The sequence below is a fragment of the Eucalyptus grandis genome, chromosome 10 (assembly GCF_016545825.1).
Source record: "Eucalyptus grandis isolate ANBG69807.140 chromosome 10, ASM1654582v1, whole genome shotgun sequence".
NCBI lineage: Eukaryota > Viridiplantae > Streptophyta > Magnoliopsida > Myrtales > Myrtaceae > Eucalyptus > Eucalyptus grandis.
The window spans coordinates 22,705,827-22,777,915 of record NC_052621.1 but is presented as its reverse complement, the minus strand read 5'-3'; the positions used below and the strand labels follow the sequence as shown (position 1 = coordinate 22,777,915).

The following is a 72,089-nucleotide window of genomic DNA, read 5'->3' as shown; positions in this document are numbered from 1 at the left end:
CTGAATTCTAGCCTCAATACTCTTTCATCCTTTGTCCTTCCCTAGAACTCCCCGCCAGTCTTTTTTCTTCCCCCAAAATATTATGGATGAACGGGGAATGGAGTTTTATAAGTTATGTTTTATGTTATGTATTTGAACTTTCTTAGTTTATAATTGTACGTGATTACATATTCATCTTATATATTATTATTTTTGGCGGATTAGGATTTTTGTTGTTCATGTTTTACTGTGAATCACGTCGTTACTCATAATCTCATTTGATTTTGCTATAAAAATGAACCAAAAAAAAAAAAAAGAAACAAAAAATAAAACAGGTTTTTGAATAGACCCTAGAATCGGACTGAAAAAAGGGTGGGTTCCAAAACCAATTCTAGGCAAACAAGGTAGATTCCATTTCAAAATCTTGGAATTTGTTATAACATAGTAGGTTCTAGATTCTATCTCTAGAACCTACCTACCTTAGAATCAACCACCCATTGGAGACTAGGCATATATGTAAAAACATAATACTTTATGCTCCTATACTCTAATAAGGGAAGGAGAAGAAAGTATAATTTTTGTTTTTTTTTTTTAAGTTGAGAACTAATCAAGTTTTTTGGAAAGGAAAAGAATTTGATACCATTCATGTTTGTGCGTTGTGATTACCAAGTGGCAACAGCTATTGTGAAGTAATAATGCCATTGCAAGTAATAATGCCATTGCAAAGAATGAAAAATTCAATGGTAAAAAAGAAAAAAGAACACACATCCAAACGAGATGTAGTAAAGTAATTATTTCAAGATGGAATAATGTCCATTGATTAAAGTCAAAAGTGATTTTGACGATATTCTGACTACAATGAAACTATTCATCGAGAGAAATGAAACATAAGCTAGTTAAGGAAAATCAACAATCATGGTAACATAATCTATATGATTGGCAATTCTATGAATTAGATTCATATGGATAATAACAAGTCACCTGTTGATCTAGTAACGCTCTATTAAAAAATTTTGTCCTAAGGTAATAACATCGCAAGATTGCAATGAAAAATAGGCTAAGCTAAGCTCTCAATGAATTCCATACTATTGGTGGTGTGACATCCTTGATTCGGAACCCTATCTAGACCGTGAGGAATGGACTTAGAATTGGAACGCCGGTAACGAGGATAGGTTGTCACTCAATCCTAAGGATTGTTCACAAGCCAACTAGTTGATTAGGGGCAAGGTGACTCAAGATCAAGATTGCGATGGACCGGAGCAATCGACCACAAAAAGACTATTCCACCGTAAGGATCATTGTAGATTATCACGTGCCATCACTAGTCGATCAATGAATGGGTGTAGATCGATTCAATTTGAATATATACTGGTCGCAAGTGACACCACATGGTCAATGTACCGTTTGTGAATGACCTTAATTAGATCTCGTACGACCGTGAGCTCAGGTATGTCGATCGATCCTACTCTATTACATGACAACTAAGGATCATTTATGGATTGACCAGACTCAAATAGAGGTCACGTGTAAAACCTTGGTCAGGTGTCAAACTTAGTTCGAGTCTGACCGCGTGAGTTCCGTTAGTGCTGCCCAAATTTGCGTAGGTTGCATTAGGGCCATTTTCGATCGAAACTTAACCATAAATCTTGGTCCGATTACTGGTATTGATTATAGGTGTTCTCAAGACATTCCTATCTGTTTGAGATGATATCACTTAGTCCATAAGCACATTAAGTGGAGACTTGTGCTAATTTAAGGATATGGACTTTAGTAGCCCTAGAAATGAGACCAATGTAGTTTCTTGATATTGAACTGAGTGAGACCAAAAATCAAGTGGCCATTCTAGTAGGGGTTGGGCGCCACTTTGAGAAGAACAAGGAGGAAGAACAAGCTTAGTTTGGTGCAACTAAGCTAGTTGTTCTTAAACTAGAAGCATTATTTGGTCTTGGAAACTTGAAGAACGGGCTTGGATAAGATGAGCCCTTGGATTGACGCTTGCAAGGAAGAGATTGACTCTTGCTCATCAAGTTTAGGAGGTCATCATGGCTAGTCAAATAATTGAGATAACATTTAATGTTCTTGGAAGACACTTTCTCTCTCCTCAATTATTTTATTCTCTTAGTTCTTCTTCTTTCTTTAGATCTCTCTCTCTCTCTCTCTCTCTCTCCTCCCCCCTTCACCTTGGCCGAAACCCCCTCGTCCTCTCCTCTCCTTCACGTTTCTCTCCCCCTCTCTTCCTTTATAGGCTGTTCATCACCACTGCTGCCCATGGTTGCTACCACCTCACCGTTCGCCGTCTTGCTTGCTACTGCTCTACGCCACTGCTTGCCACCACATTGCTGTCCACCATCCAGCACCACCGTCCCCCCCTCATCCGTGTCTCGGTTGTTCATAAGTAAATTTCCTAAACGTTAGCTAGGCCATTTTGTTACATAGCTCAAATTTAGGTTTGGTTTTTGTGTTGTTAGAGTTATTGTAGACAGAATAGCCTAATGTGATTAATTTTGTATAGTTCGTTTATGAGTTGCTTGGGTTATGAGGTTCGGTAATAGGCCTGAAATGATTATGTGATTGTCGAGGTTACCTGAATTGTCATTATCAGTAGAAACAGTCCATTTATGCTTATGTCATTGCTCGGTCTAGAGGGATTTCCATGATTGTTGTGTGTGGACCGTTACTATCGGTACCTAGGCTTAGTTACTATGTTTGGTTGTTATGGTTGGTCGTATCATCTTTATGTGATATGTATTAGTATTAGATTCAAGGCTAATATCATCGTTTAGATGTAATCGTGTATCTATTATATGTAGTTCTAACTTAGTTGTTGCCTAAATTTAGATATTATGAGTTATGGTTGTTGCTAGATGTGTTCTCCTTATGCGATGGTATTATGATTGGTTGCCAGGTTTGTTATTGATTTATGGAAGTGATCTTCGCATATGGATATCCATAAGTCATGCTTGATGCTTGAGAACACACTGAGCCTCAGAAATCAAATTTGCATTCCTTCTTAGATGTGCGTGGAAGCATGCTAGGCCGAGTCACTCTCTTGGTTCGGCAATATTGAGATGTATTGTCTGATCAAGGATTGACTTAAGCCGGTGCTCGAATTAGGTCAAGCCACAGTTCTCATTTCATGCTCGGCATATTTTATCAATGCATTTCCGATCAATCATGAGTTACACATCGCTTGACATACCCTTGGGGAACTCTTGGTGTGCTTAATCTGTATGGTCACATGAGAGATTCTGTCATTGAAGGTTTTTGGGGGATGCTGCCGCCATCGAGGGATGTCTGGGGGTGATGCCCAAAGGTTTGTGGATGCTATGCTCGATGAGTTAAGAAGATATCTCAGAGGTTTTAGGAAAACCGGAGGGTGCCAGTTATGTGTGTTAATTAAATGGACTCAAGATAACATAATATTATGGTGTATTATGTGATTCTCGAGGCGACAATGCATGCGAGACATTTGTGAGTGGCGTGCATACTTGTGAAGTGATTTTATGACAAGTACATTTGTCCTATGCTATTGTTTATGATGCATAAGACACGTGCATAATTTGATGGTCATTTTTATGATGTGAGAAGGCTTGTGTATGATTTAATTGTCGTAAATTGGGACGTGAGAGGCACGTGGACATTATTTGAGGTGTGATAGCCATGGTAACATCTTTGAGATCATTATATGACACGTATGAACTTTTCATGCTATTAATCGTGCTTGTGAAGCACGTGTAGATTTTTAATGTCATTTAGTAAAGCAAAGGTTTTATTAATATTCTGCCATCGACATATTTGGGGACGAGTATTCGTAAGGTTATGATTGAGGCATCTGCCTATACGATGTTTAGGATATTCACTTATTGAGTTTTTAACTTGTTATTGTTTAACATTTTTCAGTCTCATAGGTGTGAATCTCTTGCCTTCTAGTTTCGGTCTTCTTGTATATATGAAGGTGTAGGAGCTCGACGTAGAGGATGCGGCGACCAACATCCTTTTCTAGTGCCATACCACAACAATGTGGGTGGACGAGGGTGTGGGTACCTAGTTCCCAATCTTTATGTGTGGCCTGGTTCGCTTGGATCGACAAGGACTTCCACGGTCATCTTCATGGGTTTGATGGTCCACCTGGTGACGTTGATGGGTCAGCAGGTGCCCCCTCCTCATGGCACCATAGATGACCCCAATTCTGACGCCAATTGTGACCTAGAACCCAAGCCCGAGCCATGAGAATACCGGCTTTTGATGGGAATCGTTTTTGATAACTACCCTTGTAAAGGAGGTAGGACTAACCCCACCCCCTTATCTTTTTTTATCTTTTTTTTTTTTTTTGTGGTATGAAGATCGGAATGGCCCTAAAGAAGTAGGCTTGTAATTATAATTTTTGATACATTAATGAAGCATATATAAGTTGCATGCTTTCACATGTGCTTAATTGAAAGATAAAAATTAATGAGATGGCAACACCTCTTAGAATGTCGCAAATTGATCCTATGGCGGATGTTACGTTCTCATGGTGAGGGATGGTCCCGGGCATCATAGGTGATGTATTACCTGCATTACTTACACACTTAATGTAACCACCTATATAAGTGTTGAGTTGGGACGCCTTTATGAGAATTATTGACAATAATCTTTAGAGCACTTATGAATAAAACAAGCACACGCATGGCCTGTTAGTGCAAAAACGCATTAAACAGCATACTTTGTGAGAGTGTAATGTGAGTGATGAAAATTATGGTTCACAAAAAGAAATTATTGGTTCATAGAAGTTTTGAACTTCACCAATGATTTCATACCAATAATTTCATGAATTATAATTCATTCTTTCTGGATCTAGTTCATAGCCTAACAAGCACCACTTCCAATAGAGCAACATTATTTTGTTTCTTTTCAAAACCTTTTAAAACACGTGAGGATTATTGGATATTTCTATAGTTTTAAAACATCTGAAAAATTAAGTTTTTTATAGAACTTATAACAGCCATGGAAGCCATTATTCTATGATGATTTTTTTAGCTTTATATAACAATTTAATAATGGTTTTACAACGTGGTAAGAATAGCGCAAGTGTCACAACTTTTATATGGTGCTCACTTAAGTGCTATAACATTTTTTTTTTCACTCACTTGAATTCTAAATTTAAATTGGCTAGTAAGAAAATCCGATGTGAACACCGATCGTCCTACATGACTTCGCTGATACTAATAGGAAAAAATTTTAATAATTTTTTTGAATTTCTCTTCTTTTTTCTTTTCCTTTTATATTTTCGCCTTTTTCTAGAGTTGACAAGGGTCACTTGCAACCCTTGCCTGCTGCAAAACCCTCACCCTGAAGATCACCTCACCCTCACTACGAAGGCCCTCGCCAAGGCCATGATGGCCCTCACTCAGTGTAGCCACAAGGGCTGTCACTGTAGAGGGCAAGGCGAGTAGGCGAGGGTCGTTGGTGACCCTCACCAGCCCTGACAAAAAATAATAATAATAAACCAAAACAAAAATAAAGCAAAAATTCAAAAAAATTAATAAAAAAAATCCACGTTGAATGGTGAATTAATAAATAAAAAAAAATCCACACATGATAATTTGTTAGAAATGGCACTCAAATGATCATTTTGTGTTTAAGTGAGCCAAAAAAAGTTATGGTATTCATGTAAATGCCATGCAAAAGTTATGACCCTTAGACTGTTCTTTTCTTGTTTTGTAACGGTCACTACAAACAATTTTGTATCAGTTATGTAACGGCTTCTTTATAAAGGCCGTGCAACATTTGGTGAGGCGTATAACGATCGATTTATTTCTTCATAAACTCTCAATTATTTTATAATGGCTTTATATCAGTCACCAATTTATTAATTATCAATTGATTTGTAAAGGTTTTTGGGTGGCTCTTTACTTTCGTTTGCATATAAACTTAAACCACAATTCGCGATGACATATCATATTAAAAAAACAAGTTTCCTCTCATTTTTCTTTCTTTTCTTTGCTGAAGTTATGTTGTTTCCTAGGAGGATAGCCAGTAGAGCTTATCGCATTGAGTTTCATACTTTGAGAGAGATAGAATTATCCTTAAGACAGTATTTACACGCTTCAAACAATTAATTTTATTTTTCATCTTTTTCAATAGATTTTTTATAATTCTTATTTTCATGCTAGCTAATATTTTTCCAGCATCATCTCGGTTCCTCACAATTCACTCTGCACTTTGTTTGCGCTCAAATCTCAGGCATCACTTTCCCTTTGTTCTGTTCGAAAAACCTTCGGTCAGTTGTTCTTCGTGGGCTTCAATGGCTTCTAAGGCAACGATTCATTCCACAGACTCACCCTAAACTCGTTTACCATCTCCTTCCTTATCCTCGTTACTGTCAGGAACAGCTCGTTCACCCCATCCCTTAGATGGTATAACCCTTTCAACATCTGCCCGGTGGCCTTCTCCAGCCCAACCGCTGCCTCCCTTAGCCTCCCCACGACCTCTCCATCGCCTCCTGATGCCACCACCTCGTCAATCGCCTCCAACACATGCCTCCCACGCGCCTCCACATCATTAAGCTCTTCCAAGACCCGTGTCTTCTTGTCCGTTTCCTCGCCACGTCTCGACTCCACGACAATTGTCGACTCGATTGCACGGACAGAGTCGCCCCAAGGGAACTCCTCTGGGACGTATACGCAGGCAATCGCCCTAGAGGAGGAGCACAAGGCCGAATATATGACTCCGGCAATGAATGCCGTCAAGAAATTGACAGCTTGGACCGCACGGCGAACGACCCTGTCGACCGGCAAGTCCTTCCTTCGCATAGCCGACATTACAATGCTTGTGGCCAAGTCTCTAATCAGCTCCTCGATGTCGGCCATGCCCTCGCCTTCCGAGTTTGCGAGTAAATCCCTCGCTTGGTGAATGTCCTCCTTCGAGGGGTTGCCCCCCGAGCCAAGAAGGTTCATCATCATCCTCTGGTCCAGGTGGTGGAGACACAGTCGCTCGATCTTGGAGGACATACGGTTGCAGACATCTAAGACCTTCAGGCTGTTGTCTAGATACCACGACAAGAGGCTGTCGCGACCGTCCGGCTTCAGCTCGTAGATCAAGGATCTCACGGCAGAGTGAGCAGTGGTGAGCACGTTAACAGCAGAGAAGAGCCAAGGCAAGCTGGAAGAGGCGGGGCTCAGGCCACAGAGGGAAGAGAGGATGGACTCATCGAAGGAACTAGAGATAGATTCCAACTCCTCGACAGAGAGCTTCGCTCCCTTTTTGTCGTCAAGATGGGAGAGGCGCGTAAACATTTTCTTGAAGAATATGTAAAGGACAGTATATTTTATGTTTTTTTTTCTCAAGAAAACTGAGATGAGAAAGTGGTGCAAAGTTTTGATGGGTACGGATTGTGAGCTCATGCGGCATTTATATAGGGCGTGGATTCACTCTGGAAGGCAAGAAGAATGTAAAATGGAAAGAAAATTTCATTAGAGAATTATTGGAAGGTAATTTAAAGACATGTCTTAGATAAGGTGATTTTCTAGATTCTATGTTTGCAAGAAAATATATAATATAGAAAGAAAAATTCACAAGTGAATTTTTGGAAAATAATTAAAGACACCCCAAAGAAGGTGTTTCTCACGGATAGGAATGAAAGAAAAATGTAATATGCAAAGAAAGATTTCATAAGAGAATTCATGGGAAGTAATTAAAAGACGCCCCAATAATTGCGTTTTTTGGATGCTAGAAATGCAAGAAAAATGTAATATCGAAAGAAAAATTATAAGAGAATTCTTGGAAAGTAATTAAAAGACATGCCCTAATAAGGTGCTTTTTTTTTTTCTGGATGCTAGGAATGTAAAAAAAAAATGTAAAATGGGAAGAAAATTTCATAAGAGAATTCGTGAAAAGTAAATAAAAGACACGCCCCAATAATGTGCTTTATTATGGATAATAGGAATGTAAGAAAATGAAATATGTAAGGAAAAATATAAGAGAATTCTTGGGAAGTAATTAAAAGACACGCCCCCAATAAGATTTTTTTTTTTCTGGATGCTAGAAATGCAAGAAAATGTAATATGGAAAGAAAAATTCATAGGAGAATTCTTGGAAAGTAATTAAAAGACATGCACCAGGTGTTTTTTTGAATGCTAGAAATGCAAGAAAAATAAAAATATGGAAAGAAAAATTCATAAGAGGATTTTTTTGGAAAGTAATTGAAGACAAGCCCCCAATGAGGTGTTATTCTGGATGCTAGGAATGCAAGAAAAACGTAATATGGAAAGAAAATTTCATAAGAGAATTCTTGGGAAGTAACTAAAAGGCACGCCCCAATAAGGTGTGTGTTTTTTTTTTTTTTTCGGATGCTCATAGACATACTTGCATTTTATTTCCAATTTAAACTTTCTTTTTATTTGACTCGCAACATCAAAGTAGAGCGTCACTGCAATAATAAAATGTGGCATCCGGAAATTTCGACGACCCTCAAGTATGCAACGGACCGATGAGTCACGAATTAGAAATGGTTCAATAGTGGAATAAGTTATAGCTTTGTTCCTATGTACTATTACTAGTGAAACTGAGGTTTATTCTGAGTATTGTGCTGACAAGATATTTTTATGTATACTCGCCTTGGCCGTTGAATCCTTTAGACCACTATATATTCAATCCCAAAAATCTACTGCCACGATTCCTATTTTGATGGCCAGCAAGCGCATATCTTGCGCCAAATCACGGCCCAGGTTCATGTCGAAATGAAGAGCTACGAGAATTTCAATGAAATTTCCAATCAGCCCATGCATGAGGCGTGCATGGTATTCCACACACAAGCTGCCACCCAGCCCAATTCAGTCGACTATAGGAGCCCACTAACGAAGACACGTTCTTGTGACGGTCAACCGAAGGAAAAATATTTGACCCTTGCAGCCACGTGACTTCATTCTCGGTGGCCAACAGAGAAGAAAATTGAGACAGCTGCTATTGATCGTGTCTCCAAGTGGCCAAAGAAAATTGCCACGTTTCATCCACCTGTCCTCACCTCCTTCTGCCGCTGGAACATCTTCATTGGTTGACTGGTTTTTAACAAAACCAACGACCAAAGTGGCGAGCGGTGGAGCAAATTGGGAGAGAGAGAGAGATCGAGAGTGAGCAGTGGGCTAGCGAGCGAGAGAGAGAGAGAGTTTGAGCGTGCTGCCAGCAGGAGTGAGGGAGAAGGTCGCCCCTCCGCCTGTGCTCGTCCGTCTGTGCTCGTGCGAACCACCACCGTCGACGCCGCCCGTCTTCGCCGCCGATTGAGCCAAGCCCAAGACCCCCAAACCCCTGTTTTGGCCAGCAATCGAGTAGAAAGGTTTAAGGCAAGCAGAAGTTCTTCAATCTATGATTTGCTTGCTGTTTTATCTAGCTAAGAGTTGGTAGATGTGAGAAAGATGAAATTTTAGAGCTGCATGTTGGATTTTGGACATGTAAGATGAAACTAGATCAAGAAAACTAGGTAAAAACAGGGCATGCATTGTGGATTTCGAATTTTGTGATGGAACAAGAATTTAAAGATTTGACCATGGAGGATTTTTGGAAGTGATAAGGCTGTGTTATAGTGTAATACACTTGTATATATTTGATTGTGGATGTTGGAGGTCGAAATTCAAGGAGTAGGAAAAACTCTCGTTAGGTTAATGGACTGTTTTGTGAAGGACAGTGTGACCCTCGGTGACTTTTTGATTTTTCTGTAATTTTCTAGCCACAATTTGACTTCGATTCCTTAATAAAAGTTGGAAAGCATATCTGTAGGAGAAACATATAAAAAATTTAGCATAAATGGACAAGAATTGGTTGGCGAAATGATTTTTTTATACAGAAATGTTAAATCTGGAAATTTTACAGAACGTCAATAAGGAATACCGGAATTTTTACTCTGGATACGTAAGAAATTTGACATGGTGTTCTTCACAAATTTTTTTTCTTAAAGTCTCATTGATAACATGTTAAAATTTCACAATTTTCTGAGCTCATTTAGTATTTATTTCAAAATATTTACCAGAACGGTGCATGGTAAAAATCGAGTTGCTCTGTTTTCAAATTTTCACAAAATGTCCCAAAAGCGAATATGTTTTGTAATGGTTATGTGAAATGATGATACTGGAATTGGCATATCATGCAATATTGAGATGTGATGAGACTCAATAGACATTTTTTTATTGCAATGAAAAGTGTTTCTGGAAATTAAGATGTTAATTGTTACCATTGGACGCTAAGGTCAACGATGCCTCGGGAGTCGGGATGCCCAAAGGTTCGAATGAGTCGATACCCTTTGGATGCCTGGTTTTATTATGAATACATGCCCAGAGATTTTCCCCGGGAGTGTCGGGATGCCTAGTTGTATTATGATACATGCCTAGAGGGTGAGAGGTTGTATTATGATGCATGCCCGGAAGCTAGGGGTAACCATGTCTATGGTCCCTAGTGATTCCTCGTGATGCCAGGCAGGGTGCAAGATGCCCGGAGGTTCGAATGAGTCGATGCCCTTTGGATGCTCGGTTGTATTTTGAATACATGCTCGGAGGCTTCCGCGAAGCCAAGTTGGGTGCGGAATCCCAAAAGGATGCAAACATTGGTCCTCTAGGGGATGGAAACCTTTTGAATGATAAAATGAACGATTATATTAAGTGTGAGTGTGGTCTGGTTATGGGACTAAATTGTATGGCATGGAATGGGACGTGTCATTACAGTTTGGCCCAATGGTCGGGACTTGTGTGGCTGGACACGATGCATCTTATTGGTTGGAAATGCACTGGTCATTGCATCGAAGAGTTATATGGTTTGGATGCATACTCATTCATGGATTGCCTATTTTGTCTACCATACTTGAATCTTGATATTAATAGTAATGCTTGATATAGCTTGATGAATCTTTTACTGCTATGTGGTTGTACTCACCCTATTTGGGAACTAACATTTCAGACTAGACAAGATACCTCTGTTGCCACCGCCACCAGCAGATGGATCGAGTGGTTGGATATAGCTGCGAGGAGGAGGACAGTAGAGGAAGGAAACTTTTGAAATGCCGGAACTGAAAGACGGACATTTAGTAAGTGGTTGTTGAGGTCGTCAAACCACTTTTGAAGTATAGCCGGGTGTAGGAAACCACGACACTTTTTGGATGTATCATTGAACAATGTCCATCTAGTTACATAAATAAAAGTGTACGGCTTTTTATTTATAAAAGTGTTTAGTTGGTGTTCATCATTTTAATTTGTGAAAGGGGAGTAGTTGAATGTGCTTCCGCTATATAAATTGCACAAAGACCGATCTAAAAGATAAAACCCCCAAGAGTTATGGGCCTATTATGATGCTATGGTATCAAAGTGATATATTGTCAGGACAAGAGAAAAGTAAGTGCACTGTGGTGACCCCAACAGATCAGAGGCTGTTTGAGGGGTGCCACATCAGTATTGGTATCAGAGCTATGGTCTATATGGAGTGATAAGGAGCCTCAAATGGAATTGAGGATAGAATGATGCACACCCCAGGATATTAACCGAGGGTAGTTGACTAACTTTGAACAACGGGTGATGGGTATTCACTTGTAGATCCTTGATGATTGGTGTAGTGCTACCTTTGTGTGCTAGTAACATTTTATGGTACTTATATGACTTGAGTAGTAATCTTATTTCTGACCAATGACATTGAGTCACAGATATTTCCTGAGGCAAATGCTTAGAAACTGCAGGAAAATCATGGTACAATATGGAAGTCATCATCCGTCAAGGGCTGAAACCTCTGCATCAAGGGCTGAACCCCAGATGGAAGATATCCTGCAGGCATTGGCCAATATAGGAAATCTGGTGGAAAGACAAGCGTAGCAACAACCCGGAGCAGAACGCCATACTCAAGGACTAGTGGAGCAATTTTTGAAGTTGAAACCACATAAGTTAAGTGGAATGCGAAGTCCCGAGGAGGTGGAGCATTGGATTGATGGAATGGAACGAATTTTCCGGTTGTTGAACTGTAATGATGCTGAGAAAATAACTTTGGCAGAGTACCGGCTGAAGGGAAATGCAAAGTTTTGGTGGAGAGCTTCAAAGGATACAATTTTCCCACCAGGTATTGATGTTAACTGGGGAGAGTTTGTGAGAGCTTTCAATAGGAAGCATTTTTTTTTTTATTGTGCTAAGGATAAGAAGATCACAGAATTTGTTCAGTTAGAACAAAAGGAGCTGACAATGGATCAATATGAGGCAAGATTTTCTGAACTGTCTAGAAATGCTCCTAGACTAATTGAGGATCAAGAAGAGAAAGTTAAGAGGTTTCTGAAGGGGTTGAGGACTGATATCAGGAAACAACTGGTGCCTTTGAACATAAGAGATTATAATGAGATCTATGAAATGGCACAGTTGGTGGAGCAGGAGTTAGTAAGGGAACAGTCGTAAAATAAGAGACAATCGTCTTTTAGTGATGTGAGACGGGGTAAGAGACCCTATACAGGTCAAAGTCAAACCTGGGAGTCTAAGAATAAGGGAAATTTCGGGAATTTCAGAAGAGGTAGGGATGGCCTGAATCTAGGAAGAGCACCTTATCAAGATGAAGAATGTTATGGGTGACATGGTCCAGGACACTGCAATGGACAAATGAGATGTTATGGTTGTGGACAAACATGTCATCTTAAGAGAAACTGCCCACAAGAAAGGTCGCAAGTGAGTGTTGGCTCGATGCGACAGACACAGCAGAGTGCTGTTAAATCAAACTTACCAAGGAATCCTCAAAAGCCACCAGCATAAGGAAGAGTATATGCGATCACCCAAGAGGAAGTGGAAGCTTCCAAGAATGTTATCTCAGGTACGATCCTTATAAATGGTAAAAATGCATATGCATTGTTTGATACCGGTGCTATGCATTCATTTGTGTCTGAAAGGTATAGACAGTTGAGTAAAATAAAAACTAAATCTCTTGGGACGCCTCTTTGTGTTTCTACGCCTTTAAAGAATGTGGTATTGTCTACGCTGGTGTGTGGAAACTGTAAGATAACAATGGGAGGAAAGGATATGGAAATAAACTTGGTCGTAATGGCTATGTATGATTTTGATATTATCATAGGAATGGATTGGCTTCATAAGTATCGGGCCAAAATGGATTGCTATAGAAAAGTGATTCAATTTATTTTACCTGATTAGTCTAGTTGTGAATTTTTGGGAGGTCAAACTAACCTATCTATAGCACTTATTTCAGCAATAGAGGCCCGTGCGTTACTTGACAAAGGATGTCAAGGGTACCTGGCCATGGTTAAAGATTATACTAAGGAAGAACCTAAGCTTGATGAAATTCAGGTAGTTAATGAATTTCAAGATATATTTCCTGAGGAGTTGCCTAGATTACCGCCGGAACGAGAAATTGAATTTGAAATTGAATTAATGCTTGGAACAGGACCTATATCAAAAGCCCCGTATAGAATAGCCTTAGTAGAGTTGAAGGAATTGAAAGTGCAACTACAAAAGTTGCTTGACAAAGAATTCATTAGAACAAGTGCTTCACCTTGGGGTGCACCAGTCTTGTTTGTGAAAAAGAAAGATGGGTCGATGCGCCTATGCATTGACTATAGGCAACTGAATCAAGTGACCATTAAAAATAAATATCCTTTGCCTAGAATTGATGATTTATTTGATCAACTCCGGGGAACTTCGGTCTTCTCTAAGATTGACTTAAGGTTGGGATATCATCAGCTAAGAATTAAGAAAGAAGACATTCCTAAGACTGCGTTTAGGACTCGTTATGGACACTACGAGTTCCTTGTTATAACATTTGGACTAACCAATGCATCGGCTGCATTTATGGATCTAATGAATAGGTTATCTAAGCCTTATTTAGACCAGTTTGTGATTGTTTTTATTGATGACATCTTGATATATTCGAGAGGGCCTAAATAGCATGAACAATACTTGATGATAGTTTTGCAAACTCTGAGAGAGCATGAGCTGTATGCCAAATCTAGCAAGTGTGAATTCTAGCTGGACCAGATAATATTTTTAGGGCATGTAGTATCAGGAGGAGGAATTGCAGTGGACCTAGCGAATGTTAGATTTCTGTGAAAATTGTGCTGTATCAGGATCTATTAGTGACATAAACACACTCCATTGTTGTTGTTGTGATAGTCTGAGTTTAGATTGATGCTTAGATATTGCATTCTTGCTTCTCGGTTGAATTGATTGCTATATGTTTGTTAAAATGCCCGAACGAACACTGTTCAAATATAAAAAGTGCTATTACGTCTTAGTGGCCGATTGATCACTGTATGTTTCAACTGAGGACGTATGTGTTCGAACTTCTCATTACATCCTCAAATCGTAACACTTCAATCCATGCCCGACACCTCCATAAACCATGTTTACTTGATTCTTGTCAAAATAATGTTGCCTAGTCTTTCAGTGTTATGAGGATGTATGTTAATTGATATACAAAACATATAGATCTTTTGTTGATATAGTTCCTTGTCGTCTCGTATTGAAAAGATATGAGTGGCGGTTACAAACTAAGAGGTGTCTTTTCTACATTGAAAAAATATAATGGCGATTATTTTTTAACTTGTTATTGTTTCAAACTTATAATTTTTGCCTTTGAAAGGCTATATCTTTTCAGAAATAAAATTTGGAATGAAAAAATTGAAAAAAGAAATAAAAATAGTTATTTTTTAAAGATAAATACTACGAAAAATCTTAAACTAGACTTTAAACTAATTTCTTTTTACCGTCAGAAACCCTAAATTAATACATATGTGATGTAGTTACTCTTTGTTAATTTTCATTAAATAACGCCACTAGATTGCTAACTTGAATGCACACGGCAAGTCTATGTGGATCAATTAATGGGTTAATGCCATACAAAATCTCAAACTGAGATGCTTGTGAAATAAATTCATGCCAAATTAACTTTTTAACAAAAAATCTTAAACTAGTACACGCATGACACAGTTTTATCAAAATTTATTGTAAACTAGCGAGAACTCTATATCATCTTCCTCTTTATCAAGTCCTTTGTCATTGTCTTTGTCTAAGGTTGTGAAAATTATGAACTCCATTTAGCAAGAACTCTTTCGTGACACTTTTAGTAACTCTAATAGCACTCTTGACAAGATGACTCAACCAAGTAGCACTAAATGGCTGAATCACTGCCAAATGTGACATCTCGTGTAAGAATATATTGTCTTGGTAGAGCAATTACGTACTAATTGGCACTATTTTAGTTACTCTAGTGGTACTAATGAGATACAAAGCAACTACATATTGTCTTTATGGAGAAAAGATTTCAAGCATCCATACCTTTCAAACTCCATATCTAAGAGTGTCAATTTTGACTAGCCAAACAACTAGTACGATAACTTATTTAATTGTGCCATTTATATTGTAGAAGAAGGTCGAAAATCCAAAGAGGATTTCAAATTTGTTATGCAAGTATTGAAGGAAGTAAATAAAAAGATTCAGATTACGAACCTCGATCAAGCTAAAGAGCACCCAATCTAGAAAAAAAAAAAAGCACCTTATCAATTTCTATCCAAATGATACTCAAAGCATCCAAATAAAAGATCCAATCCAAGGAAAGAGACCTAGTCAATCCAAAGAAAATGAATTCAAGAATCCAATTGATACCAATGAAGATTTGTTGATTTTACATTAAAAATAAGTTGCCATGTATGGTTTGGATTAAAATTAGATTCAATGCAATTTAGTTCAAAACTTACAAATGTTTTTTCACTAATAACACAATGTAGTTTTCTCATATATTTATTTTCAACTTGAACTCTAGCATTAATTTGTTGCTAAATTAATGCATTTGAACTTCTTGTAGAAGAAAACAATATGCTAGGATGAGGACACAAGAAATTCATTGATTTTAACTCACTTGGGCATTTAAATCAAATGGGTCATTGTAGCTACTCTCAAAATCTAATTTGCAATCAAGGAAGAATAGAAGGATTTCAATCATCATTGTTACATACTATTAGTTTGTTTTGAAATGAACTGCTTCACTCTACATTGACTTTCGTATTTGTATGAAATAATATAGGATCATATGTCATGGTCATGTGAATCTTCTTAATCAACCAAACATTTGAGCTATATCAAGTAAAATCTGTATGGAATTAGATCAAAAGACTTTTCTTTTTTTTATTCCAAACATTCACATTGACTCATGCGATCCTTAGACTAATCTTGTAATGTTTTAGGACCTTGCACATCTTTATCTATGAGATTCAAATCAACAAGATAACTTTCTGTCTACTAATTCATTATTCATATTATGATCTTGTCTTTATTTCATCTATTTTTACGTAGAATTAATATCACTTGTCTTGATTTAGGTCATTAGAGAATCCTTCTAGGGCAATTTGATTTGATTGAAAAGAATGAAGAGCCATTCAATACACAATGATTTCATTATAAGTTGCAAAGTCAAGATCTCAAGCATTTTTCATTTTTGAATTTTAATAGATCTTTCTAATGACATTAATGATTTTCTTCCAGTTAGCTTAATATTTTGCTACATGCGATTAGCTATATTTCTATATATATTATTATTTATTTATTTTTACATTTCAAAAATTTCACTAATTGGGCTTTGTGAGAGTATCCCTTTTTTGGTACATAAAAACAATGGGGAAAATTGGATAGTTAATCCAAAACCTCATGTACGAAATATAATTGAGTGTTAAACTTTTTCAATAAATAATACCAAAAATTACCTACATGTCACATAAAAAGTGGTTATGTGACATCTTTAAATTGCACTTTTCAACAAAATTTATGGAATTGATTGCATTTTTCAAAGATGGTATGGGACATGATTGAACTAATTGTAATGTTTATGACTCAATTGGTTTGTACATAAGGTTTAGGACTTGTAGTGTGATTTTCTCAAACAACTCGTGCATAGTTTTGTTTGTGCGCAAATCACAAGTAGGGTGAGCATTGGTCCAGGGTCAACCCTGGACCGACCTAGGACCGGCCCAACCCTACTAGTCCTAGTCCGGTTCCCAGGAAGATTGGGTCGGTCCTTGATCCTAGAATTCTTAAACTAGCATTGTGCGGGTTAATCATCGGTTCTGAAAACCTTAAAATAAACGGCATCAATAACATTAAACAGCTATTTAGTGAGAAGTTCAAGTAATTTTATGTTGTTCTTTAATAACTTAGGTTTTCAATATATTTTACGGCGTCAATAGTCATAATTTACAAATGAGGAAAATGTTTTTGTAAAGAATCCTCACGGCGTCCAAAAAGGCACATTATAGCATCATCCTCTAGTATTCATTATCTTTTGTCTTAATTATCCTTTTAGTTTTCCATTTGCCAAAATAAAAAAAAGCAACTTCTCCGCTCGTCACTCGACACTCACCTGCTTGCTTTGGGTCACTCGTGCCGCTCATTGCTTCGTGCCACTTGCCGTTTGATGCTCGCTTGACCCTCACCAGTTGCCTTTCTTAGCTGACATCACTCATCATCTAACCTAATGGTACAATCCTCGGTTGCCATTTTAAGGAGTACAAAAAATGAAAAAAAAATTATTGGTTGGTCCCGAGTTGACCTTGAAATCGGACTAAACCCATTAGGTCACTCTGATTTTCAATCGCTTTTTTAAGGAGTAGAAAAAGTGAAATAAAAAATTATCGGTTGGTTGAAACCGGACCGAACCCATTGGGTCAATCCGGTCCTTGATCCCAAGCTTAATAGGGTCAGTCCTCGGTCCAAAAATTGAGGACCGACACTATGCGGGTTGGTCCTAGGGTTAGGGGTGGACCAGCCCAACCTGGACCATGCTCACTAAGGGTGAGCATCGGTCTAAGGTCGACCCCTAGCCCAACCTTGCCGATCCTGGTCCGGTTCCCAGTGAGACTAGGTTGGTCCTTGGTCTTGAAATTCCTATACCATCATTGTGCGAGTCGGTTCTCGATCCTGAGAATTCCAGGTCGTCAAACCCGGACCAACCATGACTATATATATAATTTTTTATGTAGAGAAAACCTTAAAATAAATGGCGTTAACAACATTAAACAACTCTTTAGTGAGAGTTCAAGTAATTTTACATTGTTCTTTAATAACTTAGGTTTTTAATGTCTTTTACGACATCAATAGTCATAATTTACGAATGAGAAAATATTTTTGCGAGGAGTCTTCATGGTGTCCAAAAAGGCACCTTATGGCATTGTTTTCTAGTATTTGTTCTCTTTTGTCTTATTTGTCATCTTAGTTTTCAATTTTCCAAAATCAAAAGAGATAATTTCTCTGCTCACCACTCGACACTCTCCATGCTCGCTTTGGGTCACTCGTGCCGCTCACTGCTCGATGCTCGCTTGGCTTGTTGCTCCATACTCGACATTCAATGCTCATCCTGTTCGACGTTCACCCCACTTGACCCTCATCGCTTGCCTTAGTTAACTTCACTCATCATCGAACCTATTGGGTCGGTACAATCCCCGGTGGCTCTTTCAAGAAGTACAAAAAATGAAATAAAAAATTATTGGTTGGTTCTGGGTTGACCTTGAAACCGGACCAAACCCATTGGGTCAGTTTGGTCCTCAATCGCATTTTAAAGGAGTATAAAAAATGAAATAAAAAATTATCGGTTGATCTCAAGTTGACCTTGGAATCAAACCGAATCCTTTGGATCGGTTCAGTCCTCAGTCCCAAACTCAATATGATCGGTCCTTGGTTCCAAAAATTGAGGACCAGTACTATGCGGGTTGATCCTAGGGTTAGGGGGTCGACTGGCCCTTCCCGGATCATGCTCACCCCTAATCACAGGCATCACCCTCATATTGTCGTGTTCCTTCGCTTTTTTGTTCTTGCCATGTTTTTTTGTTTTTTTTTTTTTTTGAAAGAAAATTATATTCATTAGTCAAAAGGATACACAATAAGTACATAGACTTCACGACAAAGTAAATCGAAATTGAGCAAAATGCAAAATACTGCAAAACAAAGCCAAATCAAAAAAATAAGGAGGACTAATGAAATACCATCAAGGTTAAACAAACGTGTGTTCCACAAGAGCGGATTTGTCAAGAAAAATAATTGATGGTTGATCATTGAATCTCGTATCTTCAGTAGTGATGAGCACGCCCCGAGAATTCTTTCTCTTATAATTATGGCATTACTTGTTGGCTATGCATGCCTAGGTGCAACTTCCTTTACACTATTGCAGTATGGAAAGAACCAAACCAGGTTGAACAAACACAAGTCTATTATTTGGAAGAGCAAATTATCAAGATTTAGTGAGACGACAGAACTTCAACGATCACCATTGAAGTTGAAGGCAGAGGACTTATCCACGAACATAATAGGTGTATTTAATTCCCAAAAGTATATTTGTCAAACTCATAAATCTAGAATTAGATCGGAAGAGTTCAAAGTCTTTGATCTAGAACTAGATGAGAAAAGAGAACATCCAAATCTAAATAAAGAGAGAAGAAATAACAAGTAAATAACATTTTTCTTTTACAAACAACCCGTTCACCCCCTCCCCCAATCGGTCCACCCTTCAATATCACCCCAGTTGCCTTCTCCAGCCAATCACCACCTCCCTCAACCTACCAATCCTCTCTCTGCCGCCTCCTGATGTCACCATCTCATCGATTGCTTCAAGCACGTGCCTCAGGCACACCTACACATCATCGGGTTCCTTCAAAACTTGCACCTTCCGGTCTTTTTCCTCGCCGGATCCACTAGAGTGACATTATCCAAAGTGAGTCACTAGTTATCGCAGAGACAGGACACAACAAGGAAAGAAACAGTAAGACCCAAGTCTTGAAGGGGCTCGATGACATGGAGGCATGTGCGAGGCACGAGCTTGGGGCAATTAACAAGATGGCGGCATGGGAGGCGGCGGAGAGAGGGTGGGGAGGCTGAGGGAGGCAGCAATTGGGCTGGGGAAGGCGACTGAGGCAATGTCAGAGGGGTTGGACCGATTGAGGGAGAGGGTGAAGGGGTATACAGATGGTACTTAGGACATGGTCGCACGAGGGGTACTCCCGAGATGCGGATGAGGGCAACTGTTTCTAAGGGTGAAGATATGATTCCGGTGATGAGCGGATAGTCTTTATATAGGGTGTGTGTTTCCCCTAGGAGTGCAAGAAAAATGTGACTATGGAAAGAAATCCGAAGAATCATGTATTAACGAGAGACTTCTTGGAAAGTAATTATAAGATGTAGTCAAATACCGTGTCTTGTTTCATGCTTTTTCAACCTTGTCATGTCTAGGACCCGGTTCAAGATATAATTGCCATCTATGTTTTACCTAAACTTTCCATTTGTTTAACTTTGCAATAACAAAACCAATAACAACACAGCGCCATGGATATTATTACTGATAATATTTTTGAGTTTGGGCATAATATTATTGCATGATTCCAGTGCATGTGAATTTAATACAAATGCAATGTTGAATTTTATGAATCCCACCTCATCCAGTTATTCATGTGAATCTGCATATATGAGTCATTATTGTCATCGTTCATCATCTCTATTTCCTACAATTCTTTCTGCAATGACACACTTTCCTTTCATTTATCCCTTTATTGCGGTACATAACCCCAGCCACTACACGCTTTTGCTTGCGTTCAAATCTCAGGTATCACCTCCATTTTTTTGTCCTATGGCAAGAAAACCTTCGGTGGCACCTTCAGGATGGCTGTTTCAGTGCGTTCCCTCTCAACAATATTCTTATGTTTTATGCTTTAATCATGTCAGTGCCACATAAAAAAAGAAAATAGTAAAAAAGTCACATCAATGTTTTCTATTAATAATTTAGATGGAGTTGACGGAAGACTTTAATTCACCAATTTAACAAGTTGTAAGATTTGATTGTACTTTTTAAAAGTTTTAAGATTACATTATACTTTCGTACTAATTTTAAGACTTCTAGTGCATTTATTTATTAAATTTATAGAAATAGATCCATGTACATTGTAAACATAGGAATGAAAATAGTACATAATGTTTTATTATCACTTGGGTTCTTACATCATAGTTGTATTGGGATAATATGCCCATGGAATTTTAATGATTTCAAAACTATATTTGGTACTAATATTTATCAAGATGGATGTACATGGTCAATTAGTTTTACAGATATCAATGTCTCTTTCGAATTAGCAATGATGAGAAACTGAACTATGATAGTTAAGATGAACAAGCACCAGTGTGAGTGTTATCTCATGATAACTTGGAGGCACTTATGTCAAGGTCGAGTTCTTGTGAATCTTTGGTTACTGGTAAAAATGTCTCTCGTCTTGGTTTACTAGCCTCCTAATCAGACCTTCCTTCCCAAGAGATTTCAACTTGATTCATATGCATTTGGGCCATACGACAATTTCCCAATCCTTTAAATTATTATTCAACACCCTCGTGGTCGTCATGTCTATGCCCTACTATTTGTTCTGCAATTAAGTTATATCTATCTACCCATTTATTCTTTTTTCTCGGTACATGACAAGACTGCTGCATCCTTCCGCTCTAATCGCAGGCAGCTCGCTAAGTTGTGCTCCATAGCAAAAACACCTTTGCTTAGTTGTTCTTGTCTGGATTCGTTGGCTTCTTTGGCAACGGTAGTTTCTGCTTGCTCACTCTGAACTCATCTACCATCTCCTTCCTTATTATCGTCACTGTCTGGAACAGCTCGTTCACCCCCTCCCTCGGCCGGTACGACCCCTCTGACATTGCCTTCGTGGCCTTCTCCAGTCCAATCACTGCAACCCTCAGCCTGCCCCCGATTTGATTGCTGCCTCCTGATGCCGCCACGTCCTCGATCACCTCAAGCACGTGCCTCGCACGTGCCTCCATGTCATCAAGCTCCTTCAAAACCCGCATCTTCCCAAATCTCGACAAGATTTTATCTCTAAACTAATCTATTAATTTGGCTAAGGCTAATTAATTACCGCTAAATTACGAAATTCTTGTCAGCCTCTTAATTGACAGTAGTTTTACATTTGTTGTAGTTCATTAATCCTTTTTTAGAGGTTTTTTTACCATCAACCTTGATGTTTAGAATAAAGATTTTGATGAATTTCACTGATCCCTATAAATGAGATGAAGATAATGATGAGTATGTGCTTATCTACTATTTTCATTGATATTTTTTCTTTATTTTGAGACATTTTGGTTATATTAGGTAATAAATCACAATGGCTAATTACCATTTGGGAGGTAATTAAACGTTGGGGTCAAGTAGGAAGGTTTCTCTACTCTTTCCGCCCCTTTCGAGACATTTTGGTTTTATTTGGTAATAAATCACAATGGCTAATTACCATTTGGGAGGTAATTAAAAGCTGGGTCAAGTAGGAAGGTTTCTCCTTACACTCTTTCTGCCCCTTTCGAAGTTGTTGAACACCGTCTCTATGGTCTTGTCGTTTTAACTAAGCTTTCCCTCAATACTCTTTCCTTTTATTTTTAATATGATATTTTTGTTGTAACAAGAAATAGCCATGTGTTGCCACAAATGAGAGAGAATCTATGGCTATTAGAACAATGCAAAAAAATGTTGGTAACATTTTTAAAGATTAAGTTCATATATCTAGAATTTACAGTAAACTTAGGAATGCAATATAGTGCAAATTAGTAATTATCATTTGTGTCCTTATATCATGCTTGGTTGCTAGACCTATGAAAATGGGTCTTAAACCCATGTATGACCCGTCCAAAAAAAAAAAAGTTAATATATGAAAAACCCTAAATTAATACACCCGTGATAAATTTAACCAAAACTAATTTTTAACCATAAAAAATCCAACCTAGTACATGTGTAACAAATTTGAAACCTCAAATTAGTACATTTGTAACAAATAAACTCCATGTTAAATTGGATTAATATTACGAACAATCATAAAACTGATACACTTGTAACACCCAAATTAGTATACCTATTAACTCCCATGTGACATCTAATTGAACAATTTGACAGTAAAATTAGCTAAAATTAACAGAGACTAAATTGTCACGAGCATACTAGCTTAAGATTTTTAGTAGTAAAAAATTAGTTTATGGTAAATTTTTCACAAGTGTACAAATCTGTGATTTTTTATGGTAAAAAAAAATTAAGTTGGGGTATTTTGTCACAGGTTTACAAGTTTAAGGTTTTTCATGATATTAACTTTTTAAAAAATAAATAGATCATATATAGGTCACTTTAATTTTAAAGAGCCTACCTTAAATGGATTTTAAAATTTAAAGCCCAAAATAAATGGGTTTAAATGGGTTGAGTTTGGAACTCATTTCCAACCCACTAAGCTCACACGCACTCTCTCCCTCTTCGGTCTTATAAATATATTTTTCTAGAAAAATCGAAATTATAATTTTTTTCCTTTTTTGTTTTTTCTTCTTCCTCAGTTGGTGGTCGACGACTAGCCATAGGCAAGGGATAAGCTCCAGCTCATTGATGTCTAGTGCTGGCAAGGCTCCAACTCGCTTGTGGCTTGTCAGTGGTTTTGGCAATGGTTGATGACTGACCGAAGAAGAAGGAAAAGGAAAAGAAAGAAAATTAAAAAATTAAAAATCGAATTCTTAAAAAAAAAAGATAAGATAAGATAAAAAAAAATAAAAAATATTAAATGGAGTACATGTAGGAAAATCAAATCAAATTTTCCACAAAAAATATTTTCTATTTCATTTTTAAATTTCAGCCAAACATCGAAAAATATTATTATTTTCCTGGAAAATGAATTCCTAAAAATATTTTCCAAAAATGTTACATTTTCCACAAAACAAGTGGAGCCTCAATTTTTTTTTTAAAAAAAAATTGCAAATATTATTCATTAAATTTGTATTGCATGGAAATGTTTTAGTAATATATTTTTAAAATCATAAGAAACAAATTTTCTTATATTGGGTTAAATATGTAAGTGTTTTAGCTATAAGGGTTGGACCATATGTGATTTAGGTATGGTTGAGTTGGACATAGGTCGAGAAATTTACATTACAAATAAATGAGTCATAATGAGTTAATGGGTCAATTTGGTCTGATCATTTATGAATTGACCTAAACCCAAAATGACCCACCTGTTTGATAGGTCTACTAATTGCTTCTTAAAATTTGTTTGAGTTGGCAAGTGGAAAAGACCTTTTTCCAAACTAATTTGTTCACTATTATAAGGTTAGCTAATGGTATTTAAATTAGGGAAAATGTCACAAACAGTCCCTAAACTTCCATTTAATGTGCAATCTCATCCCTAGACTTTTAATTTGTTCAATTTGGTCTTGAATTATTGATAAATGTCCGATCTAATACCTAACTATTTAAAAATTGACCAATTTCGTCCATGAGCTTTCAATTTGCTCAATTTGGTCTCTGAACTACTAACAAATGTTCCATCTAGTCCTTCTGTTTGTTCAAACTGTTAAGTGATGACATGGAGCATTAATTGATAACATGGAACTAAGTTGGATTACTAGAATTATGAGTCAATATATATCTTTAAAAAGGAAAACAAATTATGGGTCAGTTAGAGATGAGAGCACTGATCACAAAAGCAAAGAGAATAAGTGGTTCTGTAATTATTATTTTTTTTTTTATGATGGCCACAATTTGACCTGTTTTAAAGGTAATTTCCATGTGGATATTCCACATGTCCTTTCTTATTTTATATTTAAGAGACTAAAAGCCATGGAAGCCAATTTCGTTAACTTTAACTAACAAAATGATGAAATTGGTCAATTTTCAAATAGTTAGGGACTAGATCAGACATTTATTAATAATTCAGGGATCAAATTGATCAAATTAAAAGTTTATGGATGATATTGCACATTAAGTGGTAGTTTAGGGACCAAATTGAGCAAATAGAAAGCTCATGGATGAAATTGAACATTAAATAAAAGTTCATGGACCATTTGTGACATTTTCCCTTTAAATTATGAAGCATCTTTTAGGCATTTTGATTCGTGCATTCACTATGGTGGATTCATTAGTATAGATTTCTTAAGCAACCATATGCTAGCAAAATATTTTCATAACACAAAGCTTGCCACGATTTAGCTGAATTGCTAACTTCTAACCCAATAATCTTCATTCGCAATGATTATTGATTTTAGAGTGGCAAAACGCACTCTCGTCTTCACTTTTTTTTTTCTAGTTAATAGTTACGTTATTCACGTTTTCTTAAGAGGAAACCCATGCTAACTTTAAATTATTTGATTATTCTTATATCCTAGTTTTCAATTATTGGATTGCATAAATAATTGGCCCGTCTAGATGATCCATTTATTTTCAATTTTTATTGACTCTACTCTATATAGATAAGTGCTTTGTCATTGAGAAGAAATATTTCCATCTGAATAATTATCTTCTCATAAAATAAGAGATTGAGATTTAGGTACACATGAGATCTTTTCCGCCTTTCATTTATAACTAAAACATTAATCTACGTGTTATCGTGTGGCAAATCATTTAACAATCACAACATTATTAATTTCACATAGAAGATCAATATAAATATAGGGAAATACTAATCTAAAGAAGAAAAAGGACAAATGAGGCAGGAAGTCACATGTACCCCCAAAACTTACATTAGCTATATAATAATAGAATGACCGACTTGAGTAGCTTGTTGAGGAAGAAAGCACTTGGTCAATCAACCATTATGTGGATTTTTCACCACTAAACTTGAGATATGTTTCCTATGTAAAGAGTTTGAGAATTTGCTTATCTAGTTTTTTTTTTTTATCATTGATTAACTAAATGTAATATTCAAAGTTCCCAAAGACATTTATCTACTTTCTTTTATTATTAATCAAATAAGTGTACTATTAAAAGTTTCCAAAGACATTTTTTGTGGGATTACAATACTTGGATTTTGATAACTCTATAAAAATAGAGTTATTTTACCTATTTTAGGCAACAATTAACGCAATATCTATGAGAAAATATTTGAATTTCCTTTTGATTATTTGAATTTTTCTTGTTTATGCAAAATAATGAGCTATGGAGAAGATAAAGAAAAGAATGGCAAATATCAGGAATTCAAATAATAATAAAAAAACAGCAGTGGAAGATGAATATCAAATCAATAAATTCTTAATTTTGTTCCATAATGTTATCTATAAGCGTTGAGAGATAGATATCTAGAATATATCCTTTGAAGAGGAGAACATTGAGAGTGAGAGAGAGCAGCTAGGTTTTTGTTGAATCGTTTTTCATTCTTCTGAGAGTTTTTCAAGTATTTTGAAGAGAAGACCAACATAATTCTTGTTCTTTGATTTAAGATACTGGGTTTGATTTATATTTATATTTTTTATTCTACTATATTCTAATTTTCTTTTGTTAGGGCTACAATGTAGCCTAACCATGATGATGTGAATTTCATGATTTTTATATTTTGCAATTGATTTCATTCATGTGAATTATATATTATTGTGCATAATGCTTTTGAGTGACTGGCCACCACTTGAATGATCTGATGTGCATGTTTGAGACTGAGAAGTGATAATATGCAATTGCTCATTATAATATATAACCATGAATTAAACGTGAATAGAAATATACCACGTTATTTGTGTAGCTTTCAGTGATAAGGTGATCCAAAAGACTCATTGTAAGCCGGGAATATTCATAGTTTTTAATGCACTTATGTTTATTTTAATTCACATAGAGATATAGTGGATTAATAAGCTAAGTAGGTTTGCTATACCTAGAATAGGATAGAGATTAGGATCACATGTTTGATAATTCTTGTACCCACAACAATTTGAAATTCATATCTAGTGGTTATAGTGAAATCGGATGCTTTAACATATTTATCTGATCGATTTACTACATTTAGTCTACAATTTTTTTTAGTTTATTCTTAATTATATTTTGATTTGTTAGATAAATTTTAGAATTAATCTATTTTAGTATTTAATTAGTTTATTAATCATCAATCTCCGTGGGACATTACTTTTTCATATCATTATATTACTTGTTCGATACGTTCACTTGCGTTTAAAATTTTACAAAGAAGTTCTGGGTGCCGTTGCCGGGGATCATTTGTTTAATACTAATTAATATTGATACCAGATTATTCTAAGTTTAATCTAGCTTTTGTTTTGTTTTATTTTTTAGGGTGTACATCGATTTATGACATGTAGCCAACAAGGGAAACTTGTTGAGCTTGATCCAGAAATCGAGCGTACATTCAAAAGGCGACCGAGAGAACAGAGAAATCATGCTAAGAAGATGGCAGATGGTGAGAATGAAAATCCACATAGACTGTTAAGAGATTATGCTGCACCAATAGTTCAAGGCACCACATCAAGTATCAGAAGACCTGCAATTCAAGCAAACAACTTTGAGATTAAGCCGTCACTCATTCAAATGCTTCAACGATTAGTGCAATTCAGCGGGCTACCAAGCGATGATCCAAACATTCACATCGATGCTTTTCTTGAAATCTGTGACACCATTAAATATAATGGAGTTACGGATAATGCTATTAGATTGAGATTATTTCCATTCTCTCTTAGAGACAAAGCTAAAAGTTGGCTTTCTTCTCTTCCTACAGGATCAATTACTACATGGAATGATATAGCTCATAAATTTCTTGGTAAGTTCTTTCCACCTGCAAAGTCTGTGAAGATGCGTAACGATATTACTAATTTTATGCAAATGGATAATGAATCATTATATGAAGCATGTGAAAGATTCAAATAATTTCTTAGGAGATGCCCATATCACGGACTACCCGTATGGATGCAGGTACAAACTTTTTATAATGGCTCTAGTATAAATCTTCGTTCTATGATTGATGCAGCTGCAAGAGGAACTCTAAATAATAAAACACCAGAAGAAGCCTACAATTTATTAGAGGAGATGGCATCCAATAGTTACCAGTGGCCTACTGAGAGACTACCAATGCGAAAAATTAGTGGAGTTCACGAAGTGGATGCTTTTACTGCAATTGCTGCACAATTCGAAGCACTCAACAAAAAGCTAGATAATATGAGTGTTTCTGCCATTAAAATTCAGAATTTGACATGTGATTTTTGGGGTGGAGGACATGTTAACATAGAATGTCAGGTAGGTAATACTTTCAAACAATCTAGTAAAAATTCTAACTTTGTTGGGAATTTTAACAGGTCACAGAATAATCCCTACTCCAACACGTACAATCTGGGATGGCGCAATCATCCAAATTTTTTTCATAGAATAATCAGAATGTGACAAGACCACTGGGATTCAAACAATCAGAAGAGACAAAGTCAAATTTGGAAGATATAGTCACCAAACTTGCTAATACTACTCATGACTTCATCAAAAGCACGGATGTGAGATTTCAAAACCAAGAGGCTTCAATCAGAAATTTGGAGATGCAAGTGGGTCAGTTAGCAAGCATGATGTCAAGGAGATAACAAGGTTCTTTTCCGAGTAACACAAAGAAAAATCCAATTGAAAACATAAAGGCTATAAACCTAAGAAGTGGTAAACAAGTGGGAGAAGAAAATGTCAAACAGGAGATTTTCAAAGACAAGGAAGATGTGATCAATAAACAATCAACGGAGACAAGTAAGAGTAAACTTTTTCCAGATAATCCCAAGCCATATGTGTCGCCAATTCCATTCCCTATGCGACTCCAGCAGCACAAAATAGATAAGCAATTTTCTAAATTTCTTGATATATTTAAAAAATTGCACATTAACATTCCTTTTACAAATGCCCTAGCGCAAATGCCTAGTTATGCAAAATTTTTGAAGGAAATTTTGGCAAACAAAAGGAAATTTGAGGATTATGAAACTGTGAAGTTAAATTAGGAGTGTTCAACCATCTTGCAAAACAAATTACCTCCGAAATTAAAAGATCCAGGGAGTTTTACTACTCCTTGCACTATTAGGGATTCTTATTTTGAAAAAGCATTATGTGATTTAGGTGCAAGTATTAATCTGATGCAATTTTCAAAAAATTAGGATTGGGCGAGGTAAAAGCAACTACAGTGTCACTTCAACTAGTTGATCGATCAATTAAAAATCTGAGAGATATTGTGGAAGATGTTTTGGTAAAAGTTGACAAATTTATTTTTTCTGCAGATTTCATAGTTCTTGACATGGAGGAAGATTTTGAGGTACCACTTATCTTAGGTCGACCTTTTCTAGCAACAAGAAAAGCTCTTATACGGGAAGTTGACTCTTAAAGTTCAAGATGATCTTGTTTCATTTAATATTTTTAAAGCAATGAAATATCTATCTGATAATAATTCTTGTTTTAGAGTTGAGACGGTTGACAAGTTGGTGAATAAGTTTTTTCAGGAAAATATTTTTAAAGATCCACTTGAACCATGTCTGATTCAACTAAGTGACAAAGATATTCAGAATGAAGAGATAAAAGAGTACACAAATTTCATGGAGGCAATTCTACTATATTCAAAGCAAAAGGCAATTAAATTTGAGGAGTTGAGACAATACATAACAAAGCCTAAACCATCAACTGAAGAGCCTCCAATTCTTGAACTCAAACCTTTACATTCTCATTTAAAATATGCTTATTTAGATGGAAGGTCTTATTTACCGGTAATTATATCTTCTTCTTTGATAGATTTGATGGAGGAGAAACTGCTCAGAGTATTAAGAGAGCATAAGAGTGCAATTGGATGGAAAATAACTGATATCAAGGGAATTAATCCTTCAATTTGCATGCACAAAATTTTGAGGAGCAATATAAACCTACTATCCAACCTCAGAGGCATTTGAACCCGAAGATGCAAGAAGTAGTGGAAGCTAAGGTAATTAAGCTACTTGATGCAGGTATCATCTATCCTATCTTTGATAGTTCTTGGGTAAATCTTGTACAAGTTGTGCCAAAGAAATGTGGTATGATTGTTCAAAAAAATGACAACAATGAATTGATTCCAACTAGAACAGTAACTGGGTGGCGTGTGTGTATGGATTACAAAAAATTGAATGATGCCATTAAAAAAGATCAATTTCCTTTGCCATTTATTGATCAGATGTTAGAAAGATTTGTAGGGCATGAGTTTTATTGTTTTCTTGATGGATATTAAGAGTATAATCAGATTCCTATTGCACCAGAAGATCAAGAGAAAACTACTTTCACTTGTTCCTATGGTACTTTTTCTTTTAGAAGAATGCCATTTGGTCTTTGTAATGCACCAGCTACTTTTTAGAGATGCATGATGGCTATTTTTTCTGATATGGTTGAAAAATATATTGAGATTTTCATGGATGATTTTTCCGTTTTTGGCTTAGCATTTGATTCTTGTTTAAATAATTTGGCTTTAGTCTTACAAAGATGTGAGGAGACTAACCTTGTTTTGAATTGGGAGAAGTATCACTTTGTGGTGCAGGAAGGAATAGTGCTCGAGCATAAAATTTCTCAAAATGGAATAGAAGTCAATCGAGCCAAAGTGGATATCATTGCAAAATTACCTCCGCCAACATTTATGAAACTTGTCAGAGGATTTTTGGGGCATGCAGGATTTTATAGGAGATTTATAAAAGATTTTTCAAAAATTGCTAAACCTCTTTCTAATCTTTTGAAAAAAGTTGCTCATTTTAATTTTTTTTGTTGAATGCATGTAGGCTTTTAACACTTTAAAGGAGAAGTTAATATCAACACCAATTATGGCACACCAAATTGAGATTTACCTTTTGAATTGATGTGTGATGCTAGCGATTCTGTAGTAGGAGCTGTTTTGGGACAAAGAAAGAATAAAATTTTTCGAACCATATACTATGTCAGTCGAACCTTGTTAGGTGTACAATTGAATTATTTAACAAGAGAAAAAGGAACTTTTGGTGGTAGTATTTGCTTTTGATAAATTTATTTCTTATTTAATTGGTTCAAAAGTTATAGTTTATTTTGACCACTCTACTATTAAGTATCTACTTGAAAAAAAAAGAATTAAAACCCAGGTTGATTAGGTGGCTTCTACTATTGCAAGAATTTGATTTGGAAATCAAAGATAAGAAGGAGACTGGAAATCTAGTTACAGATCACTTATCAAGAATTTCAAATTCAAAGGAAGAGGTAAGACCAATTTTTGAAGAGTTCCCTGATGAGAAAAAATTTTCTATCAAGTCTACAAAAATTCTTTGGTACGCCAACTTTGTAAATTATTTAGTAAGTAATGTTCTTCATCCTGAATTATCATATCAATAGAAGAAAAAATTCTTTTCTAATGTTAACAATTATTTTTTGGAAGAACATTTCTTGTTTAAAATATTTACAGACCAGGTCCTAATAGGAGATGTGTTCCAAATGAAGAAAATGCAAGCATTCCATACCATTGTCATGATGGAGAAGCAGGTGGCCATTTTGGTGTCACCAAAACTGTAGCTAAGATTTTACAATTTGGATTTTATTGGCTTACACTTTTTTAAAGATGCATACACCTATATAGTTTCATGTGATAAGTGTTAGAAATTGGAAATATTTCAAGAAAAATGAGATGCCTTTAAACAACATTATTGTGTGTGAATTATTTGATGTTTGGGGTATTGATTTCATTGGACCTTTTACACTTTCATATGGTAATTTATACATTTTAGTGGCTATGGAGTATGTGTCTAAGTGGGTAAAAGCTGTAGCATTGCCAACAAATAATGCTAATGTTGTGGTCAAATTTTTGAAGAAAAATATTTTTACCCAATTCGGCACTCCTAAGGCAAAGTGATAGGGGAACACATTTTTACAACAAACAATTTGAAGCACTTTTGAATAAGTACGGAGTCATACATTAGGTTGCCCCTTATCATCTTCAAACTAGTGGTCAAGTAGAGATTTCAAATAGGGAAATCAAGAGAATTTTAGAAACAATAGTGAATGCCTCTAGGAAAGATTGGTCAATAAACTTGACGATGCATTTTGGGCCTTATTAGGACAGTGTTTAAAACTCCAATTGGGATGTCTCCATTTAAGCTAGTGTTTGAGAAGGCTTGTCACTTACCAGTCTGCAGGTGAAGAAAGATTATTGCAATTGAATGAATTGGAGGAACTTCGCAATAAGGCCTATGAAAATTCTAAATTATACAAGGAGCATACAAAAAGATGGCATAACAAGCACATATTCAGAAGTGAGTTTAAAATTGATCAAAAAGTCTTACTTTATAACTATTGTCTTAAACTTTTTCTAGGAAAGTTACGGTCTTGATGGTCTGGTCCTTTCACAATTACATATGTATTCCCATATGGAACAATTGAAGTTGCGCATGACACTGAAGGCATATTCAAAGTGAATGGTCAATGTTTGAAGCCCTACTTCAAAGGTGGTTACAACAAGTAGAAGACCACCAATGAACTTCATCCTCCAAAATAGTGACATCTAAGATAGTATGGCTGAAAACTATAAAGCAAGCACTTCTTGGGAGGCAACCCAAGCATTTTAATTATATATTTATTTATTTATTATTGAGTTTATTTTCTGCAAAAAAAAAAAAAAAAAAAAGATTAACTTTTCTCTGTTTTATCTAGGTTAATTTTTTAGGGATCACCTTTCAAGAGTTTAATCATCAAGGTCATCTATGAACTTATCCTACAACCAAGGGAGTTTTCTTCTTCCTATTCTATTTTTTGCATTGACGACACTGCTTCATTCAAGTTTGGGGGGGAGAAAAAAATTTGGATAATTTTTTTTTTTATCATGATTGCATTCCTGGTTGTGAATTTTTGCGCTTCTTAGGAAAATTTAAATTTTATTTAAATTTGCAATTGATGTGTGAGTTAATTTTAATTCTGATTATGTTGATCCACTTACTGAACACTAAAAGTCCTTAATTTTTGAATTGTGTGTAAATTTAAAGAACATTCATGTGAAGTATGTGATTTTCTTAAATTTCACCCAAATCTTAAAATTTGTTTGATTTTATGTTGAGGCGAAATCCTAAACTAAATCTAACTGAGAAAATGATTTAGGCAATTTTTGGATCGATCGAGCCTTTCAAACTAACCTTGTTTATTTATCCCTAGTCACCCCGTTGAGCCTTAATTATTACCAAATTTTTCATTGACACCCATATATATTTAGTTTAGCCATTATCAAATTATATCCTTGTCCCATGCCCTATGAACACATTGATTTTTTTTTTTTGGGATAAAAAAATATTTGAGCTTAATAGAAATTTGGGAGGAAGGATGGAGTATGAAAAAAAAAAAAAAGTGATTGCAATGGTTGTTTGGGGTGTATAAAAAAAATTGCTTTTATGATTATCCAACTTTCAATTGAGTGAGCCTTTTGAATATTCAATGGGTTGGAAATTTTCATGTTATATTAGGAGGGACTTTGGGAGAAACTCCACCATAAATCAATTCAAAAAAAGAGAGAAAAAAAAAAGAATGATGATATATGGTGGTAGAAAAATTATCTTGAATGAGTGAAATTGGACAGTGACATTGGCTCTAATTAGATTCTAAAAATCAACGTGTTGATGAGTGATTTGAGTTTAGAATTCCCGTTATCTTACCTTTAGCTCAGCCTTACATTACAAACCGAGAACAGTCCTACTGATTTCTAGTTGGATAATTACATTAGTGGAGAGATGAGTGAAAAGCAAACCTATGAGATTTGGTCATAATTATTGAGAATTTTTAAGAGGTTGCATGTCAATGTGAATTTATCTGAATTGCATATAATTCGAAAAAGATAAGCACTCTCACACACACACTTGGATCACATAGTTAGAATTGTTCATAACTTATAAATCAATTTCAATGTTTGGATGAAATTTGTGTTTTTCTTTGAATTGTGAATTTGAACAATTATGGAAAGATGTCATGAAAGAGGTTGTTTGTTTGAGTATATGTTATGTCTTGATTTTGGTCGATGACTAGCAAAATGTTAAGTTTGGGGGTTTAATAACTATATAAAAATAGAGTTATTTGACCTATTTTAGGCAACAATTAACGCAATATTGATGAGAAAATATTTGGATTTCCTTTTGATTATTTGAATTTTCCTTATTTATGCAGAATAATAAGATGTGGAGAAGATAAGGAAAATAATGAGAAATATCAGAAATTCAAATAAATAAATAAATAAAACAGTAGTGGAAGATGGATATCAAATCAAGAAATTCTTGATTTTGTTCTCTAATGTTATCTACAAGTGTTGAGAGATAGATATCGGGAATATGTCCTTTGAAGAGGAGAACATTGAGAGCAAGAGAAACCAGCTAGGTTTTTGTTGAATCATTTTTCATTATTCTTAGAGTTTTTCAAGTATTTTGAAGAGAAGACCAAATTAGTGACAAAATTCTTGTTCTTTGATTCAAGATGCTGGGTTTGATTTATATTTTTATTTCTTATTCTACTATGTTCTAATTTTCTTTTGTTAGGGCTACGATGTAGTCTAACCATGATGATGTGAATTTCATGATTTTTATGTTTTGCAATTAATTTTATTTATGTGAGTTATATATTATTATGCATAATGCTTTTGAGTGACTGGCCACCACTTGAATGATCTGATGTGCATATTTTGAAACTGAGAAATGATAATATGCAATTGTAAATTATAATATATAACCATGAATTGAACGTGAATAGAGATATACCGTGTTATTTGCGTAGCTTTCGGTGATAAGGTGATCCAAAATACTCATTATAAACCAGGAATATTAATAGTTTTTAATGCACTTATGTTTATTTTAATTCACATAGAGATATAGTGGATAAGTTGTGTAAGTTTGCTATACCTAGAGATATGATAGTAAATATAGGAAATTCCGCTATCGCATGTTTGATATTGTTCTTATATTCACAACAATCTGAAATTCCTATCTAGTGGTTATGGTGAAATCGGATGCTCTAACATATTTATCTGATCGATTTACTGCATTTAGTCTACAAATTTTGTTTTTAATTTATTCTTAATTATATTTTGATTTGTTAGATAAATTTTAGAATTAATCTATTTTAGTATTTAATTAGTTTATTAATCATCGATCTCCGTGGGATGATACTTTTTCTTATCATTATATTATTTGTTCGACACATTCACTTACGTTTAGAATTTTATGAACAGATTTGATCGATAGGTTGTACATATAGACATTATGCATGTGCACTAAAAACAAATACGTTATTGTCAGTAATCTTGCTATGCTTCCTCAATATCCTCGACCCTCTGGTAATCACTTTCGTTAGAATGCCGCGTCAAAGCTAAGTTGAACCCACAAGATTGACAAAGCTAAGCTGACCCGAATCTTAATCCATAGCTTTTACATTAGCAACTTAGAGGGCCGAATAATTTTCATACAAGAAGAATATTATAATTTTCTTCACGAAAGGCAGTATTTTCACCTCGCGGTGTATTGCTGGGAATATTATAAAACATCCCATGGATTTTGGAGTAGTAAATATTTGCACCCGAGCTTTTGACTGTTGTAAAATACCCCTTTCATTTTGTTGCAATTTGTTTAACTCTCTATGATTTTTTAATTAGTATATGTAATGCTTATGATTTTTACGTGAGTAAAAATATTTTTTCATCTCATTTTCTAAAGGAAAATCTCTTTTACTCTTAATTGCTGTAAAAAAAAATAAAAAAGAGATAATTAAATTAACTAGAATACCAATAAAGGAAGTATCAATATCAACAATAAATCAAAATGATAAAAGAATGTAAAAGTTTGCCACTCAATAGAACTAAATAAGATACTTTCAGACAAAGAATAAACATGAATTAGATAAGAAGGGAAAAAGCCTCAATACCAAAAAGGTCAAATGACAAAAATTGGCTATTCAAAAGATTTATTAAAGCAAAGCAAGGATTGATTAATAAAAATATTTAATAAAATTATAAAAAGAGAAGTGATTAACCAAAATCCATGATTTTTCGAAAATATCTTCTGTAATAATTATTATGTCTGTCTACCATTTAAAATACTTCGTCATTTGAACATTTTGTCAATGGGGCCTTAAAATATATTATTAGTTTTATTATTAATTCCATTAGTCTTTAACATTTTTTATTGTTAATGTTATTATTGATAGTTATTTCTTTTAATTAAAATTTATTTAGTTATTTATTTTCTCCATTATTTTAATTTTTCATTTTTTTACAAAAGTCAAGGGTAAAAGAGGTCTTTCTTTGAAAAATGATTTGACAGTCCACATTTACCCTTTAAAAGTCATATGCATTCCACATGCTATTGGAAAATACAACAAATGGGTAACAACAATAACAAATTGAAAATTCAAGGGCTAACGATAGTAATTGAAAGTTTTCAAAAAATGTGTACTACCTCCAAAGATTGTGATTGTGAAAATTTGTGGAACCACTATTAATTGTTCTAAAAGGTTAAGTTATTAGATGAAGATATGGTTTAAAATTTAATTACTCTAACACTTCCCCTAACATGTAGGTTGGACTTTGGTCTAAGCCTAAATCGTGAAAAAACAAGTTGTTAATTATCAATTGATTTGCAACGGTTTTTGGGTAGCTCTTTACTTTTGTTTGAATATAAACTTTAAACCACAATTCCAGATGACATATCAAATTGAAAAAACAAGTTTCCTCTCATTTTTCTTTCGCTTAGTTGTTCTTGCTGGGCTTCAATGGCTTCTCAGGCAACGATCCTTTCCACAGACTCACCCTGAACTCGTTTACCATCTCCTTCCTTATCCTTGTCACTGTCAGGAACAGCTCATCCACCCCATCCCTTAGATGGTATAACCCCTTCAATAGTTGCTCAGTGGCCTTCTCCAGCCCAACCGCTGCCTCCCTTAACCTCCCCACGACCTCTCCATCGCCTCCTGATGCCACCACCTCATCAATCGCCTCCAACACATGCCTCCCACGCGCCTCCACATCATTAAGCTCTTCCAAGACCCGTGTCTACTTGTCCGTTTCCTTGCCACATCTCAATTTCACGACAATTGTCGACTCGATTGCACGGACAGAGTCGCCCCAAGGGAACTCCTCTGGGACGTATATGTAGGCAATCGCCCTAGAGGAGGAGCATAGGGCCGAATATATGACTCCAGCAATGAATGCCGTCAAGAAATTGACAGCTTGGACCGCACGGCGAACGACCTTGTCGACCGGCAAGTCCTTCCTTCGCATAGCCGACGTTACAATGCTTGTGGCCAAGTCTCTAATCAACTCCTCGATGTCGGCCATGCCCTCGCCTTCCGAGTCTACGAGTAAATCCCTCGCTTGGTGAATGTCCTCCTTCGAGGGGTTGCCCCCCGAGCCAAGGAGGTTCATCATCATCCTCCGGTCCAGGTGGTGGAGACACAGTCGCTCGATCTTGGAGGACATGCGGTTGCAGACATCCAAGACCTTCAGGCTATTGTCTAGATACCACGACAAGAGGCTGTCGCCACCGTCCGACTTCAGCTCGTAGATCAAGGATCTCACGGCGGAGTGAGCAGTGGTGAGCACGTTGACAGAAGAAAAGAACCAGGTCAAGCTAGCAGAGGCGGGGCTCAGGCCATAGAGGGAAGAGACGATGGACTCATCGAAGGAACTAGAGATAGATTCCAACTCCTCGACCGTGAGCTTCGCTCCCTTTTTGTCGTAGGATAGGAGAGGCGTGTATACATTTTCTTGAAGAATATGTAATAGACAGAATATATTTTCTGTTTTTTTTTCTCGGAAAACTGAGATGAGAAAGTGGTGGAAAGTTTTGATGGGTACGGATTGTGAGCTCATGCGGCATTTATATAGGGTGTGGATTCTCTTAGGAAGGCAAGAATGTAATATAGAAAGAGAATTTTATTAAGGAATTCTTGGAAGGTAATTCAAAGACATGTCTTCTATAAGGTGATTTTCTAGATTCTAGGTTTGCAGGAAAAATGTAATATGGAAAGAAAAATTCGCAAGAGAATTTTTGGAAAATAATTAAAGACACCCTAGTAAGGTGTTTCTCTGGATACTAGGAATGAAAGAAAAATGTAATATGCAAAGAAAAAATTCATAAGAGAATTCATGGAAAGTAATTAAAAGACGCCCAATAAGGTTTTTTTTTTTTATGCTAGAAATGCAAAAATAATGTAATATCGAAAGAAAAATTTATAAGAGAAATCTTGGAAAGTAATTAAAAGACATGCCCTAATAAGGTGTTTTTTTCCGGATGCTAGGAATGTAAAAAAAAATGTAAAATGGGAAGAAAATTTTATAAGAGAATTCTTGGAAAGTAAATAAAAGACATGCCCCAATAATGTGTTTTTTTTCTGGATAATAGGAATGTAAGAAAATGAAATATGGAAGGAAAAAACATAAGAGAATTCTTGGGAAGTAATTAAAAGACATCCCCCAATAAGATGTTTTTTCTGGATGCTAGAAATGTAAGAAAATGTAATATGGAAAGAAAATTCATAAGAGAATTCTTGAAAAGTAATTAAAAGACACCCCAGTAAGGTGTTTTTTGGATGCTAGAAATGCAAGAAAAATATAATATGGAAAGAAAAATTGTAACATCCTGAAATTTCAATTTTGTTTTCAATTAGATAAATTGAGCATTTCATTGACGTGCCTATAGTGCTATTATCTGAGCTAATTAGTCCTGAGATAACTAGACTATTTGAAGAAGTCATTAAGGGATTTTAACGCAATAGACTTGAAAATTCAACCAGGAATCGATTACTCGATCGTGCTCATATGCAGAGATCATTACAGCACAGTAAAGATCCATTAGAGATCAGAGATAAGTTAGTTTGATTGAGATATGTGGCTAAATGTGAGTAATTCCATCAATTGGCAAAATTATCGTCGATTGGCACTAGACTAATTTTTCTGTCGTTTTGGTACCCTGCGTCTATAATTGAAATCTCGAGATTTTTACGATCACCAAAAGTTGCCAATGTGTCGAAAATGTACATTATGGCTCAAAAAATCAATGACAAGTCAATTGCACCAAAATTTTCTAAAACTACCCGGTAAGCTAGGTCACACTAAAATCGCGCCAAATTGAAATTAATTATGAATTTGAATCCAATTTCGAAAATTGAAAGTTCTGTCATGTCACAAGTCATTTAAGGAACGTTGACTCATCTTCTAAAGATTTTTCTACGAACCAAGATTTTTAACGAAAAGTTAAAATAGTCTTTTTTCAACCAAAAATTTAGAGGACCATTTTTTATTGCGTTTTTTGGATGCAAGTTGGTTCAATTGGTTAGGAAAAATGTCCATTTGATCGAGGACACGTTGGTGGGATTTATAAGGGCTGAATTGCTTCAATCTAAGAGAGAATTGGAGAGGATTTGAGGGAAATTCTTCAAAATTCATAGCCCCCCTTGGTCCATCACCTTTGGACCTCTTCAATAGCTTCTAAAGAAAGTTTGGCTGCTACAAGTGTGCTGAGAAAGCCAGCCGACCATGGTGGGCCTTGGTCAAGGGGACAAGAAGATAGTTTGAGGTCAAGGTAGCCCCCTCCAAGAGCTGTTGTCCCCCTCCTTCCTCAGCCTTCCTCCCTTATTCCTTGTTGCCTTAAGAGCTCAAGAAATCGTAGAAGCCTAGGGAGAACAACCAGCAGCCATCCGAGCAAGCCGCACACCTATCGGACAGCCAACACATTGTCGTCACGCACTTGGGCCTGTTGCTGCCTCTCTCGCTCACACACTCAAGCCTACACGTCACTACCCTCCCAACTGCATTGTTTGCCCCTACTCGCTGTCCAACAAGTCGCCTGAACCATCGTGGAGGTCACTAGAGCTTGTCACGCCACCGTCCAACCGTCGAAGTGACCCGCCTAGGCTACTGCAGCCTTCACCGACTCTATCTTACCTAGCCAACTACCCAGCCCTCTCCTTCACCCAACAACAAAAACTAAAGCCCTTGGGTCAGCCATGTATTGTTTGGCTCGCTTTGGACCCCTTTCGGGCCTCATAAGGCATCACCGCTTTGGAGTTTGTTGCCCGTTCCCGCCTCACCATCCTCATGGACTCATCATATTTCAAAATAGTGAGTTTACTCACTAATCTCCTCTTATGGAGTTAATTATGTTTAAGGGTTGATTATTATATTTAAGTATGGATTATGTGGTTAGTTAGAATAGATTAGCAATTTAATGATTCGTTTATGCATGTTAGGTGATTAGAGTTACGTAATTAGAGACTAGATAAGCTGTAGTATTTATCTAGATAGTATCTAAAATTTTTCGAGCCTGTTTCGATATTTAATTAGGCTTTTCCAGCCTAAGTTGCATTTATTTGTTTTTATTAATTAATTTTTAGTAATTATTTATTTAATTATTATTTTTGAAAATTAGACCGAAATAGCCGAAGACCAAAATTATATGCTGATCGCAATGGTATGCTTGATTTATTTAATTGAGTGCTAAATGGTGTAAATTGAGTGTTGATTGTAATTTTGGGTACTTATCCCAAAATTTAGTATTTTCAAGTATCTAATTAAAATTTACCGGGCGTTGGATTACAGCGCCAAAAATATTTTTATCAACTATATAATTAGTGGGATTTTATGAATTAAAGATATTATACTTTTGGCTAAGGTCTATCGTGTACCCACACAAAATTATTTTTACCGAGTATTCTGAAAACGGTGAAATTGTCAATGGATGAGTATAATATACATATATTAGCTCTAGTGAGCATATATCAGCTTTGGTGAGTAAATATTAGCTTTGATGAGTTACTATCTATCTATATCAACTTGTGGGAGCTACTATATATCAATATCAGCTTGTGAAAGCTACTATCTATCTATATCAGCTTGTGCGAGCTACTATCTATCCTTTTTAGCTTGTGTGAGCATAGTTGGTGTTCATAGTACCAAATAGATAGTATTGACTAGATAGATTGATAGATAGTATTGTTGGGGTTGAATCAATTAAATTGAATTGATTGGTTGAGTGTGTGAATTGTACTAACTTGTAGGAAGGAACTGAGGCAAAGGTAAGTCCTCTATTTTGTGCATGCTTAGATAGCCTTAGGGCGTATTTTCTTCCTAATCGAAGTTTAAGGGGTAAACTTGCTAAGACATCGTCTCACCCCGTTGTGAGATAACATTTTCAATTCCTTAGATGGTAGCTCCTCTCAAGCATTTTAGTCATCTGAAAAAGGTCATCGAGCAGGTATCTTATATTCTGCTCCATGGGAACCCAAGGGGATGGATCTATGAACTCATGAGGTCCATGGTCTGGGTTGATGTGAGTCTACCCCATAAGGTACCCCATCAATACAGATCGTGGTATCGTCGTGAGCGGAATGGACAGAGAAAATGTCTCATACCAGAATCTGAGGTCCCTATGTCGGTGTTGGAGGTTGCTTTTGGAAAATGCATGGCAAACCCTCCTGGTGGTTCAGTGGTGGACCCGAGTCTATCGGATCTAGGGTCACCGGAGTATTCAGTTGAAGACTCCAATGCTTAGAGGATCTGTAAACCTCCCACCCTTTTTGCAGACCTTGTATATATATCGGCTAATATTGTATATGGCTTAGTTTGATATGTATATAAGTGTGTTGTGGTTTTTGAAAATTTATGGTCTTGCTTTTTAATCCCATCTTTCTGTTGTTTAGGGATTTAATTATTTGCTTCCACATGCGCATTAAAATGAATGGGTTGGTGACGCATCCTGAGACCTCGCTATTTAATCGACCACCGAGGGATGGACATGCACTCGGAGGATCAAGGCATGACATCCCCATTAAGTGGTATCAAATCAAATTAATGGTTGGAGTGATAAGGTAAGATGGTTTATGGGATAGTTAGTAGTATTGGCCTTTATTTCATGCTGATGCATGTCTGTGATAGTTGTTTGGTAGAATTGTTCGTTTGGGTCACTCAGCTTCTAATTTTGTTTGGAATTGGAAGGCAAGTTTCAGTGGAAAACTTGCATTATAAGTAATCGGAGCAGAGGACTCCTAGTAAAAGGACCATAGGGCCTATTACTCGAGGTAGGACGCCGACGAGAGTCGGTATCCAAGAGGCCGTGGTAGAGCGCCAGCTCTGGCTACGCAAGTGGAGTAGCACCGCCTCCTGCTGGTGTTGGTGTAGTAGCCCCTGAGGATCCAAAGTTTGCTGGGATCATGCAAGCGCTAGAGATGCTGGGAAATAGGATGGATCAATAAACTCATATTCAAGCTGCCAATGCCGCCACTTTAGCCGCCACTACCACAACTGCCACAAATGCCACCGCGGATGCTGCCGCTACTGCTGTTACACTTGTAGCCGCACCCGCTGAGGTTCCACCAAGAAACATGATCATTAGGAGACCAATGCATAAGCTCGGTGGAATAGTTTCTAAAGCTGAATCCATCGAAGTTCAATGGGGCAGGAGACCCCAAAGCTGCAACTTTATGGATCCAAGGCTTAGAGAAGACTTTTGCACTATTAATGTGTACCAAGGCAAAGAAGGTAGTTTTTGCAACCTACCAACTACAAGGAATTGTGAGTATTTGGTGGAGAGCCACCTAAGGAATAGTATTCCTTGAAAGTGTAGTCCTGGAGTGGAACACCTTTGTCGAAGTCTTCAACAGCAAGTACTTATTTGACAGTACTAGAGAACTAAAGATGGCAGAATTTCAACACATTCGCCAAGGTACAATGACTGTAGATTAGTATGAAGCGAAGTTCGCTAAACTATCACAATATGCCCCCGAACTAGTCGAGAATTTAGTAAACCGAGCTAGAGGTTTAGAGATGAGCTCAAATCAAAATTGAGAAGCCGTTGGTGCCATTGAATCTGAAGAACTACAATGACCTTTATGAATAGGCCCAGCTAATAAAGAGAGATAGAACGAACAAGCCGCCTCGTTTGGATTGAGGTTCATTTCAAATAGAGACAAAAACTAGTTTGGGAAGAGGCCCATGACCAAAGGAAGAATTTGGGTTCCGCCCAATAAGAAGGATGTAGTTAGTAAGTCAGCGCCACATCAAAATGGCATTTATCACTTCTGTGGAAGGCAACATGGCTCACCCCATTCCATTTAAGGGTGGGTACATGTTTTGAGTGTGGCTAACAAGAACACATGGCCAAAGATTGTCCTAAAAACCAAAGGACAACAACAGTTACCACCACCGCCACTCATGGGCCAAATCGAGGATTCACAACACAAAACGCATCATAGGGTGGACATATTAGGCCCCTAGCTCAAGGACAAGTATACGCCATTACGAGAGGTCGGTCTAAGGATGCATCTGATGTGATTACAATACGGTTTCACTAAATGACCATACTACTTATGCTTTATTCGACCCTGGCGCGACTCATTTTTTATTGCCGAGCAATATATTAAGCTGATGGGATTAAATCCTAAATTGCTGGAGTCAATGGTTAGCATATCTACACCACTAAAGGATAATGTGTTAGTTGCAATGGGTTGTACTGGTTGCAAGTTAGTGATTGGTGAGCGAGAGGGGAAGATAGTTCTAGCCATGTATGACTTTGATTTGATAATTGGCATGGACTGGCTCATTAAGAAACGAGTTAAAATAGACTGCTATCGTAAAACAATTCAGTTTGACCCGTTAAAGGGTGAGAGTTTCGAGTTTGTTAGAAATCAAGGAGGACCCTTGATTATATTGATCTCGTCACTTGAGGCAACCCATTTGTTAGGCAGGCGTTGTCAAGGTTACCTAGCAACTGTTATGAATACAACAGTTGAGGAGCTGAAGATCGAAGATATCTCAATGATGCAAGAATTTCCAGATGTATTCCTAAAGAAATTGCCAAGCTTACGATCAAAGAGAGAGATCGAGTTTGTGATTGAGTTAGCACCCGGGACAAAGCCAATTTATAAGGCTCCTTACCGAATAGCGTTATCTGAGTTGAAGAAACTGAAGGTGCATATGCAAGAATTGTTGAATAAGGCATTTATACATCCTAGTACATCACCATGGGGAGCACCGGTTCTATTCATGAAGAAGAAAGATGGTTCTTTGCATATGTGCATTGACTATCGTTGACTCAATCAGGTGACGATCAAGAACAAGTGTCCACTGCTGAGGATCGACGACTTGTTTGATCAACTACAAGGAGCGTCGATATTTTCAAAAATCGACTTGAGGATAGGATATCATCAGCTTAGAATCATGAATGAGGACATTCCAAAATCAGCGTTTCATACTTGATACGGCCATTATGAGTTCACTGTAATATCATTCGGTTTGATGAATGCCCCAGTTGTTTTTATGGATTTGATGAACCGAGTGTTCAAAAATATCTTGATTAATTCGTGATCATGTTCATCAATAATATTTTGGTGTATTTAAGATATGCTGAGGAACATGAGAGTCATCTAAGAATGATACTGCAAACTCTGAGGATTCATGGATTGTATGCTAAGTTTAGTAAGTGCGAGTTTTGGTTGACTCGTGTTGTGTTCCTAAGTCACGTAATTTCAGGTGAAGGAATTTCCGTGGACCCAACCAAGATTGAAGCAATGATCAACTAGTCAAGATCGACTACAATGATAGAGATCATAAGCTTTTTAGGTTTGGCAAGTTACTACAGAAGGTTCGTGGAAGGATTTTCGACATTGGCGTCACCGTTGATCCAACTCATAAAGAAAGAAGAGAAATTTGTGTGGACAAACAAGTGTGAGCATAGTTTCCAAGAGTTTAAGAAGAAGTTGACTACCGCACCTATAATAACCATTCCATCTGGTCCTAGAGGATACGAGATCTATAGTATGCATCATTTAGAGGACTGGGTTGCATGCTGATGCAATATGGTAGGGTAGTTGCATACGCCTCTTGTTAATTGAGACCTCATGAGCTTAATTACCCAACGCATGACTTAGAACTCGCAGCAATCATTTTCGCTTTGAAGATTTACAAACATTATTTGTGTGGAGAGAGATTCCAAATCTTCACTAACCATCAAAGTCTCAAGTATTTATTCTTTCAAAAGGAGTTGAATATGAGGCAACGCCGATGGATAGAACTTCTGAAAGACTACGATTGTGATATCTTATACCACCTTGGAAAGGCAAATAAGGTCGCAAATGTGTTGAGTGGAAAATCTTCAGTGGTGCAAAATGGTGCTCAAGGAGTGGGCTTTGCTTGAGAAAGCTCGAGATTCGGTTTTCAAGTTTGAGGTAGGCCACATTTCAAATCTTATGGTCACCCTTAGAATTGAGCCGGAATTGCATATCAAAATCAAGATGCTTTTGGTGGATAGACTCAAAGATTTAGAAGATTCTACAAGAGAACACCGAAAAGAAGAATCCTGACTTCCAAGTTTCTGAGGACGGAATGCTAAGGTTCCAAGGACGATTGTGTGTACCTGACAATGCAACGCTTAAGGAAAAGATACTATTAGAGGTTCATCATAGCAATTACAACATTCATCCTAATGGTATGAAAATGTATCAGAATTTGCGTCAACACTATTGGTGGTCTAGTATGAAGGTGAATATCGCCAAGCATGTCGCCAAGTGTCTGACATGTCAGCAAGTGAAGGTACAACATTGTAAACCATGAGGACTTTTGTAACCTCTCGAGATTCCGGAGTGAAAATGGGAGCACATCACGATGGACTTTGTGACAAGCTTGCCGAGGAGTCAAAGAGGTAATGATTCCATTTGGGTAATGGTCGAGGAGTCAAAGAGGTAATAATTTCATTTGGGTAGTGGTAATGACGAGATTCACAGCTGCGACTTTTAAAATCGGCTCTTAGGAATGAACTTCATTATAGTACAAAAGGACCTTGATTTGGATAGGCACGTAGAGTTATACGTGCATCAGATAGTTTGACTAAACGGAGTGCGAGTAATGATAACTTCAAAAATTTTTCGATTTATTTTAACCTAAATCACTATTATGCAAAAAGGTGATCACAGATGCTCAAGCATGCAATAAATAAATTGCATCACATAAAACAAACAATTTTTTTGGGTTTTCTTGATGTGAACTAACTAACATGCACTTAGTATTTTTTTATTTTTCTATTGAAATTCAGAATCAATAAAAACTTTAATTAAACTATCTAAAAGGGGAAAATTTTCTAATTTATTCTAGGGATTGATTTGACTTAAACCCTATCCTATCTTAGAAAAATATTTTTTGAAAAATAAGATAATTAAAATGTGCGAACATTATCTAAAACTAATTTAGGTCCAACCTAACCTATTTCTAAAAATGCAATTCTAAAAATGTAATCCTAAGAAAATTCTAATTTACTAAACCTACATGTCTAATTTACTAAACCTATATGCTCATGCAAGATTTTGATTTTTTTTTATTTTATGTTTTATAGTTTTTTAAAAGATAAGTAATTATTAAATAAATATTAAATCTAAACTATCAACAAAATAAATGATTAAAATAATCGAAAAAATAACCTGTTGTCTCACGAGTCAAATTAACGATTATCCTAACCCTAATTATCAGGACAAAAGAGATCAAAATAATTAAAAATCTCATCCGAAGTCTTACGGATCAAATTAATAATTATAATGATTTAACAATTAAAATTCTACCAAAATGCCCAAAAATTAATATAATTAAAAAAATAATCCGATGTCTCTCGGATTAAATTAATAATTACAATAATTAGGACAAAATCCCCTGCAGATAATGCCTACAATATTTACTGACATCAAATATTACAAATCAAATAAATAAACTAAAAAACAATAAAACAATGAGATAAAATGAAATAAAATAAATAAAATAAAAAAGAAAAAAATTAAACTACCTAGGGGGCTCAAGGAAGACTGCAGCATCGACGAGGAAGCGGATCGCAAGCGAAGGCGGTGCGATGGCACAGCGTCGGCGAGATCAAGAGCAGCAGGCTTCGGCCGCCAAGCAAGCAAGGGCAAGGGCAACGTTCAGCGGTGGCGGAGGCGCTTGGGTGTCGCAGCTATGGAGACACCGTCATCGGAATTCAAGGGCGTTCGGTTTCAGTGGGCGCGCAAAAAGTGGCGGCGAGGTGGTGTGGGGTCAATGGCGAGGACAAGAGTGTAGTCGTCGGACATCAGGCAGAGTAGGAGCAGGGGCGACGTTCAGCGGCGGCAGAGACGTTCGGGTGCTTGCGGCGGCACGAGACTGGTGCAAGCACAGGTGAGGAGCGAACACATGGTGATGAGTGGCATGAAGGCAACACGGGCTGCTGGGGCGGCAGCGTAGGGCTTTGAGGTCAGGTGTGGGAGCGATATTTGCGGATGCCCAAGCAAAAGACTAATCATAGCAAGGTAGGCGTCGAATGCTGGTGTAAGCGCGGGGGCTTTGGTGTGACGATGGCGGGTGGGCGCGCGGGGCGCGGGTTGTTGCAGGTGCTCGGGCAGGGCGATGAGCGGTGCTCGGAGAGGGCGCGTCAGCAACAAGCGGAAGGCACACGACGCTCAAGCGATGGGTGTCGGAGCGGAGTGGCAAGGATCCGAATCTGCAAGGGACGTCGGGGCGAAGATGTAGGCGCGGTGTTGCTCTAAGGGCACTGGATGATGGGTGGACAGCGGTGCCGCAACCAGCGATGGTAGTGGCAAGCGGGCTGAGCTGCCGCGATGGTGCACGACGAGCTACAAGAGATGGGCGCGGTGTCGAGCGAAGCCTTCTGAAGAAGACGATCCCTTTTCCATTCTCTTTTCTTTTTTTTTATTTTTCTTTTTTTTTGTATTCCCTCTCTCTTTCTCACGTCACTTCTTTCTCTCCGCCACTGCACTCTTTGCCCTCACGTCTCTTCTCTCTTTCCCTCTTTTCTTTTCTTAACCTTTTTTCTCGAAAACAAAGACAAAAGAACTCTTTTTTTTTCTTTGAATTTTGAATTCTAAACGAAACGAAAGAACCACTCTCACCTTTTTTGCTCTTAAATTTTTTATGAATTTTCCCCCTTTGTTATGAAAAATGAGCCTCTCTTTTATAGTGATTCGAAACGATCTCTTTACATGGCATTTCCCGAGTTACCATTTCTTGTCACATTAAATCAAATTTGCATGATTTGGTAATCAGCTCAATTCTTGCCCATTTTTCACTTGATTTCAAAATTGTTGCTGCATTTAAAAAAATCCAGACATCTATCGAATTCCATATTTCACATAATTCAAGCAAATCCATTTCCCTCATTTTCATTTTTTTTCTTTTTATTTATTCAAAATGCAATTTTATTTTTCCAAAATTAGGTGTCAAAGGTGCAGTATAGTATGGCATATCATCCTCAAATAGATGGCCAATCTGAGAGGACGATCCAAACCCTCAAAGACATGCTGCGAGCTTGCATGTTAGATTTCAAGGGAAGTTGGGAAAAACAGCTTCATCTTGTCTAGTTTGTCTACAACAACAACTACAAACAGAGCATTCAGATGGCACCTTTCGAAGCATTGTATGGCAAAGCGTGCAAAACACAATGTGTTGGGATGAAGTCGGGGAAAAAAAGATTATAGGTCTAGAGTTGGTTCACCAGTCAGTGGATGCAGTTGCAATCATCAGAAGCGGATTAAAGACCGCTCAGAGCTGCCAAAAAAGTTACGTAGATAAGCATTGGAGATCTTTGGAATTTCAAGTTGGTGATTATATTTTCCGGAAGGTGTCACCAATGAGGGGTATTTCACGTTTTGGCAAGAAAGGAAAACTGAGTCGGAGGTATATAGGTCCTTTCGAGATTCTTGAGAGAATCGAGATCCTAGTGTATTGTCTTGCACTACTACCAAGACTAGCGCAAGTGCATAACATCTTTCACATGTCGATGTTAAGGAAGTATGAGCCTAACCCAACCCACGTACTTAATTTCGAAGAATTAGACATTGATGACAAAGTGTCGTATGTTGAAAGCCCGATTAGATTGTTGATCGGAAAGAACAGGTTCTGCGCACCAAGACCATCCCGTTGGTCAAAGTGGTCTAACAACACCACGGCATTAAATGAGCAACTTGGTAGAGTGAAAAGTCAATGAGACAATTGTTCCTCCACATTTTTGCTTGAAGTATTGTAATGGTTTAAATTTCGATGACGAAATTTTTATAAGGGGGAAGAGTTGTGACATCCTGAATTTTCAATTCTATTTTCAATTAAATAAATTGGGCATTTCATCGACGCGCCTATTGTGCTATTCTCTGAGCTAATTACTTCTAAGATAACTAGACTATCAAGGGAGGTCATTTAAGGGATTTTAACGTAATAGATTTGAGAATTTGACTAGGAATCGACTACTCAATCGTGCTCATCTGCAGATATCATTACGACACAGTAAAGATTGATTAGAGATTAAAGATAGGTCGGTTCAACTGATATGTATGGCTAAATACTGAATGGACCTAGGCTTAGAATCAGGGAGGACGAAATTAGTTTTCCTGCATGTATGCCTTCCCACTGTCCGGGAACCTCTTGTTCAAGTCCTTCAGGGATAGCCTTTTAGCAGGAAACCACTCTGTCCTTTAATTCAAAGCCTAGAGACACCCAAATAGAACCAGGATGATAACATTTCTAACTATCCGAGCTGCATTTCTTAGAGGATCCTACCAATCTGGAGAAGAAGATGGAGTTTAGAAAGTCATGAGAGAATTTCACAAAACACTCACCTTATTCCAAGGACTCTGCCTAACACATTACATCCCCCTTACCTTTTATAGGTAATAAGAGGTCACATACAAATAATGACCAAGCTCATGAGTCCAGGAACAAATAGAGGCAACCGAAAATCTCGATAGGGAATTATTCGCACTGTATGAACAGTGACAGTGAACAGTGATTTCCCTAGCCTACTGCTACAGTAAAAGTGAATGGTAACTTGCTACGGTAAACTTGTACGGACAGTGATCTTATTCAGTGGTCTTGTCTGTCATGTGCATTATAGCCATAGTTTGAATCATCTTAACTGTGGACTGTTGCCAGAATATGTTCATCATATTTCTGTTCAAATGATTCAAGGTCTTTTGGTGAGAGGATCTAGTTCAGTTGGTGTGTTGTGGATGTAGATGCTTCCTCGTGAGCCCAATGAGATGCTTCTTCCTAAGCCCAGTCTGTATTGTCATCATCCGTGGTGTCGGTAGGAATGCTTGGCTGTGGCCAATCAAATGGATGTGCATAAAAAGATGTGTCCAATCCCTGAGATAAGGACAAGAGTCATTGGCTGTAGGGATCTTGGGAAAGAAGACCTCCCCATCTAGCATAGGGGTCTTGAGAGGTTTGTGCATGTTCCTCGGATGATGCAACTTGTCTGAATTCTTCGAGTACTTCCTTGGCTTCTGATGTTAGGTCATAATGATCCCATGTAGTTGGTACATCATAGTTCAATGCATTTGGAGGAATGGTTTTATTTTCCTAGCATAGGATTCTCTAGAGTTCTTGATACTAGTGCTCATAGCAACTAACGGGTCTTGGATAAGATTTGTGAACTTGAGTCTCTACACTATGTGGACCAGGTCTATAAGATGAGGTATTTGTACTCAGGGGAGCTTTGATGATGTTACCATTATTAGTGAGAAAAGCCCATGGTCTTCTAAAAAACAGAATGGTATGGACTTCAAGGTTTGGTTATGTAGTCTTAATTCTTTTTCCAAGAGCCATTTCCAATGAGTTGGAGGATAAAACCAATTAAGAAAATCTAAAAGATTTTTGTCACTCTCATTTTCAATCTTACCTCTGCCGAGTCCAAATATCCTAGTGAGATTGACAATGAATCTTCTGGTTGGAATTTCAATAGCTATTAAGTACTTATTGGTCAAGTACCATAATAACCATCAAAATTAATTAGGAAAATCATCTTCCTTCCATATGAGAGGATGTATGAATGGATAATCTGTATTTAATCCAAAAGGATAGAAAATGAACCTCCATTGAGCCTAAATAAGTCTATGGCATTGCCACATAAGTTTATTCAGATTTTCAATAAGGCTATCTTTTTGGATTTGCTCAATGATCTCCGGGGATATCGCCAGCTTGGCTAGTCTTTAACTTTCTCAATTTTATACTTCTCATTGTGGTGAGCAATAGAGAAAGCATGCCTCATTATATACATGTTGATTTTTGCTGATACTTTTGGTCTGAACAAAAAGTCAGCAAGCACATTTTTCTTTCTAGCAATGTATTGGTTTCAAGGGAATATTTAGAAAACCATTTAGCCTATCAAAGCAGCAAGGAATTTGGAATCCACTTTTGTTTGAATTTGGTCATTTGAGGGAAAGATGCCATATCCAATTCTACTAGGAAGTGATGGCCGATGAGATGGAATTCAAACTTTTTTATCCCATTTTTGACCACCAAGATTTCTTTAAAGGTGGAATGATAATGCATCTCTACTTAAGAAAACTTACCACTTTTATAGGCACACAAATGTCTCTTTCCATCAATTTATTCAAACAAGACTGCAACCTAGTATTCATCACTGGCATTAGTCTGGAGAATTATCTTCCCTGTTGATGGGATTTGCAGATGACGAAGAGTCTGCATAATCTCTTTGAGTTCAACAACTACATTAGTCTAAGATTTTCCCCAAGGTGGGAGATTCTTTTTCAACATTGTCTACAATGGGATTAGCAATCTTGCAAGATCTGGAACAAAATCTCTAAAATAATTAATTATCTCAAGAAATTGTTGAATTTGTTTTGTTATGAAATTTTTTTTCAAGAAATTTCAGTAATTCATGAGCAATATGTAGCCCTAGATAGTATGTTCCTTTGTTAAGGTGCCTACCAAGAATTTCAATTTATGTCTGAACAATGTTCATTTTTCTCTGATAAAGCATAATTCCATGTTTTTTTTTTTTTACAATTTCAGCAAATTGCTCAAGAAGTTGGTAGTGTGACTGCTCATCAGGACTGTAGAGCATGATATCATCAATGTATATTGCTACACTTGAGAGGATTGGCTAGAAGATTTGACACATGGCCTTTTAGAAGAGAGATGTGTAACTTTTAGGCCATAAGGAAGGACTTTCCACTAGAAGTGTTGGTTCGGAATATAGAACCCTGTCTTGTGTCTATCTTCAGGATGAATGCCCAATTGCCAAAATCCTGCCTTGAGATCAAATTTGAAATAGACCTAGGCCTTGGATAATCCAACAAAAGAGAATTTCTAGAAATAAAGGAATTTATCATCTTGGAGGAAAATGTTAAGGGGTTGGTAGTTAATTACCAATCTCATCTTTCCTTGGTTTTGCTCAGCACACTTGTTAACATAGAAGACTTCGCATGCCAATTGAGAATGTGAGACCTTAATAAGGCCTTGTTGCAACAGTTCTGAGCATTCCTTCTAGGCCAAAATCAAATGTTTTAGATTCATTCCCATGTGACTCGTCTTGATTGGATTGATATCTTCATTCTTTTTTAAAGGAATGCAATCAAAGAATTCTGGATTTTTCCATAAAGGATGAGGACATTTCTAAGCAAACTCAAAATGAGATTCCAAACATGATTCTAACAACTTTTGCATAATCGGGTCTAATAGACTCATCTGGATGGAAAGAGTCTCTAAATGTTGACAAATTCAGAAAATTTGTCTTTATACTTAAGACCTTTTTTTGGAGATGATACGAAATTGAGAAATTTGAGTCATAATGTCCCAACCAATGATCAAATCCTTATTAGGAAGACTTGAGCCAAAAATCTTTGTGGTTATAGAACATTGTGGGAAAAACTGGATGGTGATCGGAGTGGTTTTGACATTTGTAGAGAATATATCTCCTGAAGCGGAATTGAAATATCAAACGTAAGAAGTCCAATATTCTTCAAGAATAACTTTAGTATCTAAAATTGAAGAAGCGGCTCCAGTGTCTATAAGAGCAATAACAGTGATTAGTTTGGCAAATTTTGAAGTGAATATTTTCACGGGAAAATGGGGACAATGAGTTTGGCTCAAAAATATGTCAATGCTTTCTTCTGAAGGGGTCAAAGATATATGAAAGATATCTTCAAAATCTGAATCTGAATCAATTTCACTAGGAGTTTGATAACAATGAATGACACAAAGTGTTTGTTCACATGGTTTTTCATCCGCAGAGAATAAAGATTCAATATCATCATTTTCAAGAGAAATACCAGTTTCATTCTCTATATGATGTATCAAATGATTTGACATTTTTTCGCTTGATGACAGTTTTTGGCAAAATGTCTTTTTTGGTTGCAGATGAAGCATCGTTTCGATTTCTTGTGGCCCGAGTGATCTTTCCTTTTGCATAGATATATCCATTTCTTCTTTCTTCGGAAGTGCTTAGAGCCATGTCTGGATTTGTTTATCTAGAGTTTTTAAAAATGCTTTTCTTTCTGGAAGATTTTCCACAAGAACCATCACGGTCTTTTTGGAGCATTTAATTTTAGGTTTTAACGAGAACAAGCCCTATCAAGTTCTCTATTGTCATTGACATAGGTCTAGATCATTTGACATTTGATGCACAATTCTTCGAGGCACAAATGAATTTCTTGTTGGATTTCTCCTAATGGAACATCATGGATCATTCTCTATTTTGACAAAAAGATCCTTTCTACTGTTTGAGATAATTCTTTGGGGATGGAGGTCAAGAAAACATCTTCAAATTTGCATCAACTCCAATTTGATTGAAGAGCTTAAGCATTTCATGATAATGCTTATCAAGACGTCTTTTCTAAAGAGAACAATATCTTCTTTCGAAAAATTCTCTTATTTTGAGCTCAATGAGATCAACGGGTTTTCCCACAAAGAAGTGATATAAAAGAGTAATGGCATGACCAAAACTTGGTGACATTAAAAATTGAAGCCGATCTTGTTTTGACACAGTTTGCAACCAAAGTTTGAGGCTACTAGTAAACCTTGTGACAAAGTTGAAAAGAATGTCATACGTATCCTGGTTGGTAATGGCTTGGGTGTTTAGCAAAGTATGAAATTCTTCAAGTCTTTCTAGCCATTTGTGATAAAAATGTCATCAATAGTGAAAATTGTTTTGATGAAGTGGTCACATTCTAAGAGAAGTTGTTATGGTTAACAACTTCTAGTTCATAAGGATTTGATTCCATATCATGATCTAGGGGTCGGCCATGAATATTGATGAAGTTACTGGTGCTTTAGGAAATAAATCAATGGTAGGCATTGAAAAGGATGATGAGGACAAAAAGATACCGAATAGATTCAATGTCAAAAATATTTGGAAATGTTGGTTCTGTTGGAAACAAGATTTGGTCTGTTGGAATAACAGGATCAATTTGGGGTGGAGGTTGTGGAGTAACAAGATCAGGATCAGGCTGTGGTTCCTAATTACCCAAATCTCTTAAGAAAGATTCTAACGGGTTTGACAGCATCATTTGATTGGGCTCTCTTATAGTAAGAGAGGATTCTTTGGGCATCTTCTCTTTGCCTTTTGCTTCTTTCTGTATTCAATCTAATTTTCTGAGATGATTTCTCATTTCAGCCATATCCGTCTTGTCTTGTCTGATAGGAACATCTGTAATGGCTGCAAAATAGAAGTTTGTGGTGATGGAGGAGGGAGAGGATCTGCTCATAAAGTAGTTGGAAATGGATTAAGTCTTCCTTCCTCAAGGATCTGGATTTACCTTTTAAGCTTTTCTATTTCTACTCTAGGACTTTCAAGATGATTGTATCCTAGATGTTGTCTAGATTCTAAGGCATGAAGCCTCTTCTAGAAATCTGAAAATATCTTTTTGGTGGTTTCATCATATCTTTGCAAGTCTTGATGCACATTCTCAATCTTAGAATCAATTGCTTTAAAAGCATTGTTTTGTGCTAAGAGAGTTTCCGATTGCCAATTTAAAACAACTTCAGCAACAAGAGTTATTTTTTGTCTTCCATGTTCATCCACATAAGTAGGGGCGGAATCTTTTGAACATGCCTTATATTTGCTTTGTTGGATCAATAAACTCTTTAGGAGCAAGAAATGAGAGTTTGGAACTTTCCCGAACAAGAGGAGAAAAGTCTATTTCTTGGAAACATGGCAATGGAAGAGGTAGGTGAGGTTTGTGGTGGAACTTCAAGTGGGTATGAATATTTCTTGGCCCATTTTACAATTGGCTTATAAAATGGGGAAATGGCTGGTTTTTTCTGAGGAGGAGATGGAGGCAATGGAGTTGATGAAACTGAAGGGGGAGTAGAACTCTGGTGGTGTTGTTGGTGCATATGAAACCATGAGTTAAAATTTATCACACTCACCAAGAGTATCAACGGAGGGGTCTCCATTCAGGTGCCTTTCATACACAGGGTTCTTTGGCTTTTTTTCTCCAAGGCAAAGATTTTGCAAATGGATCTACCTCATCAAGAGAATGTGTACAATAAGAACATTAGCAAAAAGGGTCCCAAAACAATGGCCATACTGGTCTTTATAGTAATGGACAGGATGTCCATCACTGTTGAAATGTCGAACAAGCTTTTTGGGATCTAGTTCGGAAATTGACTTAGAAACATATGGTTCAATCATAAAAAAAGTCTATAAGATATAAGGACTTTCTTCCTTTTTCTTTCCAAATTTAATAGAAACAATTCCATCCTTCTTTCTGACGAACTCAAAGTTTGATGATTGGAAAGGCTTGTTGCTTTGGTGAAGCTTTTCATAGTTGGTAATCCACATTTTTGGAAGGAGCGTGACCAACTTTTCCTTTGGGATTTGTTTAGGGACATGAATGCACAATGCTTGATCATTTTGCATGGAAATGAACAAAGTATCTTAATTTCCATTGTGGAAATTTAAGTCAAGAGCATGGTTCTGCACTCTGTAAACTATTTGGTAGTGCAAAGTTATTGCTACAGAATCAACAGTCTACGGTGCTCCAGTGAGCTAAATTTGGAATTTTAGAAAAGACAGTAATTATGAATTTGAAATGGATGTTGAAATTTGGATACAATGTTACAAAGACTATTCTAGCATTTAGAGTAATTTGAACAGTACCAATGCAAGCATGCTAATATTCTAAAAACCCGGTATCCAATAAAGTAATATGTGCCACAACTGGCAAGTCTTTACGACCATGAAAGATAAGAGTAAGACGAACTGCTCCCTAATGAACATGATTATATTCTTGTTGGATCCATTGTTTAGGAAACTCTTGAGGATTTTGGAGGGTAACAAAGTACTCATTTTCAGTGGCAGGAATGGGATGCTGGTCGAACTTGGAGGACTAAACATATTCCTTCACTTCCTTTGGAGTTTGGCAAATAAGTTGACGGATAGAGCGGATGGGTGAAAATGATGAAGTGGGTTTTGCAAAGGCTAAATAGGGGTTCATCAAGGGAAGTTGGGTTTCAGAGATCTTTGTTTCGTCACTAAGAGATACTTCATAAAGATAGTCTATCTTAAAGGCATTAGAAATGCGAAAATTTGGAGAGGTCGAGGAAGATGGAAGTTGTAGTGAGAGACACAGGTGCTTCGAGAATTTATGGTTCGGTGGACATGGTGTGAAGAAATTTTCTCAACACTGGATTCATCTACTAAGCGCATGGAACGAATATCATTAGAAACAAAACCATGGCTTTGATGCCACTAAAGGGACTTAGGCTTAGAATCAGGGAGGATGAAATCAGTTTTCCTGCAAGTATGCCTTCCCATCTCATCGATCGGCACTAGACTGATTTTTCTGTCGTTTTAATACCCTATGTCCGTAATTGAAATCTCAAGATTTTCATGACCACCGAAAGTCACAAATGTGTCAAAGAGGTATATTGTGGCTCGAAAAAAAATCAACCACGAGTTAATTTCACCAAAAATTTCTAAAAGCTACCCAGTAGGTTAGGTCACGCTAAAATTGCACAAGATTAAAATTAACCATAAATTTGAATCCAATCTTCAAAAATTAAATGTTTTGTCATATCACGAGTCATTTTAGGAATATCAACTCATCTTTCAAAAAAATTTCTACAAACCGATATTTTCAGCAAAAAGTTAAAATATTGGCTAAAAGTTTTCGACCGGAAAATTTAGGGAATCGTTTTTAATCTTGTTTTTGGTATGCAAGTTGGTTATATTGGCTAGAAAAAATTTCCATTTGATTGAGGACACGTTGATGGGATTTATAAGTGCCTAATTGCTTCAATTCAAGAGAGAATTGGTGAGGATTTGAGGGAAATTCCTTCAAAATTCGTAGCCCCCCTTGTTCCACCACCTTTGGACCTCTTCAATAGCTTCTAAAGGAAGTTTGGCTGCTACAAGTGTGTTGAGGAAGCCAGCCTGGCCATGGTGGGCCTTGGTCAAAGGGACAAGAAGATAGTTTGAGCTCAAGGTAGCCCCCTCCAAGAGCTGCTATCCCCCTCCTTCTTCCTCAGACTTCCTCTCTTCTTCCTTGTTGCCTTGGGAACTTAAGAAACCGTAGAAGCTTAGGGAGAACAGCTAGCAGCCATCCAAGCAAGCCGCACGCCCGTCAGACCGCCAGTACGCCACCATCGCGCGCTCGAGCCCGTTGCTGCCTCTATTGCTCACATGCTTGAGCTTGTGCGTATTACCATCCCAACTATGTCGTTTGCCCCTACTAGCCATCCAACAAGTCACCTAAACCATCATGGAGGTTGCCAAAGCCCGTCACGCTGCCGTTCAGCCGCCAAAGTGACCCGCCTAGGCCGCTGCAACCTTCGCCGGCTCTGTCTTACCCAACCAACTGCCCGGCCCTCTCCTTTGGCCCAGCCATAGAAATCGAAGCCCCTAGGTCAGCTGTGTACTATTTGGCCCACTTTGGACCCTTTCCGGGCCTCCTAAGGCATCGTTGCTTTGGAGTTTGTGGCTTGTCCCCACCTCACCATCCTCATGGACTCATTAGATTTCAAAACCGGTGAGTTTACTTACTAATCTCCGTTTAAGGAGTTAATTATGCATAAGGTTGATTAGTTTAGCTTAAGTATATATTATGTGGTTAGTTATAATGGATTAGCAATTTAATGATTCATTATTATATATTAGGTGGTTAAAGTAGCATAATTAGAGACTAAATAAGTTGTAGTATTTAGCTAGATAGGTTCGGAAATTTTCTGGACCCGTTTCAGTATTTAATTAGGCTTTTCTAGCCTAAGCTGCATTTATTTATATTTATTAATTAATTTTGATAATTATTTAATTAATTATTATTTTTGAAAATTAGACCGGGATAGTCGGTGACCGGAATTTTGTGCTAATCGCAATGGTTTATTTAATTGAGTGCTAAATGGTGTAAATAAAATGTTGATTGTAATTTTGGGTACTTTTCCCTAAATTTAGTATTTTCAATATTTATCATTTTCAAATTTTAATGGATCTTTCTAATGGTATTGATGATGTCCTTTTAGTTAGCTTAATATTTTGCTACATGTGATTAGCTATATTTCAATATTCATTTCTTTCTTTTTGTATCCCAAAAATTTCTCCTGTTGGGCTCTGCGAGAGTATCCCTTTTATGGTACATAAAAGCAATGATTAAAAATTGGACAGGAAGTCCAGAATCTCATGTATGAAATACAATTGAGTGTTAAATTGAGTGTTCAAAAAATGATTTTTCCTTAAATTGCACTTTTCAACATAATTTATGGACTTGATTGCATTTTTCAAAAATGGTATAAGACATGATTGAACCACTCAAGATGTTTAGAACTCAATACACTTTTGATAAATGTTTAGTACTTGACCGAACCATTTGTAAGGTTTATGACTCAATTGTGATTTTATCAAACAACTCCTATATATTTTTGCTTGTGGTCAAATCACAGGCATCACCCTCGTATTGTTGTGCTCCTTCACTTTGGTGTTCTTGCTGGATTTTTTTTTTTTTATGTTGAAAGAAAACTTGTTTTATTACTCAAAAAGAGAAATGATAAGGACATAGACTTCATGGCAAAGTAAATCAAAACTGAGCAAAACCCAAAATACTACAAAATTAAGCCAAATTCAAAAAATAAGGAGGGCCAATGAAACACCATGAAGGTTAAGCACACACTTGTTCCACAAGAGCACATTTGTTAGGCAAAATAATCGATGGTTGGCCACTGAATCTCGTATTTTTGCTAGTGATGAGCATTAGCCAAAAATCCCTTCTTTTATAACTATGGCGTTCCCCATTGATGGTGCGTGTCTAGGTGCGGGTTCCTTTACACCATCACTGTAGGGAGAGAATCAAAACAGGTTGGACAAACACAAATCTATTTTTAGAAGAGCAAATTGTCAAGATTTAGCAAGACACCATAGCTCCTACAATCAAAATTAAAGCAGGAGGTAGAGGATCTGTACACAAACATAACAAAAGTGTGTTGAATTCCCAAAAGTATATTTATTAAACTTGCAAATTTAGAACTAGATTGAAGAGTTCAAACTCTCAGATTTAGAACCAGATGGGAGAAGATAGCTCCCGAATCTAAATCAAGAGAAAAGAAATAACAATAAAAGAACATTTTTCCTTATCGCAATCGTTGTTACAAACAATCTATTCACCCCCTCCCCCGATCAGTCCACCCATTTGATATCGCCGCAATCGCCTTCTCCAGCCAATCACCACCTCCCTCAGCCTTTTAACCCTCTCTCTGCCGCCACTTGATGCTGCCATCTCATCGATTGCCTCAAGCACGTACCTCAGGCATGCCTCCATGTCATCGAGCTCCGACAAGACTTGCACCTTTCAGTCTTTTTCCTTGTCGAATCCACTAGAATGACTTTATCCTATGGAATCAGCAATTATTGCAGTCATGACACTGGAAGGAAAGAGACAGGAAGACCCAAGTGTTGAAGGAGCTTGATGACATGAAGGCATGCACGAGGGACATGTTTGAGGCGATTGACGAGATGGCAGCATGGGAGGGGGTGGAGAGAAGGTGGGGAGGCTGACGGAGGCGGCAACTGGGCTGGAGAAGGTGACTAAGGCAGTGTCGGAGGGGTTGGACTAATTGAGGGAGAGGGTGAAGGGATTATTACAGATGATACTTAGGACAAGGAATAGAGGGCGGGTGAGCTCAGGGCGGGTAGAGATAGTCACACGAGGGGAACTCCCGGGATGTGGACGAGGATGACTGTCCCTAAGGGCGAAGATATGATTCCGGTGATGAGCAGATAGTCTTTATATAGGGTGTGTGTTTTCTCCTAAAAGTGCAAGAAAAATGTGACTATGGAAAGAAATCCGAAGCATTATGTCAGCTTCTTGGAAAGTAATTATAAGACGCGGTCAAATACCATGTCTCATTTCATGCTTTTCCGACCTACTCATGTCTCGGACGCGGTTCAAGATATACTTGCCGTTTATGTTTTACCTTTCTGTTCATTTAACTTACAGTAGCAAAATCAATGGCAACACAGCGCTGCGGATATTATTTTCAATAGTATTATTGAGTTTGGGCATAATATTATTGCATGATTCCGATGTATGTGAATCTAATACAAATGCAATGTCGAATTATATGAATCCCACCTCATCCAGTTATTCATGTTAATCTGCATATATGAGTCATTATCGTCATCATTCATCATTTCTATTCCCTACGATTCTTTCTGAATGAAACTCAATGTCCTTTCATTTATATCTTTATTTCGGTACATAACCCAACTAATACACCCTTTTGCTTGCATTGGAATCTGTGGTATCACCTCCACTTTGTTGTTTTCTATGGCAAACAAAACCTTCGATGGCATCTTCACGTGGCTGTTCCAGTGTGTTCACTCTCAACAATATTATTATACTTCCTATTTTAGCCACGTTAGCACCATGTAAGAAAAAAAAAATAATAAAAAGCCATATCAACATTTTCCGTTAACAAGTTAGATGGAGTAAACAAAAGAACTTGATTTCACCAATTTGACAAGTTTTAAAATTTGATTGTATATTTTGAAAGTTTTAAAAGTCCATTGCATCATGATAGATTTTAAGACTTCCTGTGCACTTATTTCTTAAATTCATAGAAGAAGATCCATCTACGTGGTAAACTTAGAAATGAAAATAGCTCATAATGTTTAATTACCACTTGGGTTCTTACATCATGGTTGTGTTGAGAAAACATCCCCAGGAAATTTTAATGATTTCATAACTATCTTTGGTCCTAATATTTATCAAGATGAATACAAATGGTTAATTAGTCTTACAAATATCAATGTTTCGGGTCATGCTTTTTTAACCTCCTAATTAAATCTTCCTTACCAAGAGATTTCAACTTGACTCATATGCGTTCGGGTCATGCCACATTTTTCCAGTCCTTTATATTATTATTCAACATTGTCGTCACCGTTGTCATCTCTATACCCTACTATACTTTCTGCAATGAAGTTATGTCTATGTACTGCACCCTACCGCTCAAATCGCGGGCATTACCTGCACTAAGTTGTGTTCTATAGAAAAAAACACCTTCGCTTAATCATTCTTGTCTGGCTTCGATGGCTTCTTCAGCAACGATGGTTTCCGCATGTTCACTCTGAACTCATCTGCCATCCCCTTCCTTATCCTCGTCACTGTCCGGAACAGCTAGTTCACCCCCTCCCTCAGCCGGTACAACCCCTCCGACATTGCCTCCGTGGCCCTCTCCAGTCCAACCACTGCAACCCTCAGCCACCCCACGATTTTTTTGCCGCCCCCTGATGCCGCCAAGTCCACAATCACCTCAAGCACGTGCCTAGCACGTGCCTCCATGTCATCGAGCTCCTTCAAAACCCGCATCTGCCCAGCTGTTGAGAAGATTTTATCTGTAAATTAATCTATTAATTTGGCTAAGACTATTTAATTACCTATTAATTACAGAATTTTTGTCAGCCTTATAGTTGACAGAAGATTTACATTTGTTGTACTTCATTAATCCTTTTTTGTAAAGTTTTTCCACCGTCAACCTTATTATTTAGAACAAAGATTTTGATGAATTTAGTTGATTACTATAAGTGAGATATAGATAAAGCTGAGTATGTGCTTATCTACTATTTTCATTGATATTTTCAATTTATTTTTGAGACATTTTGGTTATATTAAGTAATAAATAAAAATGGCAAATTACCATTGGGAAGGTAACTAAAAGCTGGGTCAAGTAGGAAGGTTTCTCCATATACTATTTCTAGCTCTTTTGTAGTTGTTGTACGCGGTCTCAATGCAAAAATTCATTAATTAGTATGAGATTTAATGGAATATAGTTAAGTGGCACAGCCAAATAAAGTCTCTCTTCATGCTTTTCTGGCCTCCTCATATTCTACAGCCACGGTTTGAGGCAAACTTGCCCTTTATTTATGGGATAAGTACACTATCAGTGTCAAAAGTTGTATACGACGCTCACTTTGGTGCCAAAAGTTTCTGTCGGATCACTTAAGTGCCAAAAATTTTGAAAAACGATCATTTCAGTGTCAACGCCAATGAAATTGGCCGGAAATCCGATGTGGCCTTTATTTTATTAATTTTTTAAGCCGACGTGGCTCGTCAAAGAGTTGAGTCAACATCCAAACACCAAAACGACACCGTTTGACATCTTTCCCCCCAACTTAGAAACCCTAATCCCCAAATTGAGAGAGAGGGAAGGTTCATCTTTGTCTTCTTCTTCCTCGAAGACCCACACCAACAACAACACTAGCACGGCACCAACAGCAACATCGGCAGCGCACCAGCAACGACACCAGCAATGCACCAGTAGTAGCAACTCACCAACGGCACCTTTGACCCATCTTCTTCCTCCTCCTCCTCCGCCCTCGCCTTCGATTTTTCCTACCACTTATTGTTCGAGCAACAATCTCAGTCTCTCCTCGCTCACCTGGTCAAGTAACTACAATGGCGGCTGAGTGACGATGGCCGAGCGACGGTGGCTGAGCAACGATGGCCGAGCGACAGCGAGCAAACAACAGTGGCCAAGTGGCGAAAACCCTAATTTCAATCCCCATGTGAGCTAAACGGTGTCATTTCCGTGAGGCCATCCATGTAGGACGGCAATACGACATTGTTTTCTTAAGGAGGATCGAAAACGACGTCGATTTAAAGAAAAAAAAAAAAAACCAAGTAATCATTTTGGCCGGAATATTTTGCCGGTGGCACCAAAGTGATCGTTTTTCCTCCTAATTTGGCACTTAAGTGATCTGAAACAAAACTTTTGGCACCAAAGTGAGTGCCGTACACAAGTTTTGGCACTAATAGTGTACTTATCCCCTTTATTTACTATCTAAACCATATCAAAAAAATGATTAAGAGGCAATGGAATTACGGTATTTTTCAATTAAATGTCAAATTTCTCGATTTGACCAAAAAAAGACAACCACCCGTGATCGTAATAGCATAGATTCGACGAAGACAAACTCCCATCATGGATACGTGTTCATCTTTGATAGAAATGGTGTAATCTAGAGATCTGCCAAACAAAATTGCGGGAGAAATCACAATCCTCCTAAAGCAAAAATCATGTTAAAGTAGATGATCTGATGGCATAATTGTTGTGATCATTTCCCAAGCCAATATTTTGGCCAATGTGAAAGAACGGGTGATAGACTTGGGTTCTCCCAGACATATACGTAAAAACATAATGCTTTATCAACAGGGAAGGAGAAGAAAATATCCCTTTTTTTGGGTAATTTGATAACTAACCAAGTTCTTGGGAAAGGGATTGAAGTTGATACATTTCTTTTCTGGGCATTGTGATTGCCAAGTGGCAATAGCTGTTGCGAAGCAATAATGCCATTGCAAAGCATGAAAAATTTTCAAAGAAAAAGAAAAAAATATGTCCAATTGAAACATGATATGGTAAAGTAATTGTTGAAAGATGGAATTATGCACATCGATTATTTAAAGTCGAAGTAATTTTGGCTTATCATCTAATTGCAATGAAACTATTCATTGAGGGAAATGAAACTTAAGCTAGTTAAGGAAAATCAATAGTTATGGTAACCCAAGCCAACCTATGTGATTGATAATCTTATGAATTAGGTTTAAATGGGTAATAACAAATCACTTGTTAATCTAGTAATTCACTATTAAATAATTTCTATCCTGAGGTAAGAATATTATAGGATTGCAATGAAAGAGGCTAAATTAAGCTCTTAATGAATTCCATAGCCATTATTGATGGTATATTAATTGCATAACACATTTGATGGAATCATCTATATTAGTGCATAGTGGGGCCACTCTTATTAGAATTATTGGCTATAATCTCTAGAATATTTATGAATAAACCAAGCACGCACATGGCCTATTAGTGCAAAATGGCATTGAACAATAAATTTTGTGAGAGTGTAATGTGATTCATGAAAATTTTAGTTCACAAAAAGAAATTCTTTGTTCATAAAAGTTTCAGACTTCACCAATGATTTCGTGAATTTAATTTCATTCTTTCTAGGTCTGGTTCATAACCTTACAAGCATTAGTTCCAATGCATTAGTCTCCAATAGCCTAGCATTACTTTTTTTCTTTTCAAAACCTTTTAAAATATACAAGGGATCGTTGAATATTTAAACAGTTTTGAAATATTTGAAAGTAAAACTGTTTATAAAAATTTTGACTGTAAGAAAGCCATTATTCTATAATAATTTTGTAACTTTTCGTAACATTAATAATGGTTTGTAACGGTCTTGACTGCAATAGTTATATAACGGCTTCTCTTCTTTGTAACAGCCGTATAACGGTTTTGTGAGGCCTTATAATGTTCGGTTTATTTCTTCATACACCCTCCATTATTTTATAATAGTGATGGATTTTTAATTATCAATTGATTTGTAAAGGTTTCTAGGTGGCTTTTTACTTTCTTCTGAATATAAATTTCAAAACACAATTCTTGACAACATATCAAATTAAAAAGACAGGTTTCCTTTCCTTTTTCTTTCTTTTCTTTGCTTCCCCTATGTTCTTTATGTTCTGTGCGGAATATAGAAGAAAGTCTGTTCACGGATAGTAGAATCCCAGAACTTTCATATTTTGAGAGGCAAAATTATCTTACTTTTGTACTTTAAGAAGCAGAATTATCATCAAGATAGTTTTTACTATTGACACCCAATTTTTTTTATTTTGCTTTTGTTTATATATGTTTTATAGATATTTTTGCTTTTCACCCTTCTCTCTTTTTTTTTCTTTTTTAGATAAATTTTTTTTTTTCAAGATAAATGGATATTTAAAACGTTACAAAATTTGGGTGTCAACAACTTGCACGTCTCAAATAATTAATCTTTATCTTTTTGTCTTTTTTAATAGATTTCCAACAATTCTTATTTTTCATAATAGCTAATATTTTTCCAACATCAATATCAATATCAATATCATCATCATCATCTCTATTTTCTATAATTCACTCTGCAATTTGCTTGCGCTCAAATCACAGGCATCACATTCACTTTTTAGTCTTTGAAAACCAAAACACCATCCCTGAATGGCTCTTGTTAGGCTTCGGTGGCTTCTTTGGCATTGGTCCTCTCCACAGGCTTGCTCTTAACTCGTCTACCATCTCCTTCCTTATTCCCGTCACTGTCGAGAACAGTTCCCTCACCCCATCTTGTAGCCGATATAGCCCATTCAACATCTCCTTAGTGGCTTTCTCCAGCTCAGCTGCCGCCTCCCTCAGCCTCCCAACGACCTCTTCCCCGCCTCCTGATGCCACCACCTCGTTAATCAACTCCAGCACATGCCTCCCACGTGCCTCCACATCATCAAGCTCAATCAAGACCCTTGTCTTCCTGTCCGTTTCCCGCCACGTCTTAACTCCAGGATAATTGTCGACTGGATTGCGCGGACAGAGTCGCCCCAGGGGAACTCCTCTGGGATGGGAAGGCAGACGACCACCCCCAAGGTTGAGCACATGGCCGAAGAAATGACTCCGGCAACGTACGCCGTCAAGAAATTGACAGCTCGGACTGCACGACGAACAACTCTGTCGACCGGCAAGAACTTCTCCCGCAAAGCTGACATCTCAATGCTTGCGGCCAAGTCTCTAATCAGCTCCTCGATGTTTCCCATGCCCTCTGCCTCCGAAGCTACAAGCAAATCCCTCGCTTGGCGAATGTCCTCTTCCGATGGGTTGCCCTCCGAACCGAGGTGCTTCATCGCCATGCTCCAGTCCAGGTGGTGGAGACACAGTCGCTCGATATTGGAGGACATGCAGTTGCAGACTTCCAGGACCTTCACGCTGTTGTCTAGATACCACGACAATAAGCTGTCATCGCCGTCCGATTTCAGCTCATAGATCAAGGATCTCACGGCAGAGTGAGCAGTGGTGAGCACGTTGACAGCAGAGAATAACCAGGGCAAGCTGGCAGAGGCAGGGCTCAAGCACCAGAGGGGAGAGCGGAGGGACTCGTCGAAGGAAATAGAGATGGATTCCAGCTCCTTGGCAGTGAGCTTCGCTCGCTTCTTATCGCCAGGAGAGGAGAGGCGCGTATACATTTTCTGGAAGAATATGTAGAGGACGGAATATATTTTCTGTTTTTTAATCGAGAAACTGAGACGAGAAATTGGTGGAAAGTTTTGATGGGTACGGGCTATGAGCTCATGTGGCATTTATATAGGGCGTGGATTCTCTTAGGAAGACAAGAAGAATGTAATATGGAAAGAAATATTCCTAAGAGAATTCTAGGAATGTATTTAAAAGACATGCCCCAATAAGTTGATTTTTCTTGGATGCAAGAGATGCAAGAAATATGTAAATATGGAAAGAAAAATTCATAAGAGAATTCTTGGAAAGTAATTTAAAGACGTGCCCCAAATAAGGTGGTTTTTTTTTAATACTGTAATGCAAGAAAAATGTAACATGAAAAGAAAAAATTTATAAGAGAATTCATGAAAAGTAATTAAAAGACACACCCCAATAAAGTGTTTTTTTGGATGCTATGAATGCTAGAAAAATGTAATATGGAATAAATTCATAAAAAAAAATTATTGGAAAGTAATTAAAGGACATGCCCTAATAAGGTTTTTTTTCTGGATGCTAGAAATGCAAGAAAAATATAAAATGGAAAGAAAATTCATTAGAGAATTCTTGGAAAGTATTTAAAAGATAAGCCCCAATGAGGTGCTTTTTTCTAGGATGCTAGGAATGAAAGAAATATGTAAAATGGAAAGAAAAATTTATGAAAGAATTCTTGAAAAGTAATTAATAGACACGCCCCAGTAAGGTGTTTTTCTGGATGATAGGAATACCAGAAAAATGTCATATGGATAAAATTTATTAGAGAATTCTTGGAAAGTAATTAAAAGACACGCCCTAATAAAGTTTTTTTTTTTTTTTGGTTAATAGGAATGCAAGAAACATGTAAAATGGAAAGAAAATTTCATAAAAGAATTCTTGGAAAGTAATTAAAAGACACGCCCTAATAAAATGTCTTTTCTAGATGCTAGGAATGCAAGAAAAATGTAAAATGAAAGGAAATTTTCATAAGAGAATTTTTGGAAAATAATTAAAAGACGCACCCAAATAAGGTGTTTTTTTTTATGCTAGGAATGCAAGAAAAATGTAATATGGAAAGAAAATTTTATATAAGAATTCTTGGAAAGTAATTAAAGGAAACACCCCAATAAGGTATTTTTTCTAGATGCTTTTCTAACATCCTCATAGACATACTAGCATTTTATTTCCTATTTAAACTTTCTTTCTATTCAACTTGCGATACCAAAGCAACGCGTCACTGCCACGGATAATAAAAAAAGCATCAACGATTGGAATGATCCAAATAAGTAACATACAGATGAATGTGATCGAATATGGTCCTACAAACACTTCCCTTATACTTTCCTAACATATATTTACTTTCACTTTGAGTGGCGGCGTGACGGCACAAATGTGAGTGAATTTGTCCATGACAAAACTAGGAATATAAATACTAGCAATATGTTTAAAAAGCTAATATGTCAACTTGTTTAGTATTTATATTAACGTTCCTAGTAAGTTTAGGCGATGAAAATAGCGGGTAATTATCATATGGAGTGTTAGGTCATGAAATCATTTCTTGGAATGTGGAAAAAAAAAACCCTTGGTAAGAGATTTCTTGGAAAGTAATTACAATACATGGCTAAATAAAGTGTCTAGCTTCATATTTTTCACCTCCTCATATCATTGGACGCGATTCAAGACATACTTATATTTTATTTCCTAACCTTTCCTTTTATTTGATTTGCAGCAGTAAAAACAAAACAGCAATGGCGAGTTGTCACATATAACGAAAAGTTTTGATAATCAAATGATCCAAATGAGTTATATGTAGATGAATGTGCTTGAATGTAATTTTTGAATATAAGCTACCAACTTTCATTATATTTATGGAATAATTATCTCCTTTCACTTTGCACAGTAGCCAATGGCACCAACAGGAGCGAATTTATTGAGGACGGAGTTAGGTAAATAGATACTAGCAACATGTTTAATAAATTGATGTGTTTAGTATTTATAGCAACAAACATGAGTATTCGTTTATATACTATTCCATGGAAAATTTTATTTTATGTTGAGATGTTTCGGTCATATTAATTAAAAAATCACATTGGCTAATTTGGGAGGTAATTAAAAGATGGGTCGAGTAGGAAGAATTCTCCTTGTACTCTTGTAGGCCCTTTAATAGTTTTTGTACGTGGTTTCATGGGCCTTTTCGTCCTTTAATAGTTTTTGTACGTGGTTTCATGGGCCTTTTCGTAGTAACTGAACTTTCCTCCTATACACTTTCCTTTTATTGTAAGAAGATTTTTTTTTTTTTTGCTCTAATTATAATTATCCATGGGTTACCGTAAATGGAAAAAAAAAACCATTTAACCCCAAGTCTTTTACATTTTCCCAATGGCTTTTCCAAATAGCCGAATCAAACAGTCTTAAGCTTGACATTGATATTCTTACTTTATATCGGGATATTTAAAATCCCAATGGTTGATCACCCCTTGGGAGCTAATTAAAAGTGGGGCTAAGTGGGACGGATTCTCCTTATTCCTTTTATGGCCCTTTTGTACTTGTAGTACGCGGTCTCGCAGGCCGTTTAGTAGTAACGTAAGCATTCTCAAATACAGTTTCCTTTAATTTTTAGAATAATATTTTTGCCCTAATAAGAAATATCCACGCGTTGCCACGAAGGAGAGACAATTTATTGCCAATAGAATGATGAAAAAAATTCTAGTATTATTATTTAAAATCAAATTTACATATTCAGATAGTAGATGAATGTGTTTAATAAACTTAGGAATGAAAGATTGCCTAATAAGTAATTACCACTCAGGTTCGTACATCATGCCTTGGTTGCTGCTTAAAATTTGTCAAGTTGTCAAATGTAAAGAGTAAATGTCAAATTAATATACAAACTATTCCAAGGTTAGTTAATGACATCTAAATTACAAAATTATCTTAAATATCTCAATTGGCATTTTGATCTGTGCATTCAGTGCGACTGATTCATTTGCATTGATTTATTATGCAACCTTATGCAAGTGAGATATTCTCGAACCATCAAAGCCTTAATGTTTAACTTGTTTGCATCTATGTGGTTGCATGGATAACTTAAAAACCAATGAAATCTTCCATTCACCACAATTATCGATTTAACAGTGTGGCAAAACCCACTCTCATCGTTACATTTTTTTTCTAGTTATTAGTTATGCTATTCACATTTTCTCTAGAGCAACCACCTGCTAACTTTAAATTCTTCCTTTTCAAGTGTATCTTTCATATCCTTGTTTTTAATGTTCTGATTCAATAGTTACTTAGCCCATCTAAATGATCCAATATTTTTAATTCTGATTAACTCCACTCCAAAGACACGAGTTTTGCCATTGAGAAAAAAATACTTCCATATACTAAACTATATTTCATATAGTCCGGGTTTGAGATTTAGGATGTGATTATACAAATTTAATAAATTTTAGGGCTTGAATGTACTTTCCCAATAAGTTTTAAGTCTTTTAATTTAACCATTCCATGAATTAATGAAACAAGAGAAAAGGATTAGTAGCACAAGAAAGTAAGAAGAAGGAGAAAAGAAGCCACTAATGAATAAACCTTTATCAATGGCCAATGACAATGTTGGATTTTACTTTGATTGTATTAAGCCCTCAATGTGACGTCCAAAACGTCACCCATGACATGTGTTTCTTATAAAATTATTCTCTTTTAGCATGCAGAAGCGTAATCAAATGTTTTCTAAATCCCTTTACAAAGGAAGTTGTACAAGTATGATAAAGTACTTTTACTTATTTTATTTATACCACATTTAAGTTCACAACTTCACTTACATTACGAGCAAAACACAAAAGTCTGGGTAAGGGTTGGGGAGACCCATCTCCATACTACACTCCAAAAGTCTATCTATACAAACGTCCAAACTAAAGTCATGGATCGATACCTTTAGAACACTTTCATAAAGACCTTCATAATGCATAAGAACTCCATCGCGCAATAGTCGTGGGGTGTCCAACCTACATGTCTGGAAAAAAAATATAAAGGAATAAGCCAAAGCCCAGAAAATGAAATATTTAGCTTTAAATTAGAAGAATCATCTTACCACTTCACCTAATACACACAAAGTGAATGCGTAATAATTCAATAAGTGTGAGAAAAACATGAGTAGACTTTACCTTTACCATTTTCATTTACCACATGAATCATCATCCAACAATATGTCCATCTAGACTCATTCATATGCACATCATGTTTGACACAAACAAACAATTTAAGCAATTATTGGTTCTACACATGACAGTGTATTTTATTCATTAATATTTCCTCCTTTCGAATTCTCTCAGGACATCCCGACTTACAAGGCATCCCAACCACTGAGGCGTCTTAACTCCAAGGCATTCAGCAAACTTCCATCACAAGGATATCTTGACTCCTGGGGCACCCGAGATGCTCTCCGAAGCATCCCAACTACTAGGGAATTCCACAAACTTCCACCACGGGGCATTGTCATGCACCACTATATGGGTGACAAGCACATTGATATATGCATACTTACAAGCATAACACACATTTTTCAACTCAATTTAAGGCATCAATAAAGTAACCGAGTATATGAAATAACCTTTAATATGAAATAACCTTTAATATGAAATAACCTTTAATCACATTCTGAATATTAAAGTTTGAACAGAAATGGGTACACATTCAAATGAATATATCCTGAGTCTAGACATTAAGCACGTTTTGGTCTTTAAAATCTAGTCGATTAAATAGGTATATTCTGAGTCTGAACAAATAAGTATAATTTGGACATAAGGTCTGGACATGCAAATGTGAGAAATGTAAGTCTAAACAAATGAGTACGTCATGATAGTAAAGTTTGAACAGTCAAAAAGGTAAATTCTAACTCAATAAAAGCTTATAAAGTAAAAGAACGGATTGCACAATGAACACATTTACAAATGGATAGATTCAACAGGAGATAGAATCAACAAATGAATAGATTCAACTAAAAGTATATTCAAACTCAGTAAAGTCTATGCAAACCAATGGATAGATTTATCAACAAACAAATTCACAAATTGACAAATGAACAGATTCAACAAAATTAGTAGATTCACAAAGGAGCTAATTCACAAATGGGCAAAAATGAATTGAAGGAAATAAAACCCGCACCTCATCAAGTATTTATACAAATGAAGAAACCTGAAACATATATCAGAAAATGGGTACAATAATACCGTTGGAATGGACATCGACCTTCCATCATCTTCATGTCTTGGTGATTCTTCACCTTCAAGGACCTAATTTAATTCCAATCTAAAAAAAAAACTAGGACTAGGTACATACATGGAAAGAAACCATCATTCACGACAAAATAGACAAAAGTACAAGGAATAATCAAGGACAATCAAACAATTGAAGCAAGATTCAAAATTTATCAAATTTGGGCCTCAGGATTGGCCTTTGCAATTCATGCGTCGGTCCCTCCAGACATTTACCCCCAATTCATTTTCATGACTCATAGCCACCAGCGACTATTTACGTTCTTGCATGGCCACTAACGCTTATAAATCCCTAAGACAAGTTCTAAAGTGAGTCCCAAAATCTACCCAAAGGATCAGATATCGCACCTAACATACATCTAAAATCCACATACATCAGCAAGAATTAAACATACAAGCAGGCCCTCGAGCCTTATTTCCCAAACAATCAAACAATTCTAGTGAGCTGACAACGGATCTCTTACTTAATTGACAAGCGCCAATCACAATCATGGGCATTTCTAACAAATAGAATGGTTTCATGCATATATGGTCTATGTGATGCTTCAAAGATTTGGATATATTTGAAATGTTAACATAGGAAAGCGAAATATTTAGACAAATGAGCATTTCAGCTATGGAATGCATTTAATTTGCCAAGAGTTAGGCTAAACAGGGGTAAAACGTGGGTTCTGAATTTAACCTTAAGTCAGAATTCTAACCCAACTTTGAAAAAATGAAAAAGGGGCCAAATGATAAGCAAATTTCACAAAATTAATGGCTTTAGAAAGATCTAGACGAGTCCTACAATTTCATAGAAGGGTCCAAGTTCAATCGGGATCAATTCGACGCTTGAAAATCGA

General features: G+C 36.7%; 2 protein-coding genes and 1 non-coding gene across 3 annotated transcripts; all 3 read right to left on the bottom strand.

The window, feature by feature from the left end:
• Positions 1-6,272: 6,272 nt before the first annotated feature.
• LOC104423784 lies at positions 6,273-7,256 on the bottom strand. The gene has a single exon (XM_010036233.1). The coding sequence runs from the start codon at positions 7,254-7,256 to the stop codon at positions 6,273-6,275; it is 984 nt and encodes a 327-aa protein (XP_010034535.1).
• A 20,267-nt stretch (positions 7,257-27,523) lies between these two features.
• On the bottom strand, positions 27,524-27,629 carry LOC120289298. Its single transcript, XR_005547222.1, has one exon. It is a non-coding gene; the product is annotated as a small nucleolar RNA R71 (small nucleolar RNA).
• An 8,801-nt stretch (positions 27,630-36,430) lies between these two features.
• LOC120288766 lies at positions 36,431-42,119 on the bottom strand. Its single transcript, XM_039302908.1, has 4 exons — positions 41,976-42,119; positions 41,753-41,863; positions 36,797-37,408; positions 36,431-36,733 (listed from the first exon to the last, which is right to left on the bottom strand). The coding sequence occupies exons 1-4, from the start codon at positions 42,117-42,119 to the stop codon at positions 36,431-36,433; spliced, it is 1,170 nt and encodes a 389-aa protein (XP_039158842.1).
• Positions 42,120-72,089: the final 29,970 nt, after the last annotated feature.

What these genes read in the sequence shown, in the direction of transcription:
- LOC104423784 (XM_010036233.1), bottom strand. Translation starts at nt 7,256, where the DNA reads ATGTTTACGCGCCTCTCCCATCTTGACGACAAAAAGGGAGCGAAGCTC.
- LOC120288766 (XM_039302908.1), bottom strand. Translation starts at nt 42,119, where the DNA reads ATGGATTCAGCTTTAGAAACTATTCCACCGAGCTTATGCATTGGTCTC. An exon ending in TGGCATTTGTGGCAGTTGTG is followed by an intron (nt 41,864 to 41,975) that starts GTAGTGGCGGCT and finishes TTGGATCCTCAG; the next exon opens with GGGCTACTACACCAACACCA. An exon ending in AGTTCCCTTGGGGCGACTCT is followed by an intron (nt 36,734 to 36,796) that starts GTCCGTGCAATC and finishes ACGGACAAGTAG; the next exon opens with ACACGGGTCTTGGAAGAGCT.